Source organism: Lygodium microphyllum, chromosome 8 (genome assembly GCF_053477565.2).
Source record: "Lygodium microphyllum isolate KBCC chromosome 8, Lygodium_microphyllum_v1.1.10, whole genome shotgun sequence".
NCBI lineage: Eukaryota > Viridiplantae > Streptophyta > Polypodiopsida > Schizaeales > Lygodiaceae > Lygodium > Lygodium microphyllum.
Window position 1 is genome coordinate 8,733,893 of NC_141142.1, and position 72,089 is coordinate 8,805,981.

Genomic DNA, 72,089 nt, shown 5'->3' on the forward strand with positions numbered 1-72,089 from the left:
GTTGCAACATAGTCTTCCATGGCAACATCATGAAGCTTTTTAGGCTTGCTTATGGCAACCATGACTTCTAGCTAGAAGAAAGCTTGGGTAATATGGGGTGCATTTGAAGACATGGTTTTTCCATTGATGCCATGCAAAAGCTAGATCATAGAAGGAGGAAGAAGTACATAGTACATGGAAGAGAGACATGATAAACATAGAGGGCAAAGAACATGCACATGAACAATAACCAAGGCATGAAAACAAGGTGAAACCATGCAACAACTATGACAAAATACATGGAAAAAGAATCATTAGTATTTCATGAATGCATGAATGTATGATTGCCATGCCAACATTGATTTCACAATTCAAACTTTAATGCATTACATAGAATGAGAAGTCACCTCCACCCAAACACCAACATGATTTAGATTAGCACTCCTTTTTGAAAGGCACCTCCATATCAAAATTCAATGTTATAAATTTTGAACCTTCCACCAAGGCTATGTCATCTAACATGTTTTAGAATCGATTTGCTAGCCAAATTCCTAGGAATGTTTTTGGTAAGCATACCAAGCCAAAAGGTGTCATCATTCATGGTCTAAATAGTCAAGAAGGTACCCACCCATCTACAATTAAATTTTTTGGGAATTTCCCATCTTAGAATTAAAGATTGAAGTAAATCCCCATTGCACCTAGGGCAACTAGGGTTAGCAGGATTTCAGGAGAAAGCTAGTGGGGTATCTCTTCCTTTCTTGTCACACAACTAGCATCAACGAGTGCTCAACAAAGAAGAGAAGAAAAGGATCATGGACGTTGTCAAACATTTATGTGTGATTGGTTGAGAGGTGCTGGAAGTTTTCTACCAATGGGAATAATCACATTGGCATCCTTACAATGATGAATGGATTAATGAAAGATCTGAAGGTTGAATACAAATAATAAATTTGGCTCGAAGAGTGAAGTTGTGCACTGAAGTGTGCATGTTGAAGCTTGAATACTAAGCTTAGATATTAAAAGCACAATGCCTTACTATTGTTGTGAAGTTGTTGAAGCTATTATTGAATTGTTGATGAAGGACTTGGGTGCTTGTTGATGAACCAATTTGAAACTCCGCTTGTGGAAGTGAATGGCCATTGGATATTGTCATTGGGATATGTCATGGTTGAAGAAATTGGGATGTCACTGTTGATAGATTCTTAATGTCATTGTCTCTCATTGGAATCTCTCAATGATCTTGGTAGCTTGATGTTCATATGATCTACTATCTTGATGCTTCTAGAACTCGAGCTTTTTAGGAAAGTTTTTGGTGCTAGTGTCATCTCAAAGTCTTGGATGCTCATTATTGGGCTTTGTCACCAATGTGATCTATGAGTTCTTATGTTCACTTGGTGAAACATTGAGAGTACTGTGCAATGAAAAAGCTCATATCTTTGATCTTACCCTCATATAAGATGAAGCGTTATTCCAAAAGATTGAGGGACTTTGGCTCTTGCTAGTGCAACACATTGTGCAAAAGAATAAAATACAAACAATGTCAATTAGGATTAGTTATGGACAAGAGTCAATGTTTTATTATTTTAGAGATCCACAAGTTGTAGAAATTTGGGTTGTACTTCAATTCAAAAAAAGCATCCAAGTCTGCTAATTTATTGATCAATCCACCAAGGTAAGTAATCAAATCACTAAGCAAGGAAGGTCTCACAAAGGGACTAGTTATGTGTAATTACTCTTTAGTCATAATCTTATCAATCAATGGATGACATTGTATCTATCATGGCATCTCCACATTCTGAGCAAGGATGATAAACTATAGTAAAGTGGTCCTATAGTAAGTTGGATGTGATTGAAGTGTACTGTTTGTTAAAACCTTATCAATCAATGGATAATATTGTATCTATCATGGCATATCTAGATTTTGAGCAAGGATGATAGGTTGTCGCAAAGTGGTCCTATAATAAGTTGGATCAGATTGAAGTGTACTGAGTGTATGTTGCTAGTCATCCATTGTCATGAGGCAATTACCATTCCAAGCAAGCTCAAGTCGATGAGAAAAATACTTCTATAAGACTTCTATTAAGAATGGGTTTGAGGAATGGAAATTTTTATCGAGTTGATCGAGTATTGAGTGGTCTTTAAATTTGGTCATGAAAGCATAAGAAAAGATGAGTCAACATAATTGCAATTGCTTGACCAAAGGCTTTGTGGAAGAGATGTTCACTCTCTTTCCAAATGGGGTGTCACTTGAAAGCAACTCAAATTGCCTCATTGTCGACAAGGTCTGAACCAATCATTGCAAAAACCTTAGCATAAGTCATGTCTATGGGATCAAATTGGAGTAAAAATTCTACTTAAGAGGAATTGTCATTTGGCAAATCAGCAATCATGCTATGTAGAGGTCGACCGACTAGTACAAATTTCATATGAACAAGTGAAGCAGGTTTTGTGGCAGTAATTCACATGTAAGTCTAAGTAAGCTCCTCTAAAGTGTTTTGGGATTCAATGTGCATAGCTTAGTCTGAGCTAGTGGATTGGGTTTGTAGGGATTGCAGTAACTTTGAGCTTGGGGTCTAGAGTCTCAAATACATTACTTTTTGCTACTATTGTATCCTTGTCAGTAGAAGGTTTATAAACATTACTATGTTTCATAATATTCAATGACTATACATTTTGCATAGTAGTAAAAACTGAGAAAAGATTTCGTTTTGTGTCACTTATCCTTGGGATATACCATTCAAGGAAGTTGGGATTATATTGAAGTGGAGCATATATCATGAAGGAGTGGTGGTGCTGTAAGTAGTAAAAATACATAAGAAAAAAATAGTAAGTACGTTGTTCTTTTCACCCATTATGCTTACAACATGCAGTTCCTCCTTTGTGAGGAGTTTATCCAATAAAGGGTAGCCTTGGATTGATTTTGATAGCTAAATTATTGGATTGTTACCACACCCTTAGAGAAGGAGGAGCTACATATGTAGGATCATGCATTGAAGTCCAAAGCACTCTTCTTTGCTCATCTATTATCATTAATTGACAACCAATTCTAGTTGTTGAACAACAACTAGAATACCACTTCTATTCAAATACACTTTTTCCTTCTCCCTTTTGTGCTTCAAGTTTATCTTTGTTAGTTTCACAATGGCTAGTGTAGAATGAGGGAAAAAAGCGAAGCTCCTTTTGCTTAGCTTTGGACATGGGCTTCATGATGTCTTCTCCAACTATTGGATAATGCAAGCATATAGATTTTTGCTGTGTATGTGCCAATGATGATTCTAAGAGCTTATTATGTTATTTAGCAGGGACTCAAATGTCAACATGAACCTATGCTGAGCAACTAAAGTCAATGTTACATCCAATGCCTTGGGGCTCATAGTCACCAATTGATCTTCTCGTTGTCCCATATTTTCTAAATCCTCTTTTGTAGATCACTTGACCATCTTAGGATTTGAATGCTTTGGAACTTCTTTCTGAGAAGAGTAAGACTTGTGAGTTAATGTATTCATTGTACTCTTTGTGCTAGAGTTCATGTCATTTTGTGAGGCAAAAGCACTAAGGCTCGTTCCTCAATAGGAATGACAAGTTTTCTCATAGCCAAAGGTTGTGATTGTATGGGTTCCACCTTAGAATTGGAAGCAATAGTTGTTGATTCAGTGGATGGGTCAATCTTTATAGTTAAAGATGACTACTCACTTGAATCCTTGGACTAATTAGAAGTAGTCACAATCTTGGAATTCCAATTGTGTTCTTGATAACACTTTTAGAGAGAGGTTGTTGATCCTTTGACATTTTCTTAATAGGTGACAATGGCTCTTTGTTTTTGGGAGACGTTGGATGTTTGGATAGATGAACAATTGTCTCAGGAAATTGCTTGTTAACACTTGAGAAATCTATCACATCCGTTTGTCTCTATTAACTCGAGTGGCATCACTAGACATTGTCTGCTTGGTTTCCTCCTCTTGACTCAATGATTTCTTAGACAACGTGGGTGGTTGTGGTGGAGTAGCAATGGTATTGTGCTATTGCACTTCCTTGATATAGGAGATTCATGCAATTTTTTCTTCATAGGCAAGAAGAAGTAGCTTTTCAATCTCAAGCATCATCTTTGTAGTCTCCACCATGTAAGGTTGAATCTCCTCATTTTTCAATCCTTAACCTAGATCAACATTTAAATATCATTCTCTTCCTCTTTGATTTTGTTGGGACTTGGGCTTGGTCAGTGGAGGTGGTTGTGCAGGTAGTTTAGGCAACTAGATCCAATGATTTCCCATATAAAGCACTTAGCAATACTTAGGGAACCCATTATAGCTTTGTGCTAACTCTGTGTTGATTCTTTCGATTATATGCCCTAGATCTCCTCTTCCTTTGAGATGCAATTATTTTCCAATGACAACTTTAAAAGGTATTGTATTGTTTCTACCAGCTTGGGTGTTTGATTTGGTTCTAACAAGATACAACTGAGCAATTCCCTCTTGTCCTCTTGTGCCTTGAGTAGTTCCTTCAAAACTCTATTGCTATCCTTGCAAGGGCTCCTAGGTGAGTCTCAAAATGTTGCCTACCTTTTGACAAGTAAGAGTGAATACGATGTCATTGGTGTTGAATGTTTACAAGCTTGAAAGTGCTTCAAAGCAAGGGGGTGGCCAAGTTTTGGATGCATAGTTAACCCTTGTGTAAGGATTTTGGGTGGGTTCTTAGTTCTTGATTGGTGCCCCTTAATTAGATATGCAACCCAAAATGAATGGGATTTGAATGTACGTAATTATATCAAGTTGATTTTACACAAGGAGCTAAGCTTGAGTAAACATTCATTTCACACATTAAGCATGCAAGACACACTAACTTTGTGCAATCTTGAAATTGGCAATATAGTGGAGCATATTCATCTATTAGAGCTTCTTAGGCTTGTTACATGTAACACATATAAAAGTTATTTAGTTTACAATCACAATACTCTTCTCAACTTCAAGAGACCCAATGGGTTTGTAGAACTCTTGATGGTTCTCAAAAACTACCATGCATTTCCTCCTCTGGTATAATTCATTTGTATTTAGCTCTTTATACATGATGAGTGACTACTCACCTAAAAAATTGTGTCCTTTTCATGGGGTTGGTGTTGTATTAACGTAAAGAAGTAGAGCAAATTATGCCATTGTGTAGATGTGATGCACCATGGTTGCAACAAAAATATTAGTATTTGTAAGTGGGAGGAGAGGATTGTAGCTTTGAATAAATAAAACGTGATTAACTAGCTTTTCTATGCATATAATAAACGGTTTAGGGTCTCATGTGCTCCTAGATATAAATGTCAAGCCAATGCATTCCTTCACAATGCTTAATTCAGTTCACGTACTTATTTGACTACTTGTGTTTCATTATTATGCCACTGCTATTTTATGTCCAATGGTCTACATAAATGTTGGTGGGTGGGTGGATGTTTTTTTGAGCGTACCTTAATGCAAAGTGGTATGCTCACATCATTCTAAAATATAAAGGGACTTATATGAGTATCGTATACTTGTGAAAGCAAGTTTAAGAAACCTCTAAAGACCTTTGGAAGAGATGGTCACAATGAAGAGCTTGTAAACTTCTATTGGCTTCCAAAATTAATCATTTTTTATAAACCTCAATATGCTTATCTTAAGAATATCATTGGTAACAAACAAAGAGGTTGAGTAAGAACCTTAATTCAAACATTAGCACAGTGACACTATATTTGGTATTTTATAATGAACGCATATGGCTCTTTATATGTCGCAAAAAGAAGATCACGATAAGGAATTTACAAACTCTAACTTAAGAATGTATTACTTAATAGTCAATTGCTTGACATGTTGCATAAGGATACTTCTCTTTCACTACTAGCAACCTAGAATTTTATGTTAAAGAGGAGAGCTTTTGAAGAAAATGACATTATGTGCAAAAAGGTGAAACATCCTTGGCTTAAGTCGTAGATTAAAAACTCGTCAATGAAAGCATTTCGCTCTTCACTTATTGAAATCAGAGAGGGCATTCATTTTCGAGTAAGTTTTTTGGTTGGAAAAAAAAAGTGATATTTAATCAATGCAAACATTTGACATATTCTAATCTGGGTTTTGTTTTTTCACATGGATAATGGAGTTGTATTCCCATGTCAAACATTTTCATTAAGTTTACATGTTTATTCTCCAAAAACCTATGCAAGTTAGTAAGTTCCTCCATGCATTTTTGACATACGTTAGTTTGCAAAAGCTATTATCTCTTGCTAATTCAAAACATGAGTCACATTGGATGATTTTGTCATGGGAAGAGAAAACTTTATTTAGAAGCCTAACAAGGCACATGTTGCTTATAGCTTTGTACTTTGCTTCGCTTTGCATAAGCAAGCTCCACTAAGATTGCCAATGACTTTAAGGTCTTTTAAACTAGGTGATTTCCAACCATCCACTTGCAAAAACGAGGGGCATCACTATGGTTGAAATTGTTGTTTGCAAAATAATTGGTTTCTAGTGGCATACCTATGATACATGAATGCTTGCGTGATCGATTATTTGTATCTCTTTGTTAGAGTTCACTTCATTATTCTTTATAATATTTGTCCTAAATAGGTTCCATGTCTTCTCCAACTCAACATTTAAGTTGCCCCTATCACCAAGTATAGCTTGCTTCCAAATAATCTTGTCATGCAACCGAGCCTTTCTCACCAAGCATGTGGTCTCTCAAATTAGACATTTCTTGACCGATTGTCATGCAGCATACATTGGGTCCATGCTACTCCCACTTTTGACGTTTCTACCACTAATCATGTCATGCAAATCAATAGGTCCATATCTACGTTAAGATCACTTGTATTGCTCACACGAAGGAGTCTTGTGATCATCCATAACAATGCCACAATTATTTGACAAGCACTAATCAATACTAACCATCCATTTACATTGTTGGCACCACATTCCTATATCAACCCACCAGTAAGCTCATATTTGCATTCAAGTCACTTGATCTAGGTACCAATATGCTTCAAATTGATACATAATATGAAGAGTGTATCTCAAGGTGAAGAGCGGTAAAAACATTTGGTGCATGTGATATGCTTGAAAATGATACAAAATACGAAGAGCGTAAGACAAAATATTGAAGCAAAGATTAAGCAAGTGACTATTACCTGAGTAACAATATAAAACTCATGCAAGAATCAAGACATTGCTAGCGTATGAGAAAGCCCAAGTGGGCAACACTTGTTTCATGCAGCCTAATGGTTTATGACTTCTCAACAAAGACACATTCGAAGATAAAGGTGCTCAATATCCTACGCATACCTCTATACAACCTGGAAAAGGAATTTATTTGCTAAATTCGAATCTTGTTCATGTGTGCTCTCTTGAAACTTTTAAATAGACCCCTGTTTCCAAGTGAGATGCATGAATGTGTAGTTGATCATATCACACATAATTGGTTGTCCAAACTAAGAATGCATAATATCATTTACAAAATGTCAAGCCAATCCAGAGTTTTGTAAGATGTTGTCAAGATGCTTTGATGGTTTTAGTGATATATTTTCCATTTTGTGCGTCATGAATCACCAAACAAAGATACAAAGAGATCTTAGCTTTATTGTTGCTTATCAAGATCCCTGATTCTATGAGATATTCCATGGCTTGAAAACAATTGAAAGTATCCATTTTGATTGGTCTAAATAGGATGTCCACCTAAGTCCACATGGTTTTCTCATGATTGCCAATGCATTGTCATGATACATATGCATCTAAAATTACACATGCATAGCCTGATGCCTTGTGCGTGATGAAATTGGTATGCATATACGAAGTTTAATATTCTTACATATCACATGTATGACTTTTATCGTACGGATGCTCTTATGCATATTATGCCTTTCATCGTATAGATACTCGTACCAATTACATATCAGGTAATTTCTACAACACATCAGATAATTACATATTAGATAATTTTTGCAACATATGTTACCAAATTTCATCGTACCAATTACATATTAGATAATTTCATCGTACGGATGCTCGTACCAATTACACATAAGATATTGTGCCTTTCATCGTATCGATTACATATCAGATAATTTATGCAACAATATTAGGAATGGCCAAACTATGAACAACCACAATCATTGAGACATTGATGGGCCTCAACACTAACATTGACGGGTTGTGAATAGGCTGCATCGTTACATGCATGGGCCACATAAAAAAATATGGGCTACATCATTACATCCATGGCTTCTCTTAACAGTGCTGATTAATACATTCGAAGCAATTAAGACATGGATGCGCATCGATGCAATTGACGCATTCAAAGAGATCATCTATGCACATACCTTCGATGTGCTCGGGGATGGCCTTTGAGGGATTGCCTTCTGCGTTGCACTTATTCTCTCTACACCGTTGAGATTGCACGATCACCCGTCAAGGCTCGACGATGCTGATCCCTTGGGCGATGGTTGTGCGACAACTCGGACTAATCCCGGAACCCTGTCGACTCACGGGACCCTCCACACAGGCACATTAAAAAAAAACACGCAAGAAATGGCGGGGTAAACCCAGCCCCTCCAATTTTGGTTGAGGCACAATTTTGGTCGACGAATGTCGAGGGGGCAATATTCCGGCCTTTCGGCCCACCCAGCAAATCCGCGATGATGGCCCATCAAGCCCTTGCATCGATCGGGGTGCGGCCAGTGGTACTTCATACCCCACTAACCCTCTTTTTCCAGCCGCCTCCAATTTTGGGCCGGGTTTCAATCCCTTGGATGGGTTTACTTTGGCCATAAAGCAGCAGCCCAGATTGTCCCCACGATCCACGGTCGCCCTCCACCGTCAATCGCGACCCTCACCACCCCGTGGCACATAGTGCTGAGGGTCACTCTTGCCCCTTTTTTTCACTTTCTCATGTCAGGTCTGCTGTGACCTCTTTCGATATCTAGGCTATGAGTTGTACGCGCGATATTAATAGCAATTGGCCCGTCTTTCTCCGCAGAGCAATGGTCCCCAAAGAAACAAACGATGATTCTAAACTATCTAGCCACTAGTACACTCTCATTATCACTACAGACGGCAGTAGTATTAGTTGCTGCCCGGGTCTCTCTCTGTCAAGTGCATGCACGCTGTCTGTGAAGCGGGCCTAGACGGATGATTAACCTCGCTCTCTTTATCGAATCCCCCATCTCTCTTTGGAACAACAGGGGGAATGAATACTTTTCAGGCGCCACTATTGCAGCGGAATTCGTCATGTTGCATTCATGTCTTCTGCTGTAAAATCTTGCTAATATACCACTCTCCATAGCTTTGGGTTTCAAAGACCAAGCAAAGATGAGAAAGCCCGCATACAGTAGAAATAACAAGGGCTGCAGCAAAACAAAAGCAGGTGGCTCCAAGGAAGGCGTTGTCTGCTTTGTGTGTTATGACGGCGGGACCTTGTTTCTTTGTGATCGACGGTAAGCCCAGAACTGTCAAATAGTGTTTCTGAATGTACGAGTGACGTCTTACAAGGGTTTTCTTGTTTACAGACGGTGCCATAAGGCTTATCACCCAGAGTGCATAGGGCGTTCTCGATCCTTCTTTAGGACTAAAGGATCCTGGGCTTGTGGTAAGTAGAAGAACCATACAGTGGCATACTCACGCACTTGTCAATCTACACACACACACACACACACACACACACACACACACACATTACTAACATTACAACTGTGATTTTGTTCCACAGGAAGGCATTTCTGCTCAAAATGTTCAAGCTCCCCAAGCGTCATGTGCATTATGTGTGCCACCTCCTTCTGCAGTACTTGCATGCCCTCCTCCAAGGAGTTCCTTCCCCTGACAACGGATGAAGGTTTATGTGAGAGCTGTCTGGAGATTGTTAAGATGATCGAACTTCATCAAAACGTGGACAAAGAAGGGGTAAACTCTCTCCTCAGCATATAGTTGCTTCAGTGTATGTATGATTAGTGTTTTTGATGCGCACCCTTCACTTTGTTTTCCTGTTTATTTTCAGAACAATGTGGATTTTGACGACTCCAATACCTACGAGTGCCTGTTTAAGGAGTATTGGCAAATCATGAAGTGTGTCCGCAGCCTGGAGCTTGAACCTCACCTGTTCAAGGAAAAAGGGGCAGAAAAGAAAGCTAAAGATGTTGAGCTGCCATCAGTAGGAGACACAGCTGGCATTATGATGGAGGCTGATCATAAAAAAAGTGAACTTCATGCTGGGGATTACAGTGGAGATTTTGTAAAAGAAATAGATAACAAAGAAAGGGATCCAGAGTTACTGGTGCAGGTGGCACTTGAGAACAATGGCTTCCTTGTGGGGGATCCCAGCAGTAGACAAGAATTATCACAGGGTCCGAGTGTGTTGGAAACAGTTGCTGCAGGCGAAGCAGCTATGATAACTGAAGAAAATGCTGAATTTGTCATGACAAGTCCAAGGGAAATAGTTGCTGCAGCCGGAGCAGCTATGGTAATGGAAGAAAATGTTGAAATTGTCACGACAGCTCGAAGGGAAGGAGTTGCTGCAGGTGAAGCCGCTAAGGTAAAGGAACAGAATGTTGAAGCTGGCATGACAGATCAAAGGGAAATGGACGATGAAAGAAAGGAGTTAGGGTCATCAGTAATGTTGCTGAGCGATGACACGGATTGCAGTGGTGAAAATTGTGATGCAGGGCAGGAACAAGAACATGTGGAAAGGCTAGTATTACTGAATACCAAAGATGCAAGCAGTGAAATTCGCAATGAAGGTCACGATGTATTGGTTGGAACAGAAACAGATGAGAGGGTGCTGCTACAGATGATGAACTGTAACAAATATGCCATCGAGGAAAGTGCGAATACAGAAGTGGAAGCAGATGATGGACAAAAACAAGGCTTCATAAAGGTGGGAGACAAGCTGGATATGTTAACTCCAACGAAAATGAGTATCCCCTTTTCTGGTGAAAGTGAAACCAGGTTCAGTGGGGTGGTGAAAAAATTTAATGCAAGTGATGGCAAAGGCGTCACTGCAATGGAATCAGATGACAAAGAAAAGGATCCAGAGATGCTACGGGAACTTCATCTCGACAGAGAGAACAATTTAAATTGTTGTGAAGTTGGACAGGGAGAGTTAAAGTTGCTATGTGGGAACATTACAGGTTTCACCAAGGAAGCTTCTGATGGAGAGCAGGAAATTGGTGTTTGTAATGGAGAACAGGGAGTGTCAGGATTGCCACCAGAGTTCTTGACTCGTAAAGAGGATTGTGGTGGACAACAATGCACTACAGAACATGAAAAAGGACATATGGTTGTCAAAGTAGAAGCAAATGGTTATGGTTGTGGTAGAGACAGTAAAGAACATTCTGGTACTAATGATTTAGAAGAAGGGCCTTTTTGTAACAAAGAACAACTGGAAGATGATTTTCCTGATAGAGGGTGCGAAGGTGAACATGCAAGAAAAGAAGGGCTACTGCAGGTGTCATCAGGGGATTCTATCAATAAATCACCTCACCACACAGAATTAGGAGGTGACAGTGAGGCACATGAAGACTTATTGCTGGTGATGGACAACTCATGCAAGCAAAGTAATGAGCTGCACCGCTGCAAAGAAAAGGGCGATCAAGAAATGGAAGGTGAGTATGAAGGAAAGGGAGGGTTTCTAGAGTACCATTCTGGCTCAGAGTCAGCTAGAGAGACAATGTGTATGAGATACGATCACAGAAATTACCACATGCTGGACTCCCTTTGTATGAATTGTAACATTACCCCACACCCTTCAGTAAATGCAGTTGTGACCAGTAATGGACTGACCACAAACACCGACATAGACTTCATGTGTGAGTCTAGCAAGGATGCTCTCCTCCAAGAAGGCGTAAGTGATCCTTCCTATGTCTGTAGTTGCAGTGGTGGTGATGAGCCAACACAGCAGGAAGGGATGTCAAGCCTTACGTCTACAATAATTTCTAAGGATCTCTCCCAAGAGGGTGTAAGTGATCCTTGCAATATGCGTATTTGCATTGCTGGTAATGGGTCATTACAGCAGGAAGGAAGTTCAAACCTTGGATCAACAATAATGTCCAAAAGCTACACCGAAAGGGAATCTTTCACTAAAGTAGATTCGAAGGGGAAGGTGTCTGACGAAGGCCAACCGACAAATGATGTTGCTACTGGTTTCATCGCAAGTACTGCTACTCATCAGCAGGCTTTAAATGCTGTAAAGAAAGTTGAACCTGTCTATCTGTCAAGGTCCCAACTTGAGGAACTTTTAGATGACCCAGACTTTTCCAGAAAGATTCAGGGTGCCTATGTGAAAATCCGTCTAGATGAGCAACAGTACAGACTTGTCAAAGTTAATGGTAACATCAAATCTATGTGTTCTCTTATCTTCAGCTAACTGGCATCGGCAAACTCATCCTTATTCCTTGTCTGTGCTTATTTGTAGGAACCATACTGCAGGCAGAACAATATCAAATTGGAAACAAGAAAACCAATGTTTTGTTAGAAGTGATAAATGCAAATAAACGACAACACATTACTGTTAACTTTGTTTCAAATCAAGGCTTTACAGAGGTTAGTCTGGCACTTCTTCTATTAGGGTTATTTACTCAAGATTTTGGATTGTCTACTGAAGCAAGTCGAACTCAGTTGTGCTCAAGATTTAGTTTGGTACTTGGAACACAGAACTATATTTAGTCTGCTTTTTGAAAGGTTCACTCCTTTAAAAGTTTCAATATAGCTTGAATGTCAAAGCCTCAATCTGTGTAGAGTTGTTTCCCCCTCCCCTCCCTCAACATTCAATTGTGTTAAATGTTCTGTCCATGCACAACTCAGAAGGCAAAATGTGTGGGTGTGGTAGCAGATCAAATTACTTGCCTGTGCGTGCGTGCATGTGTGTGTTGGGAGCTTTGTGATGGTACTGCTTAAAAGGTTTGAGACAGATTGTTCAATGCTAGTTTCTTTGAGAAATTGCACAATGATTTCTTTGTATTGTCTCTTGCAGCTATATTGTTGTGGTTTGAGCCATTCCATGTTTATTTTGTATTTATAAATTGACTCTATTTTGCTTTAATTATTATCGAAAGTCATAATTCCTGCTTTGAAGACAGTGATTGTATCAAAATTTTTTAATATCTGCCACAGAGAAACTAACATATTTCTAGGAGTTTGTGATGGGAAATTGGAGATCAGAGCTTTCAGACTTTAGAGTTCAGGCAATTCATAAAATGCTGAGATTTAGGATTCATTTTGATTATGGAAATGCTTGTGATGACAGGATGAATACCATGGATTATGGCAGAGCATCAACTCAGAACAAAAAGAAACCTCAACCATGGTATATATGCTTTGAAGAATAATCATGGGTGATGAAGGTTTATATTTCATTTTATATAGGGTTTTGGACGTCTATGCTTGATCAGGGAGAATAAGGTTGGAAGAGCTGAATGGATTTTTTTTCTTTTTGGTATAGAAACAAGGCATTTTAGCCAATCTATTTCTCACATCTATGCACGTGCGCACACAATCAAACATGCACGTGTGTGCACGCACAGAAAAACACACATGGTGTGTGTGCATTTGGCTTAGGAAGTAGCTTATGGTTTGCTCTAGTCAGGTGACATTGTGATGCCCAACACATTAATTGATATTATTTAAAATTTTAGGCTCCTTTTTGTGGTCTGACATTGGTATGGGTGCAGAAACGAGACTTGGAGGGAGCGGCTGTGGTGCAAAAGAAACAAGAAACAAGTGAGGTAATGTGGTCAAACTAGAAATCAAAATAACAATTGAAATGTCATCATTCTCTCCTTAAATAAAGATTTAAGTCACTTGAAAAGATGTCAAAGAACATTTTCCTGGTAGAAACTTGCATGTCATTGTAAATTCAGAACAGGCTGCATCATATTCCATTGATAAAGTCATGACCTTAAAACTGCTTCAAAAAGGTAATACCAGTCAATTAGTTTAGTAGTTATGAGTCTGACATAATATGGTAGTAGTAACACAAGTGGTATGTGTGTCAGAGTGCAGCAGATGTGGAAGTGTATGTCCGGACTGATTGAAACAAATGAACATGGAGAGGGGAGATAGATAGAGAGGCAGTAGAATGCTGAAGACTGCAGAGTATGAATGCTGAATACTGAAGACATCTAGATATATACAATGGACTGTGGGGGTATCACTAGCTGGTGCTCTCTCTCACCTGCAAGAAAACTGAAATGAAGTGACCTTGGGCAGGCCTATAACATTGTTGTAGAGAAGTATAGAAGCTTCTGTATAACTGTCACCAGGTGGTGATACTTTTGGCAGTTGCTTTTCTTATTTACTTATATAAATAGTTTATTTTTCTTTTCTTTAGTTGCTGTTGCTTTTTACCACCAGAGTTCTCTTGGAATAAGTTGGGATCTTTGCATGGCCAGAAGAGTCATCCATTGGGATAAATTTGACTAATGGTTTGTTTGAGCCTAAGGACTGGTTTCATATTGAATGGGCATTGAAGAATAGAATGCCAGTGGTTTGGGGCTGTGTGCTTAGCCACTGGAGATGGTGCAGGACAATGAGCCTGGCCAAGTCAGAAGATGCATATGTAAGAATGCTCAGGAATAAAAGTCACTGTAACTGAGCCAGATTACACTTTTTGATGTATTGCAATGATAAAAGTTGCTCAGAACAATTTGAGGAATGCATGGATCACTATCCCTAAAATTTAGGGAGTTACTATTCTTGGACCCGAGAATCTGTTTGCGTCATTATCTTCATTTTTGCACGAGGATTAATTCTCTGGTTTGTACCGAGGTCAAATTTTGCACCGATCATGGATAATTTTAGATCGGACGGTTTAAACGGGAAAATTGTTACATGTATATCATGTGGCACAAATTTCCAAAAGAGAGAGAGAGCATTTAAAAAAAAACGTAATAGGTATAAAGGGCAGATCTAAGAATGAAGTTTTGGAGGAGTTGAGGGCAGATTACTGCAGTTTCATCAGCCATGGAGAGTAGTTCTTCGTCTCTGACTCATGTACGGAGGTAGAGCTTGCTTCGTTTGATCAACTCTCTCTCTATTCTTAGAGGAAATGCTTTGTATGATGGACTGATTCCATCGAAGGTATAGTTTTGTGTTTTCTTTGCACTTTTGCTGGGGCAAGAGCCTCACTGTCCAGGTTCAGGAGCAATTGTTGGCTTCTCCAATGCAGGAACTAAAGGAAGTAATGACCATGCCACACAAGAACAGGGTTTTCCAGATTTGATTTAGTACTGTTTGTGGGACAGTTTTAATGCTAGACAGTAATAATAGTTCAGAGATTTGCAGACTGCGATTCTGCACATGAATCATTGATTTTTGGTCATAGAAAATACTGGACATGTTGGATAGTAATAACAGTGAATTCAGAGATCTGCAGACTACAATTCCGCACATGAATTATTGAGTTTTGGTCACAGAAAATGCTGGACATATTGGACAGTAAGAATAACGAGTTCAGAGATCTGTAGACTGCAATTCTGCACGTAAATCATTGAGTTATAGTTACAGAAAATGCTTTTCTAAAAGGGATGGTGTTCTGTTTATGCTGTACTGTCCTTATGCAGCTGGGATTTACTCAGAAAAGACGAAAACCAATGGTTCTCAGGCTATGTATTTTGGAACATTTCATTTTGTAACTTTCCATCTTTTAATTGATAAAGAAATACCGAGAGGGGCGCCGGTCTTCAAGGCCAATTTGGTATTGAGCGAGGGAGTGAGGTCTCTGTTTTTGTGTGTGTGTGAAAAGACCAGGTGTTAATTGAAGGAACTACCGCTTTATGTGAGTCATAGACCGGTTTCATGGTTCTATCCCCGGGATTTGAATTATTTTCTGTAAGAATTTAAACTCGGACAGTTTTGGGTGAAAAGGCCATACACAGGTCTTACAGAGATTACAGGACTAGAGAGATGGCAGACATGGACAAAGGCAAAGGAAAACTCCCTCATGAAGAAGAGAGGTCTTCTTCTGCTCATAGACACCGAAGAGAGAGTATTGGTGCACAGGTGTCAAGACCTTCTTGAATCGTCATTGAACCATAGGATGAGGAGCAATAACACAAGGGCTTGTTTATGGCACAACTCCTCAGTATGGTTGGCTCTTTACAACAGCTTGCAAAGAATCCTCGGATGCAAAAACTTTTGAAGTCACATAATGAGGATTCTCAGGCTGAGTCATCACATCATACCATGGAGCACTAAAAAAGGCAAATCTCTAATGTGTGCGAGCATGTGGAAAAGACACCAAACATGGAGATAGGTCCAGTGCAATAAGAAATGCAAGCACAGGATTAGGGAGTGAATGGTCAAGGTAGTTATGCACAAATGGCACAACAGACTATTCCTTCTCAGTTTGCTACTTATCCTGGTTACTTTGGTGGTGGGCCAGTTTTTCAAGCAATGGCTGGATTACCCACTGGTTATCAGGGATACTTGCCTAGAGGGCCACCAGGAATGATGCCTATTGAGGCAGTGAACCCACTTTATCCTAATATTGGTCTACAGCCCAGTTATTAGACTTTGCAGAGTCCTTATTTGATGCCTGGAGTACAAAATGTAGCGGCTGGTTTTTTTCAGCCTAATGGGCATATGGCAGCTAAGACAGGTGAAATGAATGCTGATAATGCGTCTAAGGGACTCCCCTTTTTACAGCCACCTCTCTATGACAACTTGACACCAAAAAGTGCAAAGCCTAAATACTATAAAGAGAGTGGTCAGGCAATAAAGTTTGAAACCTTCAGTGGTATGCAAGATAAGTTGAAAGCTTTGACATTTATACAATAGGCTGATGCAACTTACACTGGAGGGAATTTTGTTGAGACTTCTAAGGTGTGGAAGGCTGCAACTTTTTTGAAAGATAATGCTTTGTAGTGATGGATCATATTGTTGATGCAAGGATATGCACCTGCCACTTGGGTCCATTTTAAACAGTTGTTTGCAGCCTCATGGTTAACTAACATGTTTGAAGTAGATGTCATGACTGCATGGCATAAATTGGACGAGGCAAATTGTGTGGATTTAGAAGAGTATAATAAGAAATTCTGGGAAGCACTTTTACCCCTAAGTTTTTATAGGACAGTGCCCCTGTCAGAACAAATTGAAAAGTAGTGTTGCAGTTTGCCCGAAGCCATCAAGGATTATTGTACCAAGACTAGGGTTACAAATATGATACAGTTAATGAAAAATGTTGGTGTGGCAAATGCATTGTTGAAAGGAAAAGCTGATAGCTTTAAAGGCACTGAAAAGAAGGATTCTCAGTTTAAGCAGGATCCTGGCAAGAAGAAGAAGCAATTTTCAGAAAGGACCAGCTTTACAAAGAAGTCTTTTTGGAAGAAAAGATTTTAGCAGCAACCTCATATTTCTTTTAAATAGGGCAAAGGAGAGAAGAGGCCACTTTTTGGCAAATCATTTGAAGAAAGAAAGGCTTTAATGATGGCTAGAAAATGCTTTATATGCGAACAAACATGCCATATTGCTTCTAAGTGCCCACAGCAATCTTCTAAAGATGCGGAGGATATAGATGGGCCAAGTAAAAAGAAGCCCAGCATTGGCTTAGTGCCTGATATGGTGGGAGATCAATCAGCTGATGATGCTACAGAATCGTGCAGAGCTTGGGGAAAGATGAGAGATTCTGCAGTGCTTATTTTCTTTGATCCTGGAGCTTGTGCATACTTTATCTCACCGGCATTGGCAGCTAAGTTGGGTATACGTCCCGAGGAAATGAGACCAGTTGGACAAGCTGATTTGGCATGCCTAGGGCATATTGAACCTGTCACCCCCATTCTTGGCAAACTTTGTATGCACATTCAGAGCTATGTGGACACAGAGGAGTTTCATATTATGCCTTTAGAGGGATGTGATGTTCTGTTGGGTATTTCATGGTGCCACAGGATTAAGCTCCTAGAATCTAAAATTGGCAACTCCTAAAATTTAGGAGGTCAGTGTATTTGGAAGTTACTTAAATTGAAATTTTGTTCGCATTAAGGCTTCAAAATTTCACAAGGAATAATTTTATATTCAATAGCTTATCTTAAATTCTTAACCACTTGAGAGATTTTTTAAGTAGAGGTCTTTTTTCTAGAAAATTGACATTCGGTATCTAGAATGGACATGTGTCATTTTGAAAGAGACAAGTATCCTTACACTTGTCATTTTCAACAAACACTTGTCATTTTCAGTATCTACATTCCACTTTTAAGCACCCAAGCTCCACTCTTATATATTGGAGTCTCTCCCTTTATTTTCAACAAGCTAATACTGAAATTTTAACCACATGCTTTGTACTTACTTATCTAGAACTCATTCAAGAAGCTCTTTCTACTCAACTTGAATGCATTAAATCATAATAGAAGGAAATCAGCTTGCTATCTAGTAAATGTAGAAATTAGGATTTCAAAACCCTAATTTTCAGATTTGCAGTAAATCAGTCCCATTGTATATGGTTTGAGCACTTTGCACCCGTGGTTTGTTCCGATAACATTCTATAAAGGGGAAGAGGCCGGTTCCCCTCTCATCGTGGTGTCGTCTCTATCTTTCTCTTTTTTTAAATTTGCTTGCTCTATCTTCTAATTTTCTTTGTGACAATTGATCAAGTTGGCTAAATTCAAAGTATTGTCATTCTCACATTCTTCTACACTTACATTGCTATCAAAGCAAGGACTTCGTCCTTGTAAAAACTTTTCGAGGATGGCAAGATCTTTGGGCTTAACATTATCATCAAGGTTCACCATGTCAAGAGGCAAAGAGAAGAATTGTAGCTAACAACTAGAAGGCTCCCAACACACTATATATGTATGCTTCTCTCATTATTACAAGAAGATACAAACATACAATGAGCTAGAAGCCAATCTAGAAATTCAAGCTTTGATCGAGAGAAGAATAAAAGCAAGGGTTGAAGCATAGGCCTTTAAAGATTTCCTTATCAAGAAGGCTCTTGAGACAAATAGTACTATGGCTATGAAAGCCTATCTTAGTATGAATTGATCCAACAAAGTCTTTGAAAGGAAACACATCACCTATCATTCGAGAATCCACCCAAGTTATGACTTCAAAGTTCCATCATACATTGCTGCCTTTGCTTGTTCCAAAAATCGCTCCATGGAGAAGGGCAAGGAGAAAGTCAAAGAACCAGCTATTTCCATGGTAGCTAAATCTCCAAAGATGCTTTAGCAAGGGAGGGTGATGCACAAAGAGACTTCAAGCCTAGAAAGAAGAGCATCAAGTTTTATGTTTTCTATGGTTAGAGAGATTCTTAAAAAGCTGTCCTTTACTAGACAATTTGACATTGCTTTTGATGGTAAAGATTATACAGAAAAATCAAAGATTAGGATGGCTAAAATACACTTGAAGGATGCTACTTTAAATTGGTGGCTCAAAGTCGTTCAAGAGGGAAAGAAACCAAAGTCTTGGAAGGAGTTTAAGGAGGTGTTCATTGCCTTTATCCTTTGAAGCAGATGTGCAACAAGAATGGAATGAGTTAAAGCAAGGCCAAGGAGAAATTGTAGAAACATATATCAATAGATTTGCAGCTATTTCCCTTGAATTTACGTCTCTTGAATGAAGTTCCTTCCAATATGGAGATGAGAAAGCTTATCCATGGGCTACATCCAATGGTGAAGCGACCTATTGAAACCAACCTTCCTCATCAGATAGAGTGGTACTAAGCAAATTTAACAATAATTACAACAATCATAAATTTTACACAAATGGAAAATGCAAATGTTACCACTTTAATCTTGGATAATGGACTGCTTGTTGGTCCCAAAACTGGCGCCCTTGTAGTATTTCTTTAATTTTTATTGCAAATGGATAGAGTACAACTAAATCCTCTCACCTTCTTTGCTAATCCAAGTGCCACTTGTTGTCAAAACTAACGAGCAAGCCTTCGAACCGATTCGCCTCTTGGTTTGTTGGAGGATTGGCCTTCACCCTGCTCCTTGAAAGACAAATTCAATCCCAAATATGATATTGGTTGGCTGGCCTCTGGAATCTCCTTGAAATTCCTCAGTTTCAGTTGCTGGAATTCAAGTCATAGGTCCTCAATTCTAAGCATGCATCCCAAGATGGCTCCGTCAAACACTAATTTCTGGTGTAAATTAGGATTTACAATAAAGATTTTTCAACACTCCATCTTTAATGACTCAAAGGATTGGATTCTGTAAAGATAACTTGAGAAATGGCTAAAGGGTGTGAGAGAGAATGCTGTAGAGAGAGAAATTTCAGACTTTCATTAGGAGAAATGCTGAAAATTACTTCCTTGCTCAAACAACTATGGAAGCAATTACCTACAACTTAGGACCACCAAAAAGACTATTACCCCATCATGTATTCTATCACCTGTACCAGAAGGTCCTTGGGCTGCTATCATCTACTCTTGGATGGCTCCAAACTGCTGTCACCTATTGTAGGAATGGTCCCTGGTGGCTGCAAATCACATCAGCAATATCTCCTTGCTCTCTAATAACTTTCTCTCCTCTCACAATGGCTAGGATAGACTTCCACTAGCCCCTAAAAACGTTTTTCCCACTTGCATGGGAAGGTTTTACCAAGTGGCAACCCTCTAATCTAATTTTCTAGCCTCTAATGTCACCACTGACATTAGTGGCTTATAAATTAGTCTAGGCCCAAAATTGACATTGGGTACTACCTAGTACCTGTCGAGCATAACCTATTACAACTTTTGCCTTTGGCACCATCTAATATGTTGGGGTCCTAGGTCCAGCACTATGAAATAATTAACTTGCATCTTACATGTGCAAGTCAAATTAGCATATTTGATGAACTTTAAATGAAGTGCTAAGCAAAGCAATAAAATTTCACGTCCTCATGACACCTATCAAGATGACAAAGCCTAATACTTTGGAAGCAAACCAAGATGTGGCCTCAAAGCTAAAGGACTACATATGCTACAGATGCTTCGTACATTCTCTAAAGAAGAACCACAAAAGAAGAGACTAAGATGTTTGACTAAACGAAATTAGATCAACAAGAGCCAAAGAAAAAGGATGGAGGTACATACTTTGCCATCTAAAAAGAAGCTAATATATCAGCAATTAGCAGAACATATAAAAGAAGGTCAATGTTTCTCTTGTGAAGAAAAGGGACACATGGCTAGGTTGCTTGCATCCATTGTGCTAGTGATGCCTTAGGTGGTTATGGGAGTTCCAATATAGTTGGGGCATAAGAGTAGGCAGGATTGGATACAACACACCCTTTCCTTTGCCTTCTTTGTGTTAGGGGTCAAAGATATTCCCGTAAATTAATCCAAAACAGACATCTCTCTGGTAAAGAACAGATTCAGATTGCGACTATTATTGGCCTTTCTGTCTTTGTCAGAACACATCATTGAACATCACTTCAACACATAGACCGGCTTTTCATTTCATAATTCAAATAATCGATTATACAAAATAGATAACAATTTTGAATATAGAGACAAACATAGGCAGAGAAATCTGTTCTGTTCCTTCATAATCACGACATCATTTACAGGCTCATCTGTTTTCCTAACGTTGTCGAAGGGTTTTCGAAAGCAAAGTCGCGACCACAGAGGACCTTCACTAATTTCAGGATAGAAGATTAATCATACTAATAAGAAAGATGAGAGGATCTGTGTGCAGTAATAGATCCGCCAAGCTTCCAACGAGACCTCGTCTATGCAGCAATGATAAGACCAAAAGCAAGTTTTCAGTTGAGCATAGAATTCATCCTTCAATATAGGAACCTTCAGTACAAATCTGGTTATCAGCTTCAGGCAGAAATTTCAGCATTGTCTTTTCAGAGGTGGCTCCCTTCTAAGAATAAGAGGGTTGGACACGGGATGATCTAGAACCATGTATTCATTTACATTCTCCATAAGCCGACAAATTGACTTGCGGCAATGTATGACACATCTTTCTCTTCCATGTTAGCAATATTAACATATGAACAACAGCCATAATCATGTGCAAGTACTACTGCATTACCTTCGCGAACATATCATCAGCAGTTGCATTCTGACTTATGAGATAATGTAACTTATCTTGGTCACATTGTTATGTGGGCATATTGCTGCTTTGTACTATTCATGGCTTTTAGAACAGCTTGTTGATTAGCTGCAGAGTTATGACAGGGTATTTTCAAGAGTTGAGTCAACACTATACATGCGACTGGCAAGTCTCCAGTTCAAATTGTCAAATATGCTGGACAGCATATTTCTCCTTAGTTGGTTTCTTGCCACTCACTACTTCTAGCACTGTCGGAAGCTCATTAACCATATTAAACAAGTATTTCCTATCATTTTTGTCAATTCGTGCTGTATAGAAGGATGCAACAGAGAGAAGCCAAACATCACTGTATACTGCTACCAGCGAGAGCTAGTCCTTGCGCTCCAACCCATCTCTTGGGAAAAGCAGCAAAAAGCAACGTACAATTGCTTTATTGAGTAGCACAGAGGCCAAGTATAAAGGTGCTGCTATGGCAACATGTAAGGTAGTATGGCCGCAAAAGTTATTGGGTGATTTGGATGTGTAGGGAAATGGTCTAGTTGTCATTCGTTGTGATAACATGAGCAGCATACAACTAGCTAGGAACCCAGTGTTCCATACTAGGACAAAATACATTTTGGTACACTACGACTTTGTGAGAGAGAAGGTACTTGCAAGAGAAATTAACTTGGTATATGTCAACACACATGAACAAATAGCTAACATTTTCACCAAGGCATTGGGTGTAGAGAAAAGCTTTAAATTTTTCAAAGCTTACTTGGAGTTGTAGAGATATAGTTGAGCTTGATTGGGAGTATTGAGATATCAAGCTCAATATGTGTAGACATTAATGATGGACCGCCTGATATCAAGCTCAATATGTGTAGACATTGATGATGGAGCGCCTAGCTAGATGGGTCCGCATGTCTACACTTAGCACATTGGTGGTCATTATGATCCTCACTACCCTAACAAAGCAAATAAGAAGAACCAATCCCAAAAGGCACCTCATTGAATGTTGTAGATAAAGAATCTTTACAGCAAGATGAAACTCCATCAAAGAAAATAAAGCTTTTTATGGCTTGGGGTAAGATTGCTAATCAGCCCTCATCTATTTTGATGCAGGGGCTACGTATTATTATATCCATTCATACTCATACTTGATTTTTGCTAAAGATTCTAACAAACAGTCTAGAATTGAAGAGTCTACCTTAAATATAAATGAGAAGCGAATGAATTTCTCAAAGGAGTATGAAAATTATTTTGCAAACACTATACATAATGAGCTACTACTAGAGAGACCAAAAGATCATCACATTGACCTTTTTCTTATGAGCTCACCTCGGAATAGACCATCTTATCATGGGAACCCAATACAACAAAAGGAGATTATGAAGCAAGTGAACAAGCTCTTAGAGAAGGATCTAATAAGACCCATTTTCTCATCTTTTTGCTCTCAAGTTCTCTTAGTACAAACGAAAAATGGATCTTGGAACATGTGTGTGGACAACAAGACCCTCAACAAAAATACTATTTGGAATAAGTTTCCCATACTAAGAATTGATAATATCTTGGATAGATTGGATGGACCCAAGATATTCAACCGGATTGACTTCAAGAGTGGCTATCATCAAATAAGGATTGCTCCTTCGTATTCAAGACAACCTTTGGTTTGTACAAGTCTCTTGTGTTATCATTTGGTCTCATCAACATTGTTGCAACGTTTTATAAAATGATGGTAAGAATTTTTAGAGCACATTGGAAGTTTATAGGTGTTTTCTTTAATGATATATCGATTCATTCAAAAGATGAAAAAGAGCTTAAGTAACACTTAAAAACAAGGACTTCGAAAACACAAACTTTAGGTAAATGGCAAAAAGAATGAATTTTTCCTAGAAGAGATTCACTACTTGGGCCATATTATATCCAAAGATGGGATTTGAATGGATCAAGAAAAAAAGTCAACGCTATTGTAGAATGGCCAAAATTACCCAGTCTTCATGTAGTTTGAAGTTTCTTGGGATCTTATTATAAGAGATTTACCAAAGAACTTATTTCGAGTATACCAAATTATCTTAAGTCTTTCTTTGTGGAATGTGATACTTCAAGATATTGCATTGGTACAATCTTAAACCAAAAAGAGCATACGATTGCTTATACAAGCAGAAGGTTGTAAAATGCAAAAAAGAATGCTGCTGTCTCGAGCTTTAAAAGAGTGGAGGTACTATCCACTAGGTGGAGAATTCGACATCAGAACTAACCATGATAGTTTTGAGACATTTTCTTCAAGATTTCTAAAAAGTATATTGGATGGGCTAACTATTTGGCTCGATTTAACTTTCAAATATCGCGTATTCTTGGAACGTAAAACAAGGTAGCTAATGCCCTTGTCAAGAAGCCCTAGATTCATGCAATGTCACTGATTCATCATATAAATTTCGCTAGTATGAAGGACATGTATGCTTCTAATGAAGATTTTAAAATCATTTGGAAAAGTTTACAGGTTCATAAAAAGGTAAACTCTTATGTTATTAAAGATGGATTTCTATTGATGGAGAATTAAGTTATGTGTTACTAAAGACTTCAAGCTTGAAGTAATGGAAGAATGTAGTGCTGCTCCCATGTCTTATGCACCAAAAGATAAAGTTTGATCACCAAAAGTCTATAGGGCTCCTACAGCCGTACCAATCCCAAGCCAACCTTAGAAAAGCATTGCTATGGATTTTATCTTTGGTGTCTTTCCAGAATCAGCAAATGGCAATGATGGCATATGGACTATTATTAACAAGTTCAACAAGCAAGCTCATTTCACTCCTGTCAATAAGTAATAAGTCTTAACATAAGACTAGAATATTTATCTTCATGGGTTACCACAATCCATTGTGGGTGATACAGACCCATGAGCCACTAGTCTCTTTTGGCAAGCTCTCTTTGAAAATTTGGGCGCGAAGCTTACTTTTTCTTCTTCTTATTATCCTCAAGAAGATGATCAAAGCGAGATAGTCTATCTCAAAATATTGGATATACCGAACTACTATTGTCATGAAGCCAAGCAACAATGGGAAAAGTATTTGCGTTCAATAGAGTATACCTATAACAACATAGTTCATACTTCTATAGGTAAAGTACCGTTTGAGATCATATATGGAAAACCATTCTTACTACCTATTCTCAAAACAAAGGATGAGATATTGCATGCCAATAAGTTCATGCATGATATGGGTACAACTTTTGCCCAAGTCAGATGAGCTATTTAAAGATCTCAAGAAAAATAAAAGAAACTAGCAGATAAGTATAGAAGACACTTGGTTTTACAAAAAGGAGATTGGCTATGGCTGAAATTCGACAAAGTTTTATTAGCAGTCATGTGATTTGCACAATCATCTCTTGCTTGTGAGCCTCAATTTGAGCCACTTGAGGACATTAAAAGATTTGACACTTAATCTGTCATGTGTTCAGATGGAAAATGCTGCTCTATTTAGAGCATGCATTTCTTTTACATACGGTCACATTGGTTGAGGTTTATTCCAACTTTGCATTTCTTTTTCAATGGATTTGGACTACATTCATACTAGCCAAATTGAGTGACTAGCATTCCCTATAGGCGACAACATTTTATTATTATTTTATTGTTGTTTATTCTAGTTGGCCACCATTTAGTGCATTATATGGTAGTAGCAATCAGCCAATTTCAGCATTTCTTGCATATTTGTAGCCATTCCATAGTGGCTGGTCAGCATTCACAAATTATCTCTTGCAAGTTTCAATACATACTAACATTCAGGGAATTTGTTGAGAAACCGAGTCATTCTACACATTTTCTCCCCTTCATTCTTGTTTTTGGTTTTTCTTTATAGTCCCAAGAAAGGCTTTGTAGGTGCCTTCCAAGAGAGTCAAGGCGCCACTCGAGAGACTTTGGTGGGTGACACTGACTTCACCCATTCCATCCATTCCACATTCATTCCTTCCAACGTTCTGTCACTCTCTTCTAGCTCTCCACTGTTGCTCACACCACTCGGAGGACATTGTAGTTCATGGTCTTCATCTCTCCCTATACTAGGTGCATAGTTACTAGGAATAGGAAACGCGGAATGGGAACAAGATTCCCTGGAACGAGGGGAACCAAAGTTAGGGAATGAGAACAGAGGGAATGGCGTATAAATAAATAAATAAATAGAGAGAGAGAGAGAGAGAGAGAGAGAGAGAGAGAGAGAGAGAGAGAGAGAGAGAGAGAGAGAGAGAGAGAGAGAGAGAGAATCAATACTTAAGTCTTAGAATCTAGAGATATCAACCATAATTTGTGAAATTAGAGATATAATAATGAAGTTTCAACAATAATAAAGATTCAAAACATTGTAATCAGCAATGGATTGTTGCATTCAACATTGTAATCAACGATGTTGCATAAGTCCAACAAGTGTGTGTTGCAAAGACACAAAATATGCACTAAACTTTAAAGTCTAAAGATCCAAGTTACAAGAGGTTCAAGTTCCAAGTCAACACTCTAAAGTTCCAAGAGGCTAGCCGCTAAGTGCTCTCATTCATGGAAGATGGCTCCATTGTCCCTGAATGCTCATCCTGCTGAATAGCATCTTGGCCATGGCCATGACCGTGACCATCGTCATATTTTTCCCAACGTATAAAAGAATCAGCCTTTGCAGTTAATGTACAAGCTAGCAAGCGAAGATTGGAGCTCAAATAAACTAGGTCATTCGTCTTTATTGTACCAAGACGATTTCTCTTCTTTGAGTGAATATGATTGAATGAGCTCCATAGTCACTCTAAACAATAAGAGCTAATTGTTTGGCTAAGAATACGAATAGCTAAACTTTGCAACTTTGGTACTTTTGCCCCGTAGTCCTCCCACCATAAAGCAGCCCTAATATTTGTCATGTCCTCTAGTGCGCCCTTTGTTTCCTCCTCTAAATAACCGTTCAAAAAGGTACTTTTGACGTCCATTGGATAGTTTGGCCAATTGAGGTGAGTGGCGAGCACAAGCAACAAATGAAATGATGTTAATCGAGCGGTAGGTGTGAAGATTTCTTCATAGTCAATGCTATGTTTTTGCTAGAAACCTTACAGCACAAGGCGAGCCTTGTATTTGTCTAAAGTACCATCAATCTTAAGCTTGGTTCTAAAAATCCACTTCATTCGATGACTAGCTTGTGACAAGGACGATCGACCAATGTACAAGTTCCATTTTGATCAATACTATCGAGTTCCTTCTCCATGGCCTCATACCATAGAGGGTCTTCGAGAGCCTCCTTCCAATTGTTCGGCTTAGAATGTGCAATGTAATTAATTGTAAAGAGCGATGCATATGAAGCATGAGGGGCGAGCCGAGCAGACCTTTTAGGGTCCTCTAGAGTGTAATCGGGTGGAAGGATCCTCGAATCCTGCTGCATGGTCTACTAGTACTAACGAGGTAAGGGGTCTCGTGGAGGAGGTCTGGGAGTTGAAGTATTTGTAGAAAGGTCAAGAGCAGGCAGTAGACTTGGCTCAGTAGCACAATCTCAAAGAATGTGAGTAGACGTAAGAACGAAGAGTCTAGTGTAGAAGACTGCATGATGTTCCTCTCATCAAAGACGACATTCCTCCTAACAATCACCTTGTTTGTTTGAGGATTGAACAAATGATAGACTTTCGCTTTGGAAGAATAATCCACAAAGATCAAGAGATTTGCTAGAGGGGTGAGTTTTCCTATCATGCCATTAGAAGTGTGCTTATAAGCACGATTATGGAAAACTTTGAAGTGAGAAATAACAGGCTAAGAGCCAAAAAATGCATCGTATGGAGTCTTTTTAGGAATTGTTGTAGTTGGACATCGGTTCAGGATATACATTGAAGTGTTAAGTGTCTCGACCCAAAGGCACTCACAGAGCTCTGTGAAAACAGTATAAAAGCGTGCCATATTCAGGACTATTTGGTTTCTACGCTCTATGACTCCATTCTATGTGGGGGAGTTGGTAGAGATGAGGTGGTGTGCAATGTCATGATCCTGTAGAAACTCAAATAACTCGTGGAAGGTAAACTCGCCACTAGAATCACTTCTCATATAGTACCCATACGATGGACTAGTTTGGTTATGAGCCAACAACACCCAACATTGAAATAAGTGAAAGCATTGGACTTGTGCTTAAGGAAGTACACCCACGTGTATCTAGAGAAATCATCCACCATAAAAAAGAAATATAGCGCGCCATTCAAGGTAGCAGTGAATGTGGGACTATAAATAAAGATTGACATGAATGAGTCTAAGGGGTTTCGTAGCACAAGTGACAGACTGTGAGGAAATGGTGTACGATGCTGTTTACCTAGTCGACATGCTTTATAGACCTCTCAAAATAGTTTTAGGTGTGGACGGCCCTCAACCATCCCTTGACGTGATAGCTTATAAAGAGAGTCGTAGCTAAGATGTCGTAAGTGAAAATGCCAAAGATGCTCAAGGTCTGTGGGCTCGCATGTGGTGGCCATAGCCTTGAAGCGATGGAACTCTGAATCATCGGTAGTCAGCTTGGTAAGAAAGTGTGTCATGTGGTAAAGGCCATTAGGTTGTGCCTTGCCTTGAGTAATCACTAAACCAGTTTGAGAGTCTAGGATCTCGATTGTAGTCGCATTGAAAAAAACTGCTTGCCCTGATTGGCAAAGTTGTGGAATGGACAACAAGTTCACCCCAAGTTGGGGGCCATGATAGACATAATCCAATTAAGTGAGATTTAGACCCAAGTCAGTGGGAAAATTGACGTGACCTTGGGCTTGGATCTTGACGGAGGAGTTGTTTCCTACACGGACACTCCTGGCTGCTGGGGCTCGAGAAATGAAAATGTCCGCTCTAGGAGTCATGTGATGGGTAGCTCCACTGTCCATGAGCCAAACATGAGCTAAAGTGCTTGGCTGTGACGAGTGGGCCTCTGCAGGCACCTCACCAGGAGGCAACTCGCAGATGTGAATGAGACTTACATCCGATGTCTCTAAGGAGACGATGTGGGCCTTTGCAGACTAGTCAAACAAACCCTCTAGAGTTGAGTAGTTTGCTGACTGTGATGACTGATTGGGGCAGTGTGGGTTTGGCCTCGCCATTGAGATTTTTCAAAGCAATTTTAGACCATGGCAAAAATGGCAAAAAGTAAGTGAGGATGGGGAGTATAACGGTTTGTGCCACTTTAAGGTGTACATGAAAGGGCACTTGAGATTTCCAATAAAAAAATTTGGCTTCTAGTTTTTGTGAGATCCAATTCAGTAAGTGTTTGGGCTGCACATCCACTCCCAAGGGATAGCCAAGATACCTCACAATATTACCCTACGGAACAATTGCACCCTGCCATCCCAAATCTAACAAATTGGAGCCCATGGAAGCAATAAGGGATGATTTGGCAGCATTAATGTGGAGACTCAATGCATGTCCAATTCAAAGCTTTGCAAAGATTAGAAGCATCCACTTTCAAAACTATGAAGGTGTTATTTGCCTCACCAACAAAATGCTAGGATGAAGGAAGAGATAAACTAGCCAATTATCCTATATCAGCAAGATGCAACGATATAGAAATAACGGGGTGAGTAAGCAAGTGCAAAAAGAAGAGGGCTTAGAGCCTATTGAGGGTTGCTACCACCCTACTTCCTTTGTTGGGGTTCACCCGATTGGGGTAGGGGGTTCTGATTCTAGGATTTTGGCTGTGTGCCTCTTGCCTTAGATCGACATTCGTCGTCATAATCGCTAGCCTTTCGATAATGTTGGCAATACTTATTTTTCTTAGGTACATTCGGCTATCTAGGTTTGAGTGTAGATTGAGTGGTTCCTTAAGATTCAGTAGCTCTATTTTGATTTTGATTTGGATTTGATTTTTGTTTGCCCTTGCCTTGTTGCCCCCTTTGAGAAGATGCAACTAGAGCCTTATTATGAAATTGATCGAACAACCTTATGCAATGCAATAGTTCGCACTCAAACTCATAAAATGTGGGCATTTGTGTCAGAAGTGGATGTAGCAGCGGAAGCATAAACGTGTGTTGAAATAAACTGCTGAACACAAGACAAAAGAGAAAGGAAATAAAGAACATTGAAGAACACAATATAGATGAGAACTTAGATGTATGCTCGGGAAATGAAACCCATATATCCAACACGAGACAATCGCATACAATAGTGAGTCACTAGCTGTGTGGGCACTAGCACCGACTCGTCTCCCCAACAGAAGATCCGTAAGTCTGATGGTGAGTGACTAACTGACTGAGTAGGAGGAGCCTGAATAAATAGGACATAAATATGTCCTCATTATGATCAGGTTGGCCACCATTTAATGTTGGTTGGCCAACAATAAATGCTAAATATGACCAAAATGAAGACTATAAAAATGCCTAAAATAATCTAAATAATGCCCAGCCCTAAAGCATGCACAGACTCACACATGAGCTAACATGTGTGCCAACAATACGAGGTTGTGAAATCACCTGTTGCACAAAATGAAAATATTTTCTTAGCAGCTTGTTAAGAAATAGGGTAACTTGATCGTCAAAGAACTTAGGAGCCTCAATGTTTGGGAATCAAGAAGAAGACGCGGATACTCAGTCAACTTGACTTTCAAGTCATCCTTGTTTGTGATTTTGAAACTTTGGAGCGCATGATCCAAATTGATGTGACGGGTCCTATCTTGAGCTGCAAAGCTCTGCATAAGCTTAACAATAGCGGAGGTGTCACAAGCCTTCCATGACAGGATGATCTTATATGGAACAAGTGCGGGATCAGGTTGGGGTTCCAGTCCATGCACTAAAACTCATAGGTTCTAAGAGTCTAAGACATGTCTCATTAAATTTGACCAAGTGGTATAGTTTGATTTGTTGGAACGAGTCTTATCATTAAATGCATGTTTGGTAGATGAGGAGCTAGAACAATGAAGTGTCTGTGAAGATGGATAGATGGGATGATATGGAGGATAAGATGGTGGTGGTGGTGGTGGATAAGTAGGAGGGGGCAAAGGTGAATAGGTAGAAATAGACTACTGATGTCCAATGAGTGTCGATTGCTGCGGAGGTACCGAAATGGATATAGGTCCATAGGATAATGTAGGTGTAGGTGGAGGCATTGGAACATGATAGCCTTGTCTAAATGTTGGCTGGGGCACAACATAATGATCGAATGGTCCACTAGGTAATGCTATAAAGGCAAACCGTGATACCAAACGATCCACACTTCAGTATGTTTGGGATGCACTCCTAGAGGGATAACCCTGAAAGTGTTTATGTGAAAGGTCAAGCCTTCGTCACAAGTACACCACCGAAAAACAGGTATGTAGAGATCGTAAAGGCTGTGCCTAAATGTGCAGAACCCCCCGGTGTGGTGTGTGGTGGATAATGTGGTGCACCTAATGAAAGTGGAAAGGAAGGTGCAGCAGAAGATGAGGGAGGGATGGGTGGGAGCCCAAATGGATTTGTGATGGATGTTATTGTGGGAAACATGGTTGATTCCTTTTGCCCATTAAATGCATTAGATGAAGATGCACCTACTCCATATTGACCATGAGAAATAAAATCATTTAAAGGAAAAGGAAGGGACGGAGTACTCACAAGTTCTTCTTTTAGCTTCTTACCTAGTTTTGAGTTGATAAAGAAATATCTCTCTTGCTCATTGCTCACAAATCAAAGCTTGTTTTGAAGAGTTCCTTTTTAACAAGCATCCCCCGATCCAAGAGAAAATATAGAATCAGTTGGTATAGAATCCAAAATAATAGGGTTCGTACTTGACATTGGAGAAAAGAAGTATTGTGAAAGTGATGTGCAATCTGAGCTAGGTTGCACTTGCGGATGGGCAATTCATAGTGAAGACTTCGAAGGTTCTACAAGATCATTAGTTCTGTGCACTGAATCTAAAAGAGAAAACTCAGGCTTACCTTCAACCTCCTATTGAGCCCTATGCATTAGGATGAGATCATACTTAGCAGTATAAATTTGATATGGTCTCTGGATTCCATGGTAGTCTGATGGTTCTTCGTTTATGTCAGATCATGCAGTAATAAGCTAAGAGGCCCACTCCTGATTGTTTCCGTTCATGTTTGGGTGTGGAGATTGAAGCGGTGTTGCGAATGCGTTCGAAGTCATCTTATCCTTCTGTTGTTCTTGCTTTTGTGAATGAGCTTTCTGATCAAAGGCCAAGGTTTCCGTTCATGTCAGATCATGCAGTAACAAGCTAAGAGGCCCACTCCTGATTGTTTCCGTTCATGTTTGGGTGTGGAGATTGAAGCGGTGTTGCGAATGCGTTCGAAGTCATCTTATCCTTCTGTTGTTCTTGCTTTTGTGAATGAGCTTTCCGATCAAAGGCCAAGGTTTCTTAGAGAATACCTAGTTTTGATACCATGTGAAAAAATGATCTAAATGCAAAAAAACACAAAACCAATTGTATGACAAAGCACAGGCTGATAAACACAGAACACAATTAGGGTCAGGAACAAGGTAACTCGAAGATGGTGAACACAATGAATAATGAAGTGAATGAATATTGAATATACAGTGCTCATATAGCAAACACACTATGTAGTGGATACTGAAACTCGAACTCTCATATCTTTGGGATCAAGGTAGAAGTTATGTGCTATAGAGTGTGTCCTTATCCAAACGGATCTCGAATCGTAGCAAAGGGAGCCTCCGTGTGTCGAACACCAACAAATGCAGCTAAGGAAGGTTGGATCTAATGTAGACGACTGTGGAGGAGAGAGAAAGACTAAAAATGCAAGTACTAGAAGAAAGAGAAAAGCTAGGTGACAACTGTTAGGTGCAAACGCAGCTTGTGCAGGAGAGAGAAGATCAGGGTGGCAGCCAGAAACTATGAATGCAGCGTGTGGAGGAGAGAGAAGATCAAGGCAGCAGCTCTAGACTACTGGCTATAGCGCCAGATGTTGACGTCAGCATCAAATACAACGCACAGACGGTAGGCGACAGCTCCAGGTTACAAGCGATAGCAATAGACAGGTGGTGAAGGTTGGAATCAATTGCCAGATGGTAGTAGATGAATGGGGGAGTGGTGGGCTGCATGCCTATTTATAGAAAGTTTGGGGCACCCAATTAGGTTTTACCCCACTTGGATTCATCATACCTCCCTTTGTTGGTAACTCTAGAACAAAAGATTAGATACTCACAAAGTCTATTGCCCATGTATCGAACCGATCGTTATTAGATCTTGTGTCCACTAAAGTTATCATTCCACTCAGAACTCTACTCAAAGGTATTGCAAGAGTCAGCAAGGTTGCTTATTTCATGTTCCATACAACAAATTGTCGAGCAATTTGGATGAAATGCAATAGACACAATAACTCTCTAGGATCGTGTTTCTTTTTAAAATAAGAAGGTTTCTTCATTAATTAAGCGTGTTCTGGGGTTGTTTAAGCCTTGCTAATGCATTTTTAGCTCAACAAGCTAGATAATTGCTAGAAGTGCCCTCTTGAAACTCAATTGAAGAGGGATGGGTATCACAGATAATCTCCTCGATGGCCTCATCGATCAGAGTTGATGTCTGCGGAGTCATATGAAGTTGATGTCCATGGAGTCATGTGAGGGAGGAGTGGAAATGTGCAACTCCTATGGAGCTACACAGCGGACAACCTCTGTCTTTGAGTGGAGCGCATTGTGGAGCTAAGGGTCGTGATAACCACTCCACTCGAAAATAGGTGGAAGAATCCTCCGTAGCACATTGCGTGGACCTCTAGGAGGGCTTATCACCTTGTGAGGTCTTAGAGTCTCCTTTTGCTTGCAAGGGATTAGTATGCACTGTAGGTGTCTTATTGCCTTGAGGATAAATCTTTGACAACTGATGTAGAACAATCTCTTTTGCCTAGAACGACGAGGCGGCACAAGAAGTGCCATGAGGTAGACACATATACTTTGGTGGGGTAGGGAGCAAAGGTGATGACGACAATCTTCGCTGGAGTAATTGCTCTTGCCACAACAGCAGCACAGTGGTCAGTGATTGTGTCTTTGGAGAAACCATAACACCAATGTATCAAGCCTGTAATGGGAGGGTGAGAGGGAGTGGAAGTTAATGTTATCCCTTGATGGTGTGGTGGAAATAAGTAAGAGTTGAGAGTGTTGTTGATCCTGCAACCTTTCTTCACCTCAATGGAGAGTGAGGATCTTTAGCTCTTGGAGCACCTCTGCTTTGATACCATACTGAGAAATGGTAGGATTTTCGGGGAGAAACATTGTGTGTATGGCAAACACAGTGACAAAGAAAATTTAGAAACACAGAAGAATGGAGAACAATGAACACTGAATCATACTGAATGTTGATACAATGGAGCTAAGCCTCAGGCTGACCGTGTGTCTACAGTTACTACTGAGGTGAGCAGAGCTCAGAGATAATTGTAGTGTCTTGGCTAATTAAGTGGCAGCACTTGGAAGGGATTGCAGTGTGAAGAGAGTGAAACGCAGTCCTTCAGGCAGAGGTGTCGATGATGAGGAAAAGAGCTGCCTTGTGAGGGAGCAAAGCCTAGTCCTCTGGTTAGCAGTATGTTGGAGTAGACTCTGGAACTGAAGGAGAGAACCTTGAGCATTTAGGTGATGATTGCTGATGAAGAAGCTTGCTGCAGAGGGTCTAGAGGCTGCAAAATGCAAGGTATGATGGTGCTGCAGGGCTCCGAAATAGGACAGCAGCTGGACAGTGAGTTTGAGAACAGAATGCAGCCTGTACGATGATGTCAGCTGCTGATGCATCTTCTTGCCCATCAAAACACAGGGTGACAGTGCAGCATGATGAAGATCAGGTGCTGGGTGGCTGTTCCAGACAGCAAATGCTGATCAGTCCTGCACCAAAACAGGTTTGCCAGCATTGTGAATGATGTCATCAGCATAAGCATGAAGTTGGATCAGCTGGACAGACAGGCTTTCCCTGAGAATGCAGCCTGAATGATAATGGAACGGGGCGCTAGCAGCAGACAACACATGAAGATCCTCCACAATCTGAGATGTCCCTTGTCTCCGGATGTGGACAGCAGCGGAGAGTGCTGAAGGGTGAATGAGCTGATGAAGAATAGATGAGATACATGGGCTGAGTGTGTAGAATGAATGAGAGATTGATTGAGGATGGATATGCAATCACTAATCCTCACCCCTTAGTTACTAGCACATGGGACATTGAATTGTCCAGGGTGGCTCCGGGGCCAGTGGTGCTGGGACACTAATAAATAATATATATAAAGCCTTTTTGACGTTATGAATGGAGACCAAATAGGAATTAATGTAATACAATGCATTTAAATGACTTTGGTTGCTTAACACTAATTATGCCGAAGCAAAGCAATAAGAATGCACATCCCTATGATAGACCTCCCCCTTAATTCCTTGCTATTGTCCTCGTTGGATTGGGACCTTGGAAAGTGGTCTTGTCCTTCTTTACCAATCTTACCTGGGCTAGTGAATAAAGTTTCCTGCATAACTATGGCGGGCAAACACACCTTGATGCATGCAAAGGAGTTTAGAGTCTGTATTTGCACTTGGCTTGGGGCTAAGCAGAGTAGCACAGAGCCTTTTCGAGCAGATGTTCTGGAAGCACTTTGTGAGAATTGGGCAAGGAGGTTCTTGTCTTTTTTTTTTTGCCTGTTCTTGACTATGGGCTTTCAATTGGCAGCTTGCCAGATGCAATGTAGCAAGAGGGTATGTCAGTTGTTGTGGAGGGGAGCTTGCAGAATTTCATAGGACTAGCAAGTTGAGCCTAGTGTGCATTATTTGGGTGCCTTTTGGTGGCAATGAGTTAGCTTGGGTGCTCACCTAATTTATGATGCAAAGAGGCTGGACATTGTCTTCATCAAGGTTGGATCTTGTGCTTTGATAGGCTTTGAGACCCTTTCCAGCCGTTAAGTACTAGAGCCTTGAGCATCAAGATTGGAGGTTTGGGATCTTGTCGAGGGTCTTTCTGGATGGCATAAATAGCTGACACAATGAGCTAGTCTTTAGCAGAGTGACCCCTACAACTCATGCTATCCTAATAGATCTTTGGTCCACTATCATTCATCTGTGTAGGGGCGATTGGGAGTAGGTCCAAGGGACTGCCACCATTAGCTGGAGCTCCCTCAGTTGTTTTGTTATATTCGGGGCCAACTCATTCTTCATGCTATAGGATGGCCACCCCAATGGTGCTACACCACCTTTTGTGTCTTCTCCATTTTTCCATCCCAGCTCGCTTTGAGAGAGAGATTTTGATGTACCTCTTTGGCCCGAGCTATGCCATCGAGTGTGTTATGCTTCTTTTACTTCTGCTTGTCTTCTCCATTGTTCCATCCTAGATCGCTTTGAGAGAGATTGATACCAAAGTATACCAAAGTGGTCTTGTGGATGCTCTATGGACAGTTTCCATTTAGGTTTTAAGTGCCATTTATGACTTCTAAGGCTGGGATGATTTATGTAGCCTACAGTTGTACTATCCATGTTGGGTGTTGGGTTACAAATGTCAGCTATTGGATGATCTTTCCTATTTGGGCTCTCTCTAGTTATGTAGATCAGGTAAGGCAACTGTCAATGTGGCAGTGATACAGCAGATGCTTGCAATTCAGATTTCATGTCAGATGGTGTACAGTCAGCAGGTAAGTTGCATAGAACTTCAGCTAAATCCTCGGGCACAATAGCATGTGGCTCTAAACAGTTAAAGGAACAAAGATAGTCTAAGAAATTTGCATCAAGATATTGGCTGACGTCCGCCATGACTTAAAAGAATAGTGGGGTCATGATTATCAGAGTAGCTAATTCCTGTCACGTGCTATTGGATATGGTGGGTTTATGCTAATTAAGATCTTAGACATTGTGAATGCTTGTCCATGCAGTGTCTTGGTGCTAAGGCTGCGGAGGTTGGCAATATCAGAGACAACAAGACAGAGACCAGTTGTATAAAGGAATATCCTTCTGTAGTGCAGTTTAGCAGTGATTGTCTGGGTCATATTTAAAAGTTGGTAACCTTAACTACTTTTGGTAATATCACATTCAAACGATATCAGGAGCAGTCTGAAAATGTATCAAGTTCTGTGTATTGTGCAAATTCTGAAACACAGATGCCCATGGATAAGCAACTAGATGTTGATCAAGTTTCAGATATTAGTGTGGATCGGACAAGCTTTGATGGTATGTGGTGCGCTAATTTTTATTCTTGATATTTATGTAAAATAATATAGTGATTAATATGGTGTGGCAACTTCCGCAGAAAGAGACCCAATTCTTGAGATTGAGGATAAAAAGGTTCCTTTCGAGTTCCTTCAAGACCAGCAATCTCTTTGGTATTATAGGGATTTGAGGGAGCGCATCCATGGCCCCTTTTCTATGGACCAGCTGGATAGATGGAGCAAAACAGGTCTTTTTCCCTCTGATCTAAGGATCTGGCGAGAAGATCAGGGACCTCTATATTCAGTGCTCTTAACAGATGCATTGAGTCTCTGGGTAAGCCTCTCCAGCAATACACAGACCTTCCTGCTCTTGTTTTGCCAGTTACCTATATTTGGCACAAGAGTGCTTTTCCAGTGTTCATCTAAAAAGTTGTAATGTGATTGTTGCTTGTACATTAGAGCCATAGCCAAGGGCACATGAAAACAGAGTGTGGGCAGAGTGCTGCAGATCTAGAAGCAGGAAATGTGTGGAGTCGACGGGCAAATAACTGGCAGGCAGACAAATCTGAGACCATACGGGATCTGAGCACATTAGAGGGTCACCTTCCAAAGTGCAAAGATGGGAAATCAACCATCACTGAAGGGCTAGATCAAAGACCAGCATATCAGATGCAAAACAAGAGAATGAGTTTGAATGGAAGAGAAACTAGTTTCTTTAGGGGGAGAGTGCCACCAGAGAGGAAAAGACATCAGCCTTTAATGAATGTAGAAGACCAGGAAAGTTCTGAAGCACAAATGAGGCCAGTCTACTGGACAAATCCAGGAACAAATCCAGGAACGGAAGAAGGTCCTGATCCTGCATTAAACACTTGGAGCTGCCCAGATGCGAGTGGATGGAGTCCTCGGAATGCTAGGGACAGAAGAGCCATGAACAGAGAAGAAAGGCAATTGGATTGGACATGGAATTGCCCAGATGCTGAGGTGGAATATGGCTGGAGTTCTCTTAAGGCAAGGGACAGACCAGGTGTAAACAGAGGAGAAAGTCATTCAGGAAGGAAGGGTCATGATGGCTGGAGGTTTTCACAGGGCAATGTAGACTCTTGGAATTCTCCAGATGCACATTGTGGCTATGGGTGGCCTGGCTCGAGAACAATAGGTGCCACTGGAGAAGAAAGTCAATCAGATGGGAAAGCTTTTGAAGATGGCTGGATGCTTGCTCAAGAGAGCGAGGAAATTGAGAGGAATTATGATTGGCCGCAATTGGAAGTGAGGCAAGGTGCTGAGCTGAACTCAATTTGGTCAAGTCGTTCAAAGCAATCCTCTGTTCGCACTCCTGGGTTTTATCGCCAGAATCATTCAGTGCTCAAGTCAGAGATGGATTGGGTTGATGGTAAATACGGTTGTCAAGGTGGTAGGGATTTTAATCACAACAGAAATGGCCATGAACATTTTGGTCGCATTAAATTCAGCAGTGAAGTGATACAACCTCAGCGCAGGCACTGGAAGTATGATGATCAACGTGGATCTCAATTTCGATCTGATTCGCACAGAACAAGAGGATGTAGACAGGTTATTGTACCTGCTAGGGTATACGATAAAAGGAGAGTTGTTCACAGTATTCATGACAAAGAGCTTGATAGAAGAAGACAGTTTTCCAAAGGGCACCTGACAAAAGACTTCGATTTCCCACGACAGGCAGGAAGGAGACAAACATTGTTTTGTCAGGACCAAAGAAGATCACGAAGTCCATCTGAGTGGAGAATTTGCAAAAGAAGTAGAACCTACAATCGTGATTGGAGAGATGGTGAAAATAGAGAATCAATGTCAGGGGAGTTGGATGATTCCTGGAGAGAGTTACGGCGAGATGTAAAAGCGAGTGAATCTGTAACTTGGGTGTCTGGTGGCTGTTGGAGAGATTATAATGAGGGCACAGAGAGAGAGTGGTTTTCATCATCCCAAATGTCTCCACAATTTCCACCACCACCACCACCACTTCCTGCTGAAGCTAGCAACATCAAGCATGTTAATCGACTTATTGATTCACCTTCACAGACTGACTAATGCACTGATTGCCTGCTTAAGGAGCCGCCTTCTCAACGTGAGATGTCTCTTGTTCACATACTGACTTAACAGTATAGAAGTATATGAGTAATTTGAATGATACTCAAATGTAGGGTGATATGGAGCTACTCTTGCATTTAGTATTGGAGCATGGAGACATCTGTACTTGTGTCTTTGGCTTAGCCTGATAGTGTTTTACATGTGTTTTAGTTGTGAGGAAACTCTAACAAATAGTGTCCTGTGGTTGAGTTGCTATGCAAGCGAAGAGGGCTGGTGGTTGGTCACAAATGAGAGGAGCAACTGCTATGCAAAAAGGCTTTACCTCTCCGATGTACAGTGGTTAACTTGCAGTAAAGTGATCACATCTTAGTAAACCTGAACAGTTGGCGATCAGGAACTGCCAATGCAGCTGTGATCCTTAGTAAGCTGTGGTTATATTTGTTCTTCACCTTTTGAACCTTAAGTTGACAAGGTGTTGGCCAAGTGCTGTCTGTTTAACCTTAATATTGGAGACATTTGAGATGTAATAAAACTAGCTAGAGTAGCTTCTTAAGGTGATGGGAACATGATCAAGAACTGTCCAAGAGCAAGGTCATTGTGAAAGTAATGTTCTGGTCGATTGGTTTTCTCATATGCATATTTGTAGGACCATGTGGTTCTGTAGGGTTATTAGTTTTTTGCAAGTGTTATAACCCTTTTTCTCAACCAGAATTATCAATTGCATGTTAAATCCTTCGTTTAACAGCTTGTGAAATGTCGGATCTATGTATAATATGATTGACAGGATGCTCTCTAAGATGGACTAACTAATGGTAATTGTGTAGCTCATGGAGAACATTAGCTTGGTTCTTGGACAGTTTTGGACTACCTGCAGTTAAATAAGATTCATATCAAGATATTTACCTTCGAGTGCTGTCTTGCTTGCATGTGTTTTGTGTGCATGTGGAGTTGTTGGATGATCACTTGCTTGCAAAGAGACAATATAGGAGATTGCATTGTTGTTTTTGACTCTTGCTTGATTACTTTGAGGTGCTCATTGGTTTGATAATTCGATTGCTTCACTCTTTTGTTTTGAACTCCAAATGTCTACAGATGCTCTTTGATATTTATTTTGATGTTAAATTTCCTGCAGGCGGTTGATCTGCATCATGACTTAAGCATTTTAAGGTTATGACATGCACATGTCTCAAGCTGTAGCATGTATGCTAGTTTCTAATGTGCCCAGTCTACTTTTGTGGTTTTCTATTGCTTGATTATTATCTAATTCCCTTGTCCCAGTGGCCCTTGTAAGTGAAGACAATGGAGGTCATTGGCAGGCAATATGGTAACAACACTACTTTGCCTACGAGTTGTTTGGATTCTCTGCTGCTAACAATGCACATGATGTCATTCACTCAGGGGAAGACTACTGAACTTTGCTTGGTGAAGGACAATAGACTACTACTAGTTGAGGTGATTGGCGTGTTGTTTTTAGGATGGTTTGTGTGAATTAGTAGTTTGAGAATTTGCATTCTATTTTTCCAATTTGCATGCTAAACCTTGTAACTTTTTAAGCATCTTATAACCTCCTATTTAACCTCTAGCCTTATGACAACCTGTCTTAAATGCAAGATTCAAATGACCTTTTATTCAGAAAATAGTGCAAATTTGGGATCCCATGCTTGAATTCTATATAAGAGTTTTATAAATGGGCCTTTTGGGGCAATTATTTACTTCACTTGCCAAACTAGGATCCCGAGCTTCTCAAAGTCCATTTAAAAGTTCTTTAAGAATAGGTATTTGGGGATAATTTATAATTGACTTGCAAAACTAATTGTGTAAGAATATTAGTACTTGGAGGCATGTTATACATTTGCAAGATCGAGAAAAACTCAATTGAAATGCGTATCTATGTACCAGCTATGAAAATGAGGATGTAGTATAGAAAACAATTGCACGTAAGCACCGGATAAAGACAAGGTGAAGTGTCTTATGCAAATGCATGTGAGTGATTGCACATTGCTTAATTTACTCGAATAAGAATGAGTGCACTTCATGAAATGTAGTATTGGTGATGCACATCCTATCATGTTGTCGACTATCCTTAGCTTTTGTTAAATGTTCTAGTCTATAATTCATTCATTGGGATCATTCTAACATCTTGATGTTGCATGGATTTCAATAGCTTTTTTGAGGTTTAGAAAGTCTTCATATTTGTGGAATTGATTGGTTTTGCATGAACTTCAATTCAACTATGATTCATTGAAATTCTTACTATGTGTAGAATTGATTTTGTAGCTAATCTTTGATGGATGGTTAAAAAATCTTGCAATTTTTTGCTATATTCGCAATATCTAGGACCCAAAATTTGGTTTTGTTTCTCTCTCCTCTTTTGTCTCTCTCTCTCTCTCTCTCTCTCTCATTGTGGTTTCTACAAATTTCATTAGTTATTCAAGGTTTCAAGCATATGCTCTTCTCCAAGAAAGGAAAAATTGAGGAGACAATGATGTCTAGGGGGTGAGAGGTGATACTAGAACTAGAATAAAGTTGGTATTGGAAATGTTCAATGGTCAAAAATTGGAAGATGCCACGATTGTTGATTTTGTTAGTGTGTTAATGCCAAGAATGTCATTATTTGAAAAATCAAGTGCTTAGAACTAATTGATCTCATGCGTGTTAGAGTGGCAACTATCTATAGTTGTGCATGCTACTTCTACCAATCATGCTGTACATAATCAAGTATAAAGCCTACGTGTGCATTGTCCTAGTTTATTTGTATTGAGTGTGCACTTGTATGACACGTGATTGAGTGGCTCCTAAAATGATCTTCCAACCCTTCTTGTATCATCATTTTTACTTGTGTTGCTCGTGTTCCCTCTTGCAAGCTCTCCCTTCAAGGATGGGTGGGCATGCACCTTATTGCTGGGTTCTTGTTGCTTCTCTCCTTTGGTTGATTTCATTCTTTCTAATGAGTCCCTTACTACATGTTTGTAACAATGTCTATTATCTTTTTCATCCTAAGCTTCATGATCTCGAAGGCAACTTAACTTTTGTGACTTCTCTTCAATTAATGGCATCATCGGTCGCTTTGCTAGCCTTTTGTGAAATCTCATGGTACAAATATGCTAACATTGAGTTTGCTCTACATTCGTGCATATCTTTAAGGTTTAGGCAACAACAATTGAAGAAAGTACTTGTGTTTAGAGTTGTCGTGCTTTTGTTCATATGAGGTAGATGCAATGCATTGAGAAGTAAATGTTTCACATAGTGCAAACATGGAAAGACCTTATTGGATATGTGGTGGGCTCAAAGCTCTTGGGCCTACTGTACTCTCCTTTTTAGGGTAGAAATCTCTTTCTTTTGGGGGATGGGGCAACCCATTTTCATGTGGCTTTGGAGGCAATCCAGTTTTCCTTTAGCTAATCACATGCTTCCACACAAACAACACCTTGTCTCTCTTGCTTCCATCATCTCTTGTGAACCCAACCTTAAGACTCCAAATTTGAGAACAATAGGCTAGGGTACATCACTTTTGTGTTCTTAGGTGTAAGCTTTATGGGCACTCCCATGGGCTTGCAGCTGTACGTTTTGTACCTCTTGCTAGCATGATTGCATGTATGTTTCTTTTGAGCTTTAAAATTTTGTCCTCCCAATCGGTTATGGTTGATTTTTAATCCCAGAAAGCATCTTTCCTTGGTTCTTCTGTTGCTGTCCCATTTTCTTTCATGTTCAAGCATGGAATCTCTGTCTTAATGAATGTGGTATTTTTACCTCCCTTGTATCTCTCTCTTAGATTCGGTATCCCACAAAGTTGTGAATCGGCCCTTAGGCATCCTTCCACCATTCAAATGTAGGGTATGTACCATGTGTGTAGGATTGTTAGAGTTAGCGGCCTGTGTTTCCTCTAATAGCGAACACCTTTTTCTATGAACATGTGTTCATCTATAGTGCAGTCAATAAGTTGATTTTGATCTATGCGACAATACGATGAATAGTGAGAATGAAGTTGCTTTGCCTAGGTTATACTGAGTGATGCTAGCCTCAAAAGGCAAACATACAAGGCTCACGTTAAATCTTGGTCTGCCTAGGTTTGTTGATGACTCCAATGGCATAGTAAACAATGATGCCATGCCCTTAGAAGCTTCTAGAATGCATAAAAGTTTTTTGTTGTGCCTTAGGGTCTGTGGTTAACCCCCTCAAGACTAGCATCAAGAGCCTTATTAAACACCCCTCTCAGCCCCTGACCAAAAAAAGGGCGAAGTAATGAATTCATTGAGAATGGTTGAATATTTTGTCTCCTTAGGGATCCCTATGGATTTCATGGTTTTTTTAAGTATTGAAATCCGATAGTGCTACTAAGAATTGCAGTTGAGGATATCAAAATCTAATAGTGCTATTAAGAATCACAATTAAGAATGTGATGAGAAAAGCATTCCCAAGAGCTAATATCAAGTAAAAAGTTGTATTCTTCATATTCTCTGAAGCATCTTGTACACATGAGATTCTCTTAGTCTTGAATTGGATATGATGCATAATACTTTTATCTATTGCTATGTTAATATTTTTTACATTTTAATAGACAAAAAAAGTAAAAGTTAAAATAGGAGGTTTATGAGTAGTAGTAGGATTGTTGGAATCAATATCTCTGTCTCCTAAAAATCAAAGTACTTACGTTCTTCTAATCATAATATGTTATGTTGTCTTATCCATTAGTGCTTGCTAAAATACTTACATTACAACACAATATAATAAAGATATTCTATTTTCAAGTGCCAAGATCAAGATGAATCTTTTCACTTTCTATTCTATTAGGTTGAGGTTCATCCTTAATATATCTATCCCTACCAGTTTGTGTTAATACTATGGGTCTCTTTTAACCATTTTCTTGTGAATCAAATGGAAGAGATGGAAGAAAAAGCTTAGATTTGGTTGAAACAAAATCTTACCAAATGGATGACTCGGGGGATGAAGTAAAGACATGGATTGGATGTCTCGCGGTCAGGTCTACCGAACACTGATCAGGTGATCTCATTTCAGGTCCATATCTCTATGCTAAGTTGACAAGTAAGATATATTGATCCTTTGGGTAGAGACTCTTTTGATTATTGATCATCTTCTCAAGGGTTTGTGAAAGGAGACAAAGGGAGACCAAAGTGGACTGGTGGTACAAATCAAATGCGGTTTTATTGTAGAGTATAATGTGCTCTAAGAACTAAGACATAAAGAGAAGAGGAGAGAATGATGGTTTAAACCATTGTTGTAGACGAAAAAAAAACATGATTTTGGTGAAAAAATGTGATAGCAAAATATTTAACTATTCAAAAAGAAAGAATGATGGTTGAAAAGTGACCTTTGACATTAGTTAATATCCTTATGCATTTAATAGACAATCTCATAAATGAATAATATATTCTCTAATAAATTATGTCTAAATGACTAAATTTGAAGGGTTTATTGTTCTAAAGCCTCAGCTAATTAGCAACTTACTCATTTTCTCACAAATGCCTTTTTTGAATTGTTTTGGCTCTAATGGTGAACTTTTAGTGCAATAATGAACTTTTCTAGTGCAAAAATGAACTTTGCCTAGTGCAAGAGTGAGTGACGTCTTAGTGCATGAGTGAACTTACCTAGTGCAAGAGTAATCTTGGTCTCATAGTGCAAGAGTGAATCTTCCTAGTGTAAGAGTGAACTTTACTTAGTGCAAGAGTGAACCTTCCTAGTGCAAGAGTGAACCTTACCTATTGTAAGAGTAAACTTTACCTAGTGCGAGAGTGATCTTTAGTATGGAAGAGTGATCTTTCCTAGTGCAAGAGTGAAGTACTATTGCAAGAGTGATCTTTTAATGAGATAGTGATCTAATGCAAGAGTGAAGTTACCTAGTGGAAGAGTGTGACAAGGGTGTCAATTGAGCTCAAAGCAAATAATGAGGGCCAAAAGCAATCAATTGACTCGACATATGGCAAAAAGCAACAACTAATCAAACAACGACAACCATGGCTTTGCATTTGATCCTTGCATTATGAGATTTGTGTTGCATCACTTCCCTTCCTTCAATGCATATAGAATCAAATAACTATGACAAGCATGATGTATTTAAATCCACAATAGTGCACACAAATTTTTTAAGTAATATAACTATGAGTTTTGGGTCTTGTATTTTGAGTTTTGCATTTTTGTTATTTCTAAGTTTTCCTCCTTCAATGCATATACAATCAATCATCCATAGCAAGCAAGCAAGATACATCCACAATCTCTATGTTTTTCTTAAATTTTTTTCTTCCATGCACACATAATCAATCATTCATAGCAAGAAAGTTGCATCTACAATATTTTCACATTGATTGTTCAAGCAAAAAAGTTTTGAGTTTTTAGTTTTGAGTTTTGTGATTTTCAAGATTTTCTCACACTTTTTTTTGTCAATGCACACACTATCAATTGTCCATAACAAATAAGATGTATCTACAATATTGATGCATGGATTGCTCAAGTAAGAAGAGTTGAGTTTTGAGTTTTCTATTTTTGAGTTTTACATTTTACATTTTTATCACAACCAAACAAACATTATAAGCATAATGTATATTCAATCCACAATAATGTCACATTGTTTGTTTGACTAAGAAGACTTCGAGTTTTGCATTTTGCATTTTTTATTTTTACATTTTTTAGGTTTATTTTATTTTTTAGTTTGAGTTTTATTTTTTCTTCTACTCTTAACAAATCCAATCTTTCCCATCTCAATCTAATGAATCAGTTCCTTCCAATTTGGTCTTCCTAAACTAGCCATGTATTTTTTTGAGTATGCAAGTCACGAGCACAAATGATTGATACCCGATAAATCTCCATCATACACAAGCAAACAAGCCTCTTATTCCACCACACATAGGAGTTTGAGAACCTCAATAGTTATATTGTCCTTTTTTCCATGAATAGAACCAAAATGTTAGGCTAAATGTACAATAGGTGGGATATTGGATAAACTTTTATTCTTTTAAAATCTGCAACTGACTTTGACGATAATATCTCTTCTTATCTTCTCAACATAAGACTTTAACTGACCATGCATCATTCTCTCCAATCTAAGAATGCAAGACTAGCTATCTTGCCTTTCCATATTGCACTCCAAAAACTTGAAGGCTCAAAGATGGTTCCACAACCCAAGAAACACAATCTAATACCATTGCTCCTTTGCATCCACCACCATGTACACCCACAATGAGAGAAGAAGACAGTGAAAAAGGAGAGAAAGAAGATGGAGAAGAGCTTTAGTTGGTTGGATTCCTTACTCTCGCACAACTTCATAACCTCACATACAACTCTAAACTCAACCCTCTTACTAGAGATAAAAAGAAGAATAATAAAAGCAAGAAGAAGATGTAGAGCTTTATTTTCCCTCACTCCCTCCCTCAACACACCTCTCACACTCTCTCTTCCTCACTTTCAACAATGGAGACAAGATAATAGAATATAAGAAGTGGATGGAAAGCTTCAGTATTTACACTGACAAAGCTTTCATAGCACGGATACACCAAAAGGGTGAATATAACTTAGACTTTCCACCCCCTTATATAGACCAAGTTTCGGTTTAAGGTTAGGCCTCTTCTCTAGTGTGGTGTCACATTTGTGTTTTAGGGTATGCATTCCACTGTGCAAGTGTGAAATAGGGTTTGCACCCTCTTTTGATCATTCTATCAACTTTGTGGAATCTACACTAGTCATTTCTTAAAGTATAATTGTACCTTAGCCTAATTGGACCTAGCCTATGCTATTCAAATTACATATACATGTGTACAACCATTATAACAATTGCGGGTATGATAAATACAAATATGAAAGATAATACAATGTGCATTGTGAGCCTCGCTCTCATAAAATAATACAACAATGATAATGTCATGTCCATGAAGTACAAAAATAATAGCCATTTAGAAATAATCATAGCACTTGCACATTTGACTACCTTTGACTTTTCCTTTTACTAGCCTTCCGCATTTCTTATTTACAAAAAGTATGATTCGCTACCCTAAATAGTGAGCAATAGCCTTATCTCATTAGCATTACACATTGCACCACATTATTTAGTTATTAGCAACTCAAGTAGAAATATACCATGCTAAAATTATTGTGTACATCTTTTTTAAAAATAGTTTTTATCTTGTAAATACTCATTTATTGCTTTTGCTAATATCCAAGGAATACATCCCAAGGGTAGATTATTATTTTATATATTTATATATATACACTCACATCTTGTAACTCATGATGTAATAAATTACTTTGGGTATATAAATCAAATATATATTTATTTATATAATCATATTAAAGTATATGAAGTTTTTTTAAATGTTTATTCACAATAAATGCTAGTGACCAATATCAAATTCTCAATGATTTACATATTTTTTGTTTAAAAAATACAATAGTGAGAGATATAACTCATACAAAGTAAATAATATTCAAATCATTTTTCAATGGTGTACACGATTAAAGCTTGAACATATATCCAAAATTCATTTTCTCATAAAAAACTTATAATGCATTTATACTATTGATCTCTATCTTATATCTTTATTTTGTATGAGTGAGGAATGCACAACTAGGTTTTGTAAATATTATCACAAACCAAGTTATGCAAGAGCTATCATAAGAACCTATATCTTGAACTTCTATTGTCTTGTCAAGTACTTTAATGTGTCTCTAATATCTTCTAATGTAGTGGAAAGTACTACTCAATCTCTCCATAGGCTTTCACTCAAAACTTGTTAATAAAAATATGTTTGTAGAAAATAATCTATTTTTATTACTTACACTGATAGAACAAAAATTACATTTATTACTTGTATCAAAACTTGTTGTGTATTTGTAGAGAAATATATTTAGTTGGAGATAAGTATATATCCCTAGCCATATAAACATGTTGAAGATGAGCAAACATTTTTGAAGTATAGATTTGAAAGCATCAATACATCCCCTTTAATGATATTTTACATCCTCTTTTTTTACTTTTTTCACCTATGGGAGTCTTTCCAAAATGGTAGTATGATAATCTAATCATTTACAATAAAGTTGTGGGCTTCCAAGTTTCACATATATTTGTGTTATAGATGATATGAGAGTTCATGAAAATTAGAAGCATGCCTTGTGGATGCCATGGAATTTTTTTTTCCACATATTATAGAGAAAGAAACTCAAAGAGAAGGTTAAGAAGGAGGATTGAGAGAGCTTAAATATATAGGTGCCAAAGCAAAGTCATGTAGTCAAATCTCTCAATTTTTAAATATCAAATATTAACTTCAGGTCCCATGTTTGTCCTATCATTTGATAGCTTTTGCCAATGAATAAGACTGTTGGGACTACCAAAACATGTAAAACTTTAGATATTTTAGCTTAAAAAATCTCTCAATTTTTAAAATATATTACCTTTTGACAACTTTTGTTAGTGAATAGGATTGTTGGAACTACCAAAACATGCCAAACTTTAGATATTTTAGATAAAAAATAGGAGAGAATTGTGAATAGGCTCTACTATCGCCATGTAGAGCAGACAACAATACCATAACCACATGCACAACCATCTTTGTTAATTGTTGCCCAAGTCCCATTGAAATCAAATAGAAAGAGAAAGAGACCCAAATGCAAATCTAGGTTAAGGACCAAGATGAGCAGACAAAAATAGACAAGTTAACAAAGTGTTGTGATGTCTCCCTAGTCCCACAGGTTCGCAGCATGGAAAACCCACACAAGTAACATGGTCTGCGAGCATGCAGCATTGCATTGCGTCTTAAACACATATCAGAAGCCAACTTGAAAGTTATGCCAAGAAGATGCCATCATGTCACAACATGTAATCTCCGCGTCGTGTTGTGTCATAGGCCATCATGGCTTGATATTCCTTCCATGTTGCAGCTCCCTCTCACAGCACCCGTAATGCATTGGTCTAACTCGTACTTGGGTAACATGGCACTTGGAGTTGCCGGATCACGTCGTTGAAGAATTTCTGGCTCACAAGGATCTACTTTCAACCATCTTGGACCATGCTGCCGTGAGGTTGATACATGGGTCAATCCCAGATCTCCTCATCATGAGTCTCAACTCCTAAGAGTCATGTTGACTTGAACTCGAAGCAAGGGACATAGTTGCCTCGATCAAATAGAGAACCCTACATGTGAGGGGGAAAAAATGATGGTTGCTCCATGTGGCACTAGAAAGCTAGTTGTGGGAGCCTTCGCTCAACCACCAAGACCCATGGACCGCTTATTGTTTCAAGCGTTCCAAGCCGAGCACTAATGGCTACCTCTCACATAGCCGACGCGCCATCCATATCTACGGGTGTAGTGAGCTTACCTCCTTGCCATTCGAGTTACCTCCTCACCCGCACACTTCGGTAGCTTCACGATCCAAGTGCAAGCTTCAAACGAGCTCCATCCTCAAGCTCCACGCTCCAAGCTCCATAGCCACGAGCAAGACAAGAGAAGAGAAGAGAAGAGAAGAAGAGAGGAGAAGGCAGAGAGCTTCTCCACCCTACGGTCCCTCACCCTTACACACTCACTCCCTCATACTCTCACACTCCCTCTCTCAAGCACAAGCTCAAACAAGCAAGAACAAGAAGGAGAAGAAGAAGAGGAGAGCCACTTTTTGCCACACAAAAGAATGAGCTTCTCATTCACTTTTCAACTTTATATACAAAACCCTAAATCCCTTTTGGGCGGTCATCCCCTTTTCCCTTTTTTACATGGCCGGGCCCTTTTTCCCATTGTCCTTCTATCTTCCTAGCTTCCTTTCCACCGCCCATCTATATTTACAAATTGCACGGGTGACAGCCCGGCGCTCCTTGAGTTAAGCTGCCCATCTATATTTACAAATTGCACGGGTGAGAGCCCGGCGCTCCTTGAGTTAAGCCGCGATGCGCTTGCGCTCTTTTACACGAGTTTTGTCTTGCGCTTTTCCTGGTGCGCCTTTGCCTTTGTCTTCGTCCTTGTCTTTTTATTTTAGCTTTCCGGATTTTCCACTATCTGGCACTCTTTTACAAGATTTCGGGGTGCGCCTTTGCATTTTAAAATGCACCTTTCCCCTTTTTGCAGTTGCCTTGGACTTTTAAGGTTGCCCTTGCGCTTTTGGCCTTTTCTCCTCTTCTTTCTTCAATCAAGCTACCTTTTTCCGCCTTTGCCCTGCATCTTTTTTATTTCCTTTTGCTTTCTTCGTGTTGGGGTTAACATTACCCCCCTCCTAGACGAGTGCCAGTCCCATGGCACTCACCGTCGTAGGTAGCAGGCGTTAGCATGCACCAAAGATGTGGGTTGCAAGGGTGTCGGGGGTTGCCATGGCGGAGTGTCAGTAGTGGTTGGGAGGAAGGTCAGTGGGGGCACGTTGGTGGGTGAAGTTGTAGGTGGTAGGGCAATGGGAGTTGGTGGTGCGGCTGTAATTTGAGGGGTTGCACGGATGGAGTACAAGTGGCGGTTTGTTGGGGATTCAGTGTATGATGATTCTTGGTAGGCTTACAGGGTGATAAGGATAGGAATTTAGAGTTGAGTGTTGGTAAAGAGCGAATGACACCTTCGTTGGAGTCGTCAATACCTGCAAGTGAAAAACCTCTCATGTGGTCTCTCCCTAAGGGTAGTGCTAGTCTTCTTATTGTGCACAAGACATATTTTGATTAGTTTGGGAGACAGGTTGAACTCTAAGCAAGCTTGGAGTATTGTCCTGCACTTGAGGACCCAAACTGTGTATAGACTTTTATGCAGATATTATGTGAGTGTCCGTGAATACTTAGATATTATGTAGATAGAAGATTGCGGCCTAGTGGCTCATAACGTCGTGTGGATGAAGCAGAGTCGTTCATGATGAAAAGAAGTACATGTGAAGGTGGGTGCACCATCGTGTGGACTGTGATTGTAGATGTAGCAGGATAGGGCACGGGAATAGTGTACGAGCCGTAGGTGGGCGACATTGGGCCTGTGGATAAGAACGGTGTACTGTTCATGGCCATTCGTGCAGTACGTGCCCCAATTGGTTGCCATGGTTTTAAGGTAGGGTGTGAGAGGGAATTGTGGGAATGGTTGAGGGTGACAGGTTAAACCACAGGCGAGACAAGCTTCCTAGGGCTGTCCTGCTCTTGATGTGCCCTGAAGTATGGTGGGTGATGCTAGGGGGCTAGGGGACTAGAGACGGAGCCAGCCGACCAAGGTCACTGGACGCACCTAATTTTGAGGACCCCTAGGTGCGGTGATGTGCGCGTGGTTGCTTTTTTATTTTCTCTTTTCTTTTATTCTTTTTTTTTTGGCCACAGTACAACCATTGCAATATGCGGGGGCTATGAGCCTTTCAATGGGTCGGGACATGTCAAGCCTCGGAGGCTTGGGAAATGGATGTGACCGTGATGAATTTGCCCTAGTCTCGTTGTTAGGGGAGCCGTTGTTGCGATATCGGTACGATTGCAGCACCCCCGTCGTGAGTGTAGAGCGTGACCCAAGAAGAGAGTGTAGCTCGTGCCTACGTGTGGGTTCGTGTGATGTGGGCACTCGCGAGGATGATTGTTCGCGTTCAGCAGCATGACTTTGTTGCGGTTAGTGCACGGTCGTGGGTTTGCAATGACCCAGGCGTTGAACATGTTTGCATGAAGACTTGTGTTATCCTGCATCCACTTGTAACATCATGAGAGCACATGCTTGATTTCGTTAAGTATTTCAACAGATGTAGTTATGTTAAAACATGACTTTCCGAAATGCTATGATGTTAATTGCACTGCCCATGCGATTGCTTGTCAAAGATGCGTCATACATTAGCTATCGGCAGAAGAAGTTGCACGAGTGGGGAGTTTCCCTTTCACCCAGCAAAAGACAAAAAGTTAGGTCCTGATAACTTGTTAAGCTGCTCGTACATCCTAGGGCTTAGTCGATTTCTACTAGGCGGGGCGAGTTTGATTGGTTGGGCGACTAGGCTGGTACTGGTGCGGGATTGTCGTGAGGTCGGGTAGGGCACATGTCGGCCGGGACATGGATGGTATAGTCCCGGGCCGTCGCCAGTTCCAAAATGCTTTTAACTAATTCATTGAACTCTTCCCTGTCCCTGGCCGCCTTTCCTGCTCTTGGCATCTGGTGCTTGAGTGCTTGTGGGAGATTTGTGCAACTGGTGTTGCCCCAGCTTGCACGCTTAGTTGAGCTTTGACTTTCTTGGTCCAAGGATTTTTAGGCCTTCGTCTGGGGCGGTGCCGTTTAGGTCCGCGTTTCTTTGCATATCTCTTGAGAGTGGGTACATAGCGTATCGGGGGAGGGATGCATGCCGCGTGCTCTCGTCTTCTGCGAAGAGCGTCTCTGCATGCCAACTGTCCGTGGTTCTCCATGTTTTCCTTCTAGAAGCCTGCAAGATGCAATCCAAGAGTTAGGCCTTGATACGGAATAAGATTGTTCGCATAGGAGGGATTTCAGTGTGGGTTGTCAAACGCATATGACTAGAAGAGAAGGTGCGGAACATGCTGTACTCATTGTAATGGTGTCCCTCTAGCCTCTAACTATGAGCAAAGCTTGACTCACGCCGAGTTAAATCGGTTGGTGGTCTTGTGTTTGGAGGGCTCATCCTCGGAAGGATAGGCCGGGAAGGGAAAAGTGTGTAGAGAGGGACTGTGCCATGCTTACATCATGAGGTATGTTGGTCAGGGCTTTTCATGGTGGCAATGCGAGGTGCATGCCCTTTGCCTGGAGGCGGACATGATCTGGTGAAAGGGGGACCGGCCTAGCATAGCCTGTTGGCCCCGATTCTTCTGTCTGCGCTTGACTTTTTATTGCTTGTGTGTGTTGATAATGTCTATACAGGGTGACACAAAAATCATTGTTTATATATATACATTTTTTCGAATCCTTGTCACTTTACTAGGATAGAAACCAATTGTAGAACTCGGGATTGTACTGAAGCGTGGAACACGCATCTAGTACATGTGGCAGCTTACTCAATACTGATAGATATTTCGCCACATTGAGTAGCATGGAACCTTGTTCGAGTCTACTGGCAACATGTAACTCCTCCTCAGTGAGAACCTTATCAAGCAGAGGGTTTTCTTGGCTTGGTTCAGCCAAGTCCTTGCTCCGAATGGCAGTCAGCACTCGAAGGGAAGTTGATGCCACATAGGTTGGGTCTCTTTGGGATCGCCATTTGGCCAATCGTTCCTCAGAGACTGTCATGATCTGAGCCCCTATTTCGGCCATTGCAACGCGGTTTTCACACCAACGCTGCTCAAATCGACTTCGGCCTGCTGATAGTCGCTTTAGTTGCTCTATGTCTAAGAGATTCGGTTGGCAGAGCGCCTCATTGAATGTGACAGTTAAGCGCAGTTCGTCGGCTTCCTTGCCTGAGATGAGTAGCAAGCGTTCGTGAAGGAGCTTGCTATAGTGCTCATCAAGGTGTTCCTGCTCTTCCCAAGATAAAGGGAAGGGCAAGTACTCTCCAAGCTGCTCTTTAGGGAATGCGCGCATGTCTGCCAGGACATAGACACGTGCGAACACCTTGAGCTTGGCATCCAACTCAACTACGCATTTTGAGACACCTCTATGTTCGACGAGGGCTTGCTCGGTTGCCATCTCATGCAAGGCTCTAGGAGTTTGCTTGGGCTTTAGCGAAGTTGGGGGCTCAGGCCTAGAAGAGCAAGATCGATCAATGCTAGGGGTGCTCATGCACTTGGGATTTCCATGGTTCTCTTGAGGCTTCGTCATTGCGTCATGGTTCTCTTTGGACGTGACTGGTATGAATTTGTCGCCCTATTGTAGCAGTGTTATCTCCACTCTTGATCGGTCGATGAGAGTTCTATTGTCGGTGGATTGAGCGTTGGAAGCAACTGTTGATGGCAACAACTGCTTTAACTTTTCAGAGCACACGGATGTGTTTGAGGTTTCACTGCTATTAGGAGAGACATCAATGGGTTCAATGGTGGATGGACATGATGCTTTATTCCCCAGCTCTCCAGGGCTCTTGGTTTTAACACTCTTGGGGTCCACGACCACCTGTAGCTGTTGTTGTTTGCGTTGTTTTCTCCTCTTTCTCTTGGTCAGTGAAGGTATATCTCTCAATGGTTCCGGACCTTGGACTAGGTCAACCGTTGTTGTGCCTAGTTGGGCCTTAGCATTTCCTTTCTCTAGTGTGTCCCGCTGAATAGCCTTGCTAGGTTGAGTGGTTTGGTGTGCCATTTCATTGGCCACACCTTTGAGGGGTTTCTCCTCGAGCCTAGGCTTCAGATGCTTGGGACGGATGGGAGTTGTCAAGGCTACTGGTTGCGACACCTCCTCCTCAGATGAAGTGTTAGGGACACGTCTGCAAGGGGTGTGGTCACAGCCGAGGGCTGTGACTGCTGCGATCCCTGGTTGGGAGCAGTGGCGTTTAGTCCAGTGGGTTGGTCACTCTTGGTGGATCGTAGTGTGGAGTCCCTGGGGCGATCGGACGTAGTCGTGTCTTTTGTTATCCTCTGAACACTCCCCTGTGTGGATCGATCCTAAGTTGATCCAGTCACATTGGGTCGCACGGGAGTATCCTTGGGCCGAGAGCTACGACCAGTGTCATGTTTCCCCTGTTGGGTATTTGGAAGCTTTAATGGAGACAAAGGTTGGGAGTGAGCCCCTGTCATTGACAGCTGTCGTTGTGCCTTCGGAGTCCGTTTGGAAAGAGAGGACGTAGGGGACCTAGGACTCTTAGGCAGACCTGGCACCGGCTGAATGATTTGCTTGTGATTGTTGGAGGATTCTGTCGTTAGCTTTGCTGAGCAATCAACCCTATCATGAGTGATGTTGTGCCTGTGGTGCTCCTTGTCCCCTTGGGAAGTCAAAGGCTCCTTGGCCACTAGTGGACCTCATGCACATTCGACGGATCTCTCTGATATTTGCTTGCTAGGCACGCTAGGCTGAGGATCTAGTATTTGATGGGTCATGTTCGATTTCTTGATTTCAATCATGAGGGGCGCAATCACTCCAATATTTTTGGTCCGAGACTCGGATTCTCATTTAGGGATCCTCCCATGTCTCGTTTTTTTTGACCTAATTTGGGCTCCTGACCGAGGTGGTTTAGCAGGAGGTTTCGGTACCCAAATCTATCGGGTGCCTGTATAATACCCTTGAGCACGAAGCAACGCCTTGGATATCCATCGTGGCATCGTGTGTGCTCTCCATGGATGCCTTCGTCTATAAGGCTTGGGCGTCTTTCGTGATCTTCTACGATATTTGTAAGTCCAAGCCCTACCCTTGGGCTTATCTCCTACCCTCTTTGTTTCAAGTATGGCCTCACTTACTGGTTCTCTCCGTTCAACCTGCGCTTGTATCAACTCTTTCAACAACTCCCTGCTCTCATTACTAGGCTGGCTTGGTATGTCAGAATGCTCCTTGCCCTTCCCTCGAGGTTTGGTGAGGTCACCCTTGCTAAAAGTCGCGATATTCCTCACACCTGGTAGTGCTAGGTGTATCCTCTGTGCTATATAGTCGGCTTCACACTTCGTTGCCTTTTTGAAGGGCCTTCCTAGGAGGATTTCCTTTCCATAATTCTCGCTATTTGGAGGAACATAGAACAGGACTGGCAAGCTTTCTGTTTCAATAGTTACAAGGATTCTACACTTCCCTAGAAGTGCTTGTGGGTTTTCCCTGTGAGGCTTAAGAGTTGCATCAGTCGGTTTGAGCTCTAGTTGACCTACTAGTGTCCATGCTTCGTAAGTCAAGTTATTGAAATATGCTCCTTCATCAATGAGAGCATCAACACTATGCTCTCTTTTTGCGGTGAGTTTGACCCTAAGATAAGCAGGTGGTACTATGTCTTCATCGTTTGGGTCTTGGTTTACAGCTTCAAGCCCTCTATTACATGCCCTTGAGTCCCTAGCTACACAGTTAGATGCGGATTCTTCACGGAGATCTTGGGTTGTCTGTGCAATGCTGCTCAGGGTACATTTATCGTCAGGAGTGTCATGTCTAGTCATCTCTACATTGGTAGCTTGATGATGTTGCATTTTGCTTTGACTAGACGTAGATTGAACACAATGTGTACGTGTCCTTGTAGTGTGGCCTTTTTGCCCTTGATGGCTAGATTGGCTCGTTAAGGTTCTAGGGTATCTGTTTGCCTCTATTCGGGTGCAGGCTTCTGGTTGCTCCTTTCCAAGTGAGCATCCATGCTCGCGTAGGGCCATTACTGCCCGAGGGTCTAAGTTGGAGGGCCTGCCACAGTGCGGTTCTCTCTCCAACCCACTTGGGGAGGATACAGAGGGGGCAGAGTCCCCTTTGCGGGGGTTCGGGAGGTGGTCCCTTCCTCGACCCACAGGGCCGTTACGGTAAACACCATGCATAGCTTGGAGGATCGTTCAGCCAAATCTTGAACCACTTGCTCGAAGTTTCCGCCCAGTGGTGGATTTATGATGCGCCTTTTGCTCTATGTAGCCTGTGGGGTCAATTTCGGGGTTCAGAGTTTTTCTAATTTGTTGCCTCATTCGTTTTTGGGTCCGATCAGGCTTTTCCACTTAGCGGTTTGCTTCTAGGTCCTTGCTCTCGCAATTGCCCACTTCTAGCTGCTAAGCGGCTGTGCTCTACGATTTAGCCTATTCCGTGTGCCAGGTTGAGTGTCCTCAAGGCTTCTGACAGTTCGCGCTGTTGAGTATTGGCTGGGTCAGGTAATGTTTTCTGAAAATTTGGTAAAACTGCATACTCAGCCCAACTGGTCCGAGTTGCAGGGTCCGAGTGCCCGATTCAGCACGTCCGAGGGCCAAGTTGTAAGGGTCGTGTGTGACTGTCCGAATGCCAAATTCGGCCGGTCCAAACCCGGGTGTCCGAGGGCCGAGTAGGCCTAGTCTAGGTCAGGTGGCCGAGTGGGCCGAGGCTAGGTCAGGTGGCCGAGTGGGCCAAGGCTGAACTCTAAGGTAGTCCGAGTACTCGATTCGGACGGCCCGAGTGTGGACGTTTGAGTGGTAGTGGTCGAGTGGGTCGAGTGAGTGGTCCGAGGGCCGAATTTGGGCCTCAGACCAGAGTCGTCGTTACTCGAACGTGTCGGGCGCCGCGCGTCTTTTCACCGACTCTCACGAAATTCGTCGTGTCGGGTGCTGGAGGCCTTCCCCCTTGTCGAGCAGCTCCAGATTGGTCCTACTACTATAGGGGAAGGTGTAGAATTACTTGGGCTGGCCAATGCCAAGATTGAAGCGGATTCCCTCACTAAGATTTTCTCTTCTCTCCTGCTCTCCTGAAACCCTGCAATGCACAATGTGGCCTTTCTTGCCACTTTTGGCCCTTATACCCCTTTTCGGGTACGGTATTGACACCCCCAATAACTCACTTGCCGACCTTAGGCATCACAAGCGAGTTTTTTACCGCTTTTGCAAGATTCTTGCCCTGTTTTTGCCCTGTTTTTGCAACAGTAAATCCTAATGCTTATTTTCTTTGTTTTTCTTTGTTTTCTCCTACTCTAATGCATCCAAATCACAAAGCAAATACCTACACTACCCCATCTCACAACATAAATCTCAAGAAAGCAAAAACCTACTTGCCAAGGAGATCGAATACCATCTTCAACCCCCTCACTTCCTACCTATCTCAAGCATCGGTTCGGGGGAAAACCCTTACTTTGATGCTTGATTTGAAGCGCGCAAGTGCTCAAGGCTTGAATCCGTTGTCCCGGCAACGGAACCAAAATGTGGGAGCCTTCGCTCAACCGCCAAGACCCACAGACCGCTTATTGTTTCAAGCATTCCAAGCCGAGCACTAATGGCTACCTCTCACATAGCCGACACGCCATCCGTATCTACGGTGTAGTGAGCTTACCTCCATGTTGTTCGAGTTACCTCCTCTCCCGCACACTCCGGTAACTCCACGATCCAAGTGCAAGCTTCAAATGAGCTCCATCCTCAAGCTCCATGCTCCAAGCTCCATAGCCGCGAGCAAGACAAGAGAAGAGAAGAGAAGAGAAGAAGAGAGGAGAAGATGGAGAGCTTCTCCACCCCACGGTCCCTCACCCTCACACACACACTCCCTCACACTCTCACACTCCCTCTCTCAAGCACAAGCTCGAGCAAGCAAGAACAAGAAGGAGAAGAAGAAGAGGAGAGCCACTTTTTGCCACACACAAGAATGAGCTTCTCATTCACTTTTCAACTTTATATACAAAACCCTAAATCCCTTTTGGGCGGTCATCCCCTTTTTCCTTTTTTACATGGCCGGCCGTAGCTTAGACCCTTTTTTCCATTGTCCTTCTATCTTCCTAGCTTCCTTTCCACCGCCCATCTATATTTATAAATTGCACGGGTGAGAGCCCGTCGCTCCTTGAGTTAAGCCGCGATGCGCTTGTGCTCTTTTACATGAGTTTTGTCTTGCGCTTTTCTTGGTGCGCCTTTGCCTTTGTCTTTGTCTTTGTCTTTTTATTTTAGCTTTCCGGATTTTCCACTGCTTGGCACTCTTTTATAAGATTTCGGGGCGCGCCTTTGCATTTTAAAATGCACCTTTCCCCTTTTTGCAGCTGCCTTGGACTTTTAAGGTTGCCCTTGTGCTTTTGGCCTTTTCTCCTCTTCTTTCTTCAATTAAGCTACCTTTTTCCGCCTTTGCCCTGCATCTTTTTTATTTCCTTTTGCTTTCTTCGTGTTGGGGTTAACACTAGTCGTTGTGGCACTTGAGTCTACAATTCCAAAAGAGCAATCACTTAAGGTAGTTGCTAATCCACACGAGGAACCTATGGTGTCTAAGAAGTTGTTAACCCAAGGGAGAAAGAGACCAAGCAACCACATCCATGTGAGGTTGCTCATATTGATAGAGACAATCCAAAGACGCATGTGATAGATTCGTTAATGTGGACAAGCAATAACCTAATGCAATGCTGGTCCATCCAAACAACCAAAGTTTTCCAAAAATAAAGAACATATGCCATCCAAGTTCAAACAAAAAATCTAGCAGCAATAGTAGGCTAAGCTAATACAGCTACTCAATCCACTAATAAGAATTCACAAGGGATATCTAAGAAAATATCAAAAGATCCACATCTCCCCTTTGAGAGCATTATCCAAAACACATGTAGAAATGCTAAAATCGAGACTACTTCTAAGTAGTCCAGGAATCCAAGTGCATATAGTCATCTTTGATTAGCAAGATTGACCAATCTATCAAATTAGAAGTTGCTATTTCCAATTCCAAGGTGGAAGCCATACCATCACAAGCCTTGGATCTATCCAAATCTATCGCGCTTATTGAAGAACAAGCCTCATGTAGACTTGACTCAGAAAAGGATGTGAACTCTAGCACTTAGACCATAATGAATCCATTGATTTACAAGTCTTTGTTGGGTTTTCACTTATGCCTACGCTCACAGAGGAGCATCGGTGATTAGTAGGACATTGGAGCACTTTTTACTCTCGGTACGAGAGGTTTTTTTCCCCAAAATGTCACACACTTTGGACACTTATTGTGTTCAGGTGTGAACACCCCCTACAACCCTAAGGTTTAAGGGTTGTACTTTGTACTTTCAGATTACACTCTTTCAGTCTATTGCATTGGGTGTTGTGCTCCACTCTCCACACTGTCTATTGCACTCTAAGTTGAACTTCGATCCTCTCTCCATCTCACATTTGGTATCAGAGCTGAGGCTATGCATAGATCATCCGTGCTCAGCCTCCAGGAGTCCCAGTTTAGTATAGATCTTCCCCATGTCCACTATCAGCTCTGGAGATGCCCTGCTCCCACTCAGTCAACCATCATCACTTCAGAAGGAGATGCCTTGGGTGTGCCTCCATAATCCCCTTCAGCGCTGCCTGCGTCTGCTCTTGTCGATGCCCCTAACCAGCAACCAGGGCCATGCAACCTCTGGTCCACTCGCCCCTAAAAACTCCAAGCGTTGCCTACGCTAGTTGCCCGTTAGCTCATCTGGGAGCGCTGCCCTTCCTCCTGTGACTCCTGCCCTGCGCCGCCGCTTGGTCCTTGCGTCTTCAACCCCTCTACGCAACCCATCTCCTACCAACTAATTTTTCATATAAAACCCTTGAGCATATAATAACGCTTTGGGAACCAATTGTGGCTTTTTGTTAACTCTTCATCAATGCTTTTGATTATAGATCCTAGATCTCCTCTGTCTTGTGGATGCAATTTTGTTTCCAACAACTTTAAAAGCTACTGAGTTGTTCTTGATTTAAGAGTGAACTTTATCTAGTACAAGAGTATGAGGGTCAAAAACATTAAAAAATAGCACTTTTGTTAATCCCTTGTTTAAGAAAATAGCAAAAAAGAGTATATATCATGGTCATGTATGTACTGGGGATGACACCCAACATGACATAAAGCATAAAGGGATTGTTCCTCTCATGATGTCTGATGGCAAGAAGAAAGGCCTGCATGATGTATTACATGTACCGACCGTAACAAAGAATCTTTTGTCTGTGGGTCAAATGGCAGAATAGAATCTGCAAGTGAGATTTAACAAAGATGGATGTTTCATTGAGGAGTATGGAAATGGCTGCAAGTTAATTGCCAAGGGCAGAAGGGATGGCAAGATGTTTACATTGGATGTGACCATTCCAGGACTTAAGGCAGCCATGTTTGCTCATGATGAGAGTGCCATTCGGGATGTAGAGACAACCCATCTCCTGCTTCCGTCTGCCTGTGCAATGCCACCTAAGCCTGTGACTTGCCCCCGCCACACGCCTCAGTAGCGTTCGAGTCACCACGCTAGCTGCAGACAACTACATCTGACTATTTGCACCTATCTCTGCATCTACGGCCTCCAGCTCGATATTTTTGAGGTATTTTTTTCTTAAAATTTACTTTTTCATTCTAGATTCACTTCTGGAAACAAGGCTTAAGCTCGGGCAGGCACAGAACTCTGAGTATGTGTCTAGGACACGGTTGATGCAAATTTATTGGCAAATTTATCAGAAATTTAGGGGCTTTTGAGTTTTTTGAAGACATTGGCACATGTACTACAGTCTCCGAGATAAACTATTTTGGACAATTTTGGAGCAAGAAAATTTGGGATTTTTGCTCATACAGTGTTGCTAAACATTGAATGCACCTTGGACTGTGTGCATTACAGACAGTTTTGATAGAGTGTACCTCAGTGTACTAATTGCAGCAAGCTATTTGCTGTAATTTCTAGAAATTTTGGAGATTTCTAGGTTATTCCAACTTGGAGATTGCTTTTTTGCATTCTTTTGGTATTGATTATCATGGCAAACCAAGGAGGAGATGTAGAAGTTAGGCCCGAAGTTGTAGCTCCGACTTCTCCTCCTCCAGGAGGACGTGGACAACGGCCACCTCAGCCTATTCAGCCTGCTCCACTTGAGCTACTTCCCCAAATATCAGCAGCTCAAAAAGCATGGGATACACGGGATGCATAGGCTTTGTCAAAATTGCATTAGCAGTTCAGTGGTCCATCATCCCCCCATTCGTTTGGTAGCTTCTTCATGAGAAGCTTGGCTAACTTTGGAGCAGATGTTTGTTGGTAAGAATGAGACCCGCATCTCTTTCTTAAAGAAAGAGCTTGAGACATTGAAGATGGATGAGGGTGATTCTATGAAGGATCACTTGAACAAATTTCAAGACTTGCAAGAGCAACTTATGAATGTCGATGAGTACTATTCAGATGCACAGTTGATATCTACTACATTGAACTCATTACCTCCTTTGTACTTGGCTTTCCACACTACCCTAAACCTCACAATGAGGATAGCCCCACTGCCTATTTTCTTTCTTTAGTTAGTCAGTTTGCTTCTAGGGGAGGAGCGAACAAGAAAAAATAGTGGTGTGGATGTCATAGCCTTTAAGTAGGCTTTTATGGCTAGACAGAAGGGCAAAGGCAACCAAGTAAAGAATGCTCTGCAGAGATCTGGGACTTCAGGCACCTCACAAGGAAGTAAAAAACAAGGGGGACACGCAAGCCAAAAAGGAAAAATGCCATTATTGCAAGAAGCTAGGCCACTACATCATTGAGTGTAGAAAGCACATTGCCAAGGAGAAGAATAAGAAGTTTGCATCCTTTGTTGCAAACATGGACTATTGCTTTTACACATGCAATTATGACACTTCTTGGGCTAATCGAGCATTTAGCTCTACTGAGGATGTAGTCACTTGGTTTTTTGATAGTGGTGCTTCTAGGCACATCACATCTCGTAGAGATTTATTTGCTTTTGTTGGTGCTGCTCTAGTTGGCAAGTTTGTACAATGTGCCAATAATGCATCATACCCTGTTAGACGTATTTGGGAGATTGTGCTCACAGCCATTGATGGATCTATTCTCCGCCTACAGGATGCTTTGTTTGTGCTCGATATAAAGAAGAATCTATGCTCTATTTCTTCTTTGGCGCGTTGTGGATTGTAGGTCACATTTCATGATGACAGATGCATGGTGAGAGACAAGGAACGCATGACTTTGGTCTTGACTGGCACTTTGTGTCATGGGTTATATGAGTTGGATGCTCTTTCAGTTGATCAGTCAATGTACTTGGCATCCACTCTTACTCCTGCTATGATACATGCATAGTTATGGCATGCTCGCATGGGGCATGTGAACTTTGGTAGCTTGATGCTCTTACAGCATACAAAGATGCTAGATGGATTACCTCTTTTGGAGAGACCTCCTAAGCACTTGTGCGAAGGATGTATTTTGGAAAAAATGCATCGGTTTTTGTTTCCCCGTGATGTTGCTTTTAGAGCCACAGCCAGGTTACAGTTAGTGTATTCAAATGTATGTGGGCCTATGCAGACAAAGTCATTTGGAGGATGTTACTGTTTTGTGACTTTTATTGATGATTTTACTCGACTCTGATGGGTCTACTCTTTGGTGAAAAAGTTAGAAGTGTATGATGCATTCTTGGCTTTTGTTGCACTTGTTGAGAACCAATCTAGCTGTAAAAGAAAGACTCTTCATTCGGACTGAGGGGGGGAATATATGTCCTCTATATTGAATTCTTTTTTGAGGCAGAAGGGCATCGTTCATCAGTTCACTACTGCTTATACTCCACAACAGAATGGGGTTGTAGAGAGGAAGAATCGGTCACTCATGGAGATGGTCAAGTGTACTGAAAGCAAAGAGCTTGCCATACAGTTTTTGGATAGAAGCCATAATGTGTGCTTGCCATGCTTTAAACAGATGCCCCACCAAAGCATTAAAGAAAATTACATCTTTTGAGGCTTGGAACAATCGGAAACCTTATGTTCATAACTTTGGGTGTCTTGCATATGCACATGTTGAGGCTCGAATTGCACTATATTAGTACTTTTATACCTTAGTACTAGCATACATATAGAACCAACATATTGAAAGTGACCTAAGATGTCATATGAAGCATTCAAGTTTTTACTTGACATTCAGGTGCCTTCCTGACAGTCAAGAGTTTCGTGTCTTTTGTATTCCTGCATGATGAGAAATGAGATATTCTTTAGGACAGCCCCAGATTCTGGTCGCTTATGTCTGGTTCTAACACTGTGTATCTGTGTCCTGAATATTCGTGATGTCTGTTTCAAGTTATTTGATCAGGAGTGAATATGATGATGATAAATTGTGTGATAGTTTTCAGGACAGTGGTTCAGCATTGATGTTTACGATATGTAGATCATGTTTGCATGGTATTCCTGAAGATTAGGTATGTGTAATGGCTGTAAATTGTGTCAGGAAGTTCCTGGAATGCTAATTTCCTGCATTTCTTGTTATGGTCCTGATGGTCCATAACACTTTGGCGATCTCTGCCAGGTTCAGGAAAATAATTTCTTGATTTAGGTGCAGATTTGGAATCAGGTCCTAAGAGATTCAGGCGATAGGAATGCTGAAGCAAGAATTTGTTAGGATCAATCTGTGAATGAAGACACTGATGGCAGTTATGTAATGATTGATAAGAGAAAGACAATCTTTTCTAGGAAGACACAGGAGATATGGTTTCGTTTTTGAGGAAAAATGCTTCAAGATCTTTCACAAATTCAAGGCATTTTTGTATTTTCATGCATTTTTTTGCACTTTTACAAGTTGCAGGTGTCAGGTCATCTCTGCATAAGAAAAACCCTGCAGTCAAGTTATTTGAAGCACGACATCTTGAAGTTCTTATGTTTTAAGAATTCAATCACTTCAAAAGTTTTCATGTTGTGGATTCAAGGCAGATTATTCAGGATGGCATGTTCATAAAGAAAGGCGGTCATGAAGTTCAAAGACAGGAAAGATCAGATTTGCAATTTTCTGGATAGCATATTGCTGTGAACAATCATGCTGTGTGCTATATGTCTGTTGTCATTTTTGAAAAGCAGCGCTATTTGTGGCTGATATCAATTCAGGCAATTAAGGGGCTGTAATATTCAGAGCAGTATGTTTATGCAGTCAATTATGATGTTTACAGCAAGTCTATATGGCATTCTTGAAGATTATATGTTGCCCATGGTTGTTCTTGAATTCTGGAACTAGTATGCTATTTATGGATGTTTCAAGTGGTCCTCAAACTCAGATTTGTTGGTGCAAGAATGGAGATGATTAAGAAGGATAGGATTTATGTTCACTTGGATAAGGAAGAAAGGCAAGATGCAAAAAGAAAGGAATTTTCAGGACTGGCCTGAAGGACTGACCTGAAGTGCAGGAATTTTCAGGCAGTTTCCTAAAGTGCAGGAATTTTCAGGTAATTCCTTGAAGTGGTGGAAGTTTTAGGCTGTTACCTGAATTGCAGGAATCTGCAGGTCTATTATCTGAATTGCAGGATGAAAATGACAGGCATAACCTGAATCGCATGAAAGATGGAAGGAAGTTTGATAAAACTGAGAAGTCTTGTCAACAAAGGAGTTTTTTTGGCCTTTTTCAAGATCTACCTGCAACTGAGTGCTTCAAGCATCCTAAACTGTTAGAATTGCAAGAATATCCTGAATACCATAGGCTGAAGACTTCTACTCTATCACTGCAGAGTTTTGAGGTTGGTTGAAGGGAAAGCAAGTTATTTTCAAATAGTAGCTATGCTTTATTATGGGTAAATCCAAGAAGAAGGACAAGCGATGCAAAATCTGTTTTGAGCATGGCCATACTTCAAAGTGTTGTCCATATGTTCATGAGTGCTGTGAAAGAGGAAAGTCATGTAAGTATTTCTGCATGTTTGATCTATGTAAGCAGTTCAATGGTATCTACAAGAAGTTCTCTTCAGCAGCAAAGAAAGGTTCAGATTCAAGGCTGGATAAAGCATGGGAAAAGCTTACTTCTTTTGAGACTATACTTGATGATGCTTATGAATGGCATGATGATCATGAAGGCCGAAAGGTTAAGTATTGCTCAAGTTTGAAGCAGGTTCAGAGATTGCTTAGAGTAGTTGAGAAGCTCAAGGAGAAGTATTATGATGTTTTGGATTCAGATCAGGATTCAGATTCAAGTGATGATGATGATTGTTACCCTTTACCTATGGTTTTGCCAAAGATTGAGGCTAAGGGAGTGAGAGAGGACAAGAGCCAAAGTAGCCAAAGATCCTCGAGTACCCCAAACCCAACACAGGAGCTTACCAATGGAAGAGTGGAGCATCATACACCTTGTATTGACAACTTGAAGGTATTTTCCATACTTTGGAGTCTTGCAAACTGTTATCATCAATCTCGAATCTGTTTTATTGAAGAAGAAACAAGTGATGAAGTTATCATCAAGGAAGTTGATCAGTTTGATGATCAGTCTGGTGATCAAGAAGATCAGTTGCATATTCAAGAAGATGATGCTGTCATGTATGACAAGCATGAGGCTGATGTTTTTCTTAATGAAGATGCTGTTATGGATGATTTTCTTTGTTCTCTTACTAGTTTTGAGGAAGATTATGCATCAAGGGAGTCAGATTTCACTGAAGAGGCTTTACAAGTACTTGAAATGCCACTGCCTGTAGTGCAAAATCCATCATTTCAGGATGTATTTTTCCAGGATACCTATATTTCCAGCATGCTGAATACTATTCCAGGTTATTTCAATATTCAACCTAAAGAAATTCAACCATTTTTTATTGCTGTCAACTCTCTAGTTCATTGCCTGTCTGAGCAGTTTTCAGGACAGCAAGCTATGGGACAGCATCAGATCAGTTTTCAATCAGTTTTAGGACATCAAATGAACAGTTTTCAGCGAGGTATAGGTCTACCATAGCAGGTTGAAGGTCAAGAATTGCAGAAATCAGTCCATTCATGTGGGTTTTCATGAAGATTTGCATGAGTTATGTCATATGTCTCAATCTTCAACTGAGATGATTGAATGACTTTCTTGTGAGTTGGAAAAGGAGAGGAATGCAACTAAAATTGCGGCAGTTGAAGCTTTATCTGTCATTAATCGGCTTCAAGAAGAGAAAGCATTGCTTCAACAAGAGGTTTTTCAAGTCAGGACTGTAATGGATTTGAAAGTTTCTCATTATTCGGAGGTCATTAATGCTCTTCAAGCAGTTGTTTCTCAGAAGGATAATGTAATTGTTGATTTGCATACGCAGTTGGCTTGTTCTTATATTCCAAATCATGATGTTATTCTTGAGGATCTGTATGCACAGACAATTGATATGGTAGATGAAGTAGACAGTGATGTGGAAGAATTATTTTTTCAAGAAAATGATTCAATGGTACCTGTGTTCGAGATAAATGTTGATGGTATCATTCAAGGGTATCAGGAGCAGCTCAACATGGCTAGAAATGCAGTTTTAGAACAGCAACCTATTCAATTTGCAGTCCAATCTGTCATGATAGCATTCAGGCAGTTTTCTTGAATAGTAGGAGCATGTTGAATTTTAGGATAGCATATGGAATGAGAAGTATAAATTAATTCAGGACCAAGGCACTACTTATCCTGAAGTTTTTCAGCAAGAAACTCCTAAAAATCAGCAAATTGGTCTTATTGCAGTTTATTACTGTTCAAGAGAGCATCCTGAAGACTTTTTGGCAAGGAAGGAGCAGTCTAAAGTACTCGTATATTGCCTTGAAATTTTACTGACACTTAGGGCTAGTTATGCAACTACACCAGAGGGCTTTGAGTATCCTAGAGGGGCTCTACTCACTGTTGCTCAGTGTGGCTTGTCAAGGGGTGCAAGGCCTCTGGCAAGGTATAACTATGTTCTTTGGGTTAGTCTGCATATCATTTAGATGCATGCTTGTGGGTTCGAGTCTTGACTGTCCTAGTCATCCACCGGGCTGTGCCAGGTGTTGAGGCTCGAATTGCACTATATTAGTACTTTTATACCTTAGTACTAGCATACATGTAGAACCAACATATGGAAAGTGACCTAAGATGTCATATAAAGCATTCAGGTTTTTACCTGACATTCAGGCGCCTTCCAAACAGTCAAGAGTTTTGTGTCTTTTATATTCCTGCGTGATGAGAAATGAGATATTCTTTAGGACAACGCCAGATTTTGGTCGCTTATGTCTGGTTCTAACACTGTGTATCTGTGTCCTGAATATTCGTGATGTCTGTTTCAATTTATTTGATCGGGAGTGAATATGATGATGATAAGCAGTGTGATAGTTTTCAGGATAGTGGTTCAACATTGATGTTTACGATATGTAGATCATGTTTGCATGGTATTCCTGAAGATTAGGTATGTGTAATGGCTGTAAATTGTGTCAGGAAGTTCCTTGCAGTGCTAATTTTATGCATTTCCTGTTATGGTCCTGATGGTCCAAAACAACACACATTCCCTAGGTACTCAGAAAAAATTTGGTTAGCCAAGGGTTTATAAACAGCTCATCTGAGTCTACTCTTTATGTATGTAAAGAGGGGGAGATCCATGCTGATCATTTGTCTATATGTTGATGATCTTTTGCTTACAGGGACACATGCTGATCAGATTTCCGCATTCAAACAAAATTTGCTACAAACTTTTGAAATGTTAGACTTGGGGTCTTTGCATTATTACTTGGGCATTCAGTTCATACATGATGTTAGAGATATTGGTTTATCACAGTCAAGATACATTGGTAAACTTCTTGAAAAGTTTGGCTTATAGGATTGCAAGCCAGTCTGTACACCAATGGAACTTGGACTAGAGTTGTCATTCCATGATGACAATGATTTGTTTGATATACACACATATGTTCTAGTAGTTGGTTGTCTTATTTACCTATGGAACACTAGGCTGGACATATAGTTTGTAGTTTCATCCCTGAGCAGATATATGCATTAGCCATGCATGTCACATTGGAAAGCTGTTCAGCATATCTTTCGTTACTTACAGGGTACTAGATCTCTTGGATTGCTTTATGCCAAGGGGGGACCACTGCAGTTACATGCTTACAGTGATTTTAATTGGGCTGGTGATTATGATTCACATCACTCCACTAGTGGCAATTGTTTCTTTCTTGGATCATCTTGTATATCTTGGCTTAGCAAGAAACAATCCAATGTTGCCACATCCTCATGTGAAGCTGTATACAAGGTAGCTTTCACTACCACAATGGAATGCATATGGATTAGACGCTTGCTAGCTGATCTTGATGTATCTGTTATAGAGCCTGCTCCTTTGTTCACTAGCAGTCAGAGTGCCATTGCAATGGCACATAACCCAGTGTTTCATGCATGCATGGAACACATTGAGATACATTATCACTTTGTTAGAGAGAGGCTACATGTAGGTGATATCAGCCTTGTCTATTGTCCTATCACCAGTAATGTGGCAAACGTCTTTACCAAAGCTCTTTCTTGTGACAAATTTGAAGCATTTCGTAATGTTTTAAATTTGATCTCCTTTGGTGGCAGATGATCCTTGTACTTTTGATCACTCTTCACTCCGGGGGGGGGGGGGGGGGGTTTGTTGGGTTTTCACTTAGGCCTACGCTCACAGAGGAGTGTTGGTGATTAGTAGGAGACTGGGGCACTTTTTACTCTTAGTACGAGAGGTTTTTTCCCCCAAACTTATTGTCCTACTTCGTATGTGCTTATGTCACACACTTATGGGCACTTATCATGTTCCGGTGTGAACAGCCTCTACAACCCTAAGGTTTAAGGGTTGTACTTTGTACTTTCAGATTACACTCTTTCAGTATATTGCATTGGGTGTCTTGCTCCACTCTCCACACTGTCTATTGCACTTTGAGTTGAACTTTGATCCTCTCCATCTCAGAGTCTTATTTATTCTTCTTGGCTAGAAGCTCTAGAACATTTGTGCCCTAAGATAGTCAAGTGATTTATCAATCAGGAATTGGGAAAGAGGGAACACTATGAAGATCAATCGGTGACTAAAAGCCCAAGGGATTGGATATAACACTGACTTTACTTGCTCATGCATATGTTCATGCTAACATTGCAGCCCCTATTGAAGAACATAAGAAGCTCTTAGAAATACTATTGACATGGGTAGAGCAAGAATCTATATGCTTCCATTATCCAACAATCATAATAGGTGTCACGAAGTCCCCAAAGCTAAATAAAAGGATCTTTGCTTGATTTCCTCATTTTACATTGGCCATTATGAAACCAACAAGGAAAAACTTGAAGCATTGGTATAGAGAAATAAGGACAAAGCATGTTCAAATTGAATTGGCATTCTAGCCCCCACTATTTAGCAGCTCGCATTGACTGTTGACTAATGACAATAACCAAACAAAGAAGGGTGCTTTTGACTTCAATGCATGATCATTCATATGTAGCATATACATTCTCGAGAGTGCTCGCAAATGTCCATGGTGTCAACCTTTCTAAAATTACTTGTAAAGATCCGTTGTGTGACAAAACTATATGTTGCAAGTCAATCGGGATAAGGCAACATGATGCTTAATATCATTAGATATATGTTCTGCCGTATTCGAGACCTGCAAATTCTTGATATGTATGCTTCTTTTTAATATCCCAATTTCTATATGAATGTCTCATTCCAAGGCAAATTGACATAGAATCTCATCATTCCCTTACTTTTACTACCATGTAGAATGAATCTTCATCAGATGACATGAAGTAGAGTGATGTACATAAAACTTCAACTAAGAAAGATATAGTAGTAGAAAGTAGCGTGCTTAAGATCCTAGATCCTAAGCCTAAAGCTATTGATGTCCCTACTAAATCCACCCACTAGTTAGACCAAGTTGAGCCAACTAAATCATCCTAGAATAGTTAAGAGGAGGTTCCCTAATTTCACCTATAGATTGGTGCCACAAAACCTAATCTACCTACTTATACAAAGTCTTTTCTAGTTTGTCAATCTTTGAGTAGCATGGCTATTGATATAGCAAAAAAAGACATTTCCTCTAAAGTAGAATGGCTACTTCAACAACTTGAGAAAAATTACCATTCCTTGATCCCATTCTTATAGAAGTGGTTTTCTCATTGAGTTGAGCTTACTCACAATGGTGGTTTCCTCATGAGGATGGCTAAGTAACAATATATAGTTAGTACTCTTTAATTTGACCCAACTTACTATAGAACCACTTCATTATAGTCTAATATACTTGCTTGAAATATGGACATGCCATCACAAGTGCAATATTACCTATTGATTGGATAAGATTCTGACTAAAAAGGAATTATATATAGCTAGTTGCTTTACAAGAGCTTCTTTGCTTAGTGATTTGATTACTTACCTTTGTGGACTAGTTACCAAACAAACCAACTTTGATGCTTTTGCTGAATTGGAATACGACCCCAATATCTATAACTAGCGGATTCATACAACTCTATGTAGGTCACACGATAAATATTTAAAAGAGAATCCAACAACATAAAAGAAAACCAGTCAAAAAAGTGAAAAAAGATATCAAAACCTACCAATCGTTTGAAGAAAATTTTGAGATTAGCATCAAGGTAACAATTGATAGCATAGAAAAGGCGCTATATACACCTATAAAAAAATGCTATTGCAAGCTACAACAACTTGTACGTACACCCAAATAGATGTAAATCAATGTCTTTTTTTGAAGAGAAGAAACTTAATTTAGCATAGCAATATATTAATATATAATACATTATGTATTCCATGCTAGTCCACACTAATTAAATAAGTACAATCACCCTACTTTGTACTTTATCCATGCCTTTCAATCTTTAATTTTGTTCCAAGTACATTCATCGCTCCTCAAACTCAAATAATATAAAATACCTTACCATAATTTGATGTTTTTTTCCACAGACGATTGATAAAAAAGGCAAATTTTTAATATTTACCTCTTACTTGTTAACCACAAAAGCTTCAGCATTGGTCACTAAATAATCCAAAATCAACCACATGGTTGCACTTGTCAACTTAGTTTTCTTAAACATTGATTGCGTTGTTTATCTTGAACATTGCCTGCGAGCTTTAGATCATCCTACTTTACTCATGAGTATGCAAACAACCAAGATGCGGTGATCACAACTCTCCGGAATCCTCGCCCCAATCTCCAAAATAACCGTGTGATATATGTGATAGTGAAAGGGCTAATTAGGTGTGTGTGAACGGACGCATGTATCTGTAGACCGAGAGGAGAGAGAGAGAGAGCGCGGGCGCGCGCAAGCGAGCGAGCTGGGCACCTTATCCTTTCGAGTCGGCCTGGGCTGAAAGTTGGGGGCCCGATTTGCAAGGAAGCTCCAATGGCCAAGAAGTAGCTGGAAGTCTAATATCCGCTCTCAGTACTATCGATTGGGGCTACACAGAACCGGAAGAAGGATGCGGCTAATTTCTCTCTTCTCTTGTCTGCCTGGGCCACAGTTAATCAGCGGAATGGGTCTCTGATTGCAGGGCTTTCTTCGAGTCGAAGAAAGCAAAGCCCAGCCTCAGCTGCCTTGTTGATCGGGGGAATATAATCATGGCCTCTGCCAGTGCGCTCTGCAGAGGACCTGGGTGCCTCTTAGAAGGCGGGCGAGAGTGCGTGCTCTCATCATCGAGGAAGGCTCCGCATCTTCATCTTTCACTAATTCCTGCATCAAATGGCAGTGACGGCAATGGTGCGGCTCGTGCTCACAGACAGCCCTCTCTGACCATGATCATCACCGCTGCGGCTCAAGATAACTCCGCTGCGAGGAAGGGCACTCGCATTTTCAACTTCGGAGCTAATAATAGTAAGAAAGAGATCATCAGTACGACAGGGGAATCTGCATCGCCTGGCACGAAGATTTTCAGATTTGGTCCCAAGAAGAAGAAGCAGCAGCCAGATGCAGACGATGACCTTGAGGGAGATCAAGAGGAGGAAGAGGAACCG

General features: G+C 40.6%; 2 protein-coding genes across 3 annotated transcripts in view; both read left to right on the forward strand.

Annotated features, from left to right (window-relative positions):
* Positions 1 to 8,870: 8,870 nt before the first annotated feature.
* Positions 8,871 to 37,237, forward strand: LOC148031951 (uncharacterized). The gene is made up of 9 exons (XM_087682543.1): positions 8,871 to 9,421; positions 9,494 to 9,573; positions 9,694 to 9,884; positions 9,979 to 12,304; positions 12,391 to 12,518; positions 13,222 to 13,281; positions 13,646 to 13,699; positions 36,727 to 37,021; positions 37,101 to 37,237. Exons 1-8 carry the CDS (start codon positions 9,297 to 9,299, stop codon positions 36,844 to 36,846), a joined length of 3,084 nt encoding a protein of 1,027 aa, XP_087538669.1. The 5' UTR covers positions 8,871 to 9,296; the 3' UTR covers positions 36,847 to 37,021; positions 37,101 to 37,237.
* Positions 37,238 to 71,462: 34,225 nt separating this feature from the next.
* PTAC16 (plastid transcriptionally active 16) overlaps positions 71,463 to 72,089 on the forward strand; it is a 4,172-nt gene continuing 3,545 nt past the window's right edge. The window contains exon 1 of one of the 2 annotated variants that reach the window (XM_087682545.1): positions 71,463 to 72,089. This exon is cut by the window's right edge and continues 312 nt beyond it. In XM_087682545.1, the coding sequence (XP_087538671.1) occupies positions 71,697 to 72,089 (393 nt within the window). In that variant the 5' untranslated portion in view covers positions 71,463 to 71,696. The other variant, XM_087682544.1, reaches the window with a different exon arrangement.

Coding starts and splice junctions, on each gene's coding strand:
- LOC148031951 (XM_087682543.1), top strand. CDS start 9,297: ATGAGAAAGCCCGCATACAGTAGAAATAACAAGGGCTGCAGCAAAACA. Junction 9,574..9,693: donor TAAAGGATCCTGGGCTTGTG/GTAAGTAGAAGA, acceptor TTTGTTCCACAG/GAAGGCATTTCTGCTCAAAA. Junction 13,282..13,645: donor AAAAAGAAACCTCAACCATG/GTATATATGCTT, acceptor GTATGGGTGCAG/AAACGAGACTTGGAGGGAGC.